The sequence below is a fragment of the Cryphonectria parasitica genome (genome assembly GCF_011745365.1).
Source record: "Cryphonectria parasitica EP155 unplaced genomic scaffold M406scaffold_2, whole genome shotgun sequence".
In the NCBI taxonomy this organism is placed as follows: Eukaryota; Fungi; Ascomycota; class Sordariomycetes; order Diaporthales; family Cryphonectriaceae; genus Cryphonectria; species Cryphonectria parasitica.
The window spans coordinates 1,503,594-1,564,541 of NW_024468910.1; the positions used below are offsets into that span (position 1 = coordinate 1,503,594).

The 60,948-nt window shown below is 38.0% G+C and overlaps 11 protein-coding genes across 11 annotated transcripts; 3 read left to right on the plus strand and 8 right to left on the minus strand.

The window, feature by feature from the left end:
- Positions 1–3,272: 3,272 nt before the first annotated feature.
- Positions 3,273–3,533, minus strand: M406DRAFT_223769 (uncharacterized protein; the record flags this gene model as incomplete). Its single annotated transcript, XM_040915662.1, has 1 exon — positions 3,273–3,533. A coding segment is annotated over one exon (261 nt), but the record flags the coding sequence as incomplete, so codon positions are not given.
- Positions 3,534–4,668: 1,135 nt separating this feature from the next.
- On the minus strand, positions 4,669–4,950 carry M406DRAFT_250815 (uncharacterized protein; the record flags this gene model as incomplete). Its single annotated transcript, XM_040916723.1, has 1 exon — positions 4,669–4,950. A coding segment is annotated over one exon (282 nt), but the record flags the coding sequence as incomplete, so codon positions are not given.
- Positions 4,951–5,091: 141 nt separating this feature from the next.
- Positions 5,092–5,289, minus strand: M406DRAFT_250356 (uncharacterized protein; the record flags this gene model as incomplete). Its single annotated transcript, XM_040916690.1, has 1 exon — positions 5,092–5,289. One exon carries the CDS (start codon positions 5,287–5,289, stop codon positions 5,092–5,094), a length of 198 nt encoding a protein of 65 aa, XP_040779348.1.
- Positions 5,290–21,081: 15,792 nt separating this feature from the next.
- M406DRAFT_250359 (uncharacterized protein) lies at positions 21,082–21,243 on the minus strand (the record flags this gene model as incomplete). Its single annotated transcript, XM_040916691.1, has 1 exon — positions 21,082–21,243. A coding segment is annotated over one exon (162 nt), but the record flags the coding sequence as incomplete, so codon positions are not given.
- Positions 21,244–33,511: 12,268 nt separating this feature from the next.
- M406DRAFT_71412 (uncharacterized protein) lies at positions 33,512–33,933 on the plus strand (the record flags this gene model as incomplete). Its single annotated transcript, XM_040925432.1, has 2 exons — positions 33,512–33,559; positions 33,592–33,933. 2 exons carry the CDS (start codon positions 33,512–33,514, stop codon positions 33,931–33,933), a joined length of 390 nt encoding a protein of 129 aa, XP_040779350.1.
- Positions 33,934–35,986: 2,053 nt separating this feature from the next.
- On the minus strand, positions 35,987–36,409 carry M406DRAFT_320856 (uncharacterized protein; the record flags this gene model as incomplete). Its single annotated transcript, XM_040919446.1, has 1 exon — positions 35,987–36,409. One exon carries the CDS (start codon positions 36,407–36,409, stop codon positions 35,987–35,989), a length of 423 nt encoding a protein of 140 aa, XP_040779351.1.
- A 509-nt stretch (positions 36,410–36,918) lies between these two features.
- M406DRAFT_98625 (uncharacterized protein) lies at positions 36,919–37,442 on the minus strand. Its single transcript, XM_040926418.1, has 2 exons — positions 37,012–37,442; positions 36,919–36,940 (listed from the first exon to the last, which is right to left on the minus strand). Exons 1-2 carry the CDS (start codon positions 37,388–37,390, stop codon positions 36,933–36,935), a joined length of 387 nt encoding a protein of 128 aa, XP_040779352.1. The 5' UTR covers positions 37,391–37,442; the 3' UTR covers positions 36,919–36,932.
- A 388-nt stretch (positions 37,443–37,830) lies between these two features.
- On the plus strand, positions 37,831–39,873 carry M406DRAFT_71414 (uncharacterized protein; the record flags this gene model as incomplete). The annotated part of the gene is made up of 2 exons (XM_040925433.1): positions 37,831–39,090; positions 39,184–39,873. The coding sequence occupies 2 exons, from the start codon at positions 37,831–37,833 to the stop codon at positions 39,871–39,873; spliced, it is 1,950 nt and encodes a 649-aa protein (XP_040779353.1).
- Positions 39,874–42,571: 2,698 nt separating this feature from the next.
- Positions 42,572–44,875, minus strand: M406DRAFT_286368 (uncharacterized protein; the record flags this gene model as incomplete). Its single annotated transcript, XM_040918672.1, has 2 exons — positions 42,572–43,402; positions 43,580–44,875. 2 exons carry the CDS (start codon positions 44,873–44,875, stop codon positions 42,572–42,574), a joined length of 2,127 nt encoding a protein of 708 aa, XP_040779354.1.
- A 3,065-nt stretch (positions 44,876–47,940) lies between these two features.
- M406DRAFT_249329 (uncharacterized protein) lies at positions 47,941–48,114 on the plus strand (the record flags this gene model as incomplete). The annotated part of the gene is made up of 1 exon (XM_040916604.1): positions 47,941–48,114. A coding segment is annotated over one exon (174 nt), but the record flags the coding sequence as incomplete, so codon positions are not given.
- Positions 48,115–52,251: 4,137 nt separating this feature from the next.
- Positions 52,252–52,425, minus strand: M406DRAFT_249606 (uncharacterized protein; the record flags this gene model as incomplete). Its single annotated transcript, XM_040916625.1, has 1 exon — positions 52,252–52,425. A coding segment is annotated over one exon (174 nt), but the record flags the coding sequence as incomplete, so codon positions are not given.
- Between the last annotated feature and the right edge of the window lie 8,523 nt (positions 52,426–60,948).

Below are 60,948 nucleotides of genomic sequence, written 5' to 3' on the forward strand. Positions count from 1 at the left end.
ACGGAACCGTACAAGTCCTAATAAGCGATGCAAGTATTCACTGCCTTTGGGGCTACTCAGTGTATGAGACTGAATACTTAGATTGACAACTGAAGAGCTATGTACTGAATTCATCTAATGGTAATGAATGTATTCTTATATATCCAGCTCTTCAGTACAGCTCGTTGGGATCGCTGGCGAGCTCAGCGATCCAAGGTGTGAAGCTCGTTGGGATCGCTGGCGAGCTCAACGATCCTCCCTTCTTTACAACCCTAATCCTGGGGTATGTAATCAATGCTTTGTCAGAACGTTGGGTTCTTGACACCTGGTCCTTGTTACTCGTGACTTGTTTTCGTGACCTGCATGTTGGATGGGTTATAACATTAGAGTAAAGAAAGAAGAAGAATGGAAAACTGCTTTCAGAATATGCTACGAATACTACGAATATCTAATTATGCTCTTCAGTTTAATAAATGCTTTAGCTTTATTTCAGGAAATAATTAATCATATTCTATGCAAGCATCTGAACTAGTTCATTATTGCATATCTTAATAATATTCTTATTTACTCTCAAATACTAAAAGAATACAAAAAATATATGGAAACAGTATTGCAAATACTTCAAGATACAAAGCTTCTTATAGAACTAGCAAAGAATTACTTCTATATATAGAAAGTTAACTATCTCGGATTCATAATTAAGCTAGAATGTATTAAGCTACAGAAAGATAAGATAGAAGCTATTAGAAATTAGCTAATTCCTAAAAATATTAGAAATGTTAGATCTTTCCTCGAATACATTAACTTCTACAAGCAGTTTATTAAGAACTACAGCCGGATCGCACATTCTCTTACAAATCTTACTAAAAAGAAACAGCTTTTCGAATAGATCTTCAAGAAACAGAAAGCTTTCAATAAGATCATCAGGCATATTACCTCAGAATCAATTCTATATAAAGCAGATCTTTATAAATCATTTAAAATGGAAACTAATGCATCGGAATATGTACTTAGAAAACAACTTAATTAGCAAGATAATCAAGAATATCTAAGAATCGTAAGCAACTTCTCGAAGAAGTTGAATAGCTCAGAAATCAACTACAGAATTCCTAATCAGAAGCTCATAGCAATAGTAAAAGCTTTCGAGAAATAGCAATACTACCTTATTAGTATATAGCACTCAATTATAGTTCACTCAGATTATAAGAATCTGATTACATTTATAACAACTAAAGTCTTAAACAAACAATAAGTTAGATAAGCAGAATTCCTTTTATAATTTGATTTCAGAATTGTACACTGCAAAAGCTCAGAAAACGGATAAGCGGATGCTTTTAGCAGAAGATCAGACTATCGAGATGCAGATTCCTCGAATATATAGAACATCTTTGCCCAAGATGAATTAGGAAATCTTATCAATGTATATAGAGAGCTGAATGCTGCTTTCAGAATTGGATTCTTAGAGAAGAATCCAGAATTAATAACTTCAAATAAATAGAATAATTATATCAAGAATATATATAGCATACCAGCATACAGATATCAGGAAATCAAAGCAATCTATGAATATATCAAAAGATATTGGAATCTATTAGATCTTAGAAAAAGGATTGAGAGCATTCTATAATAATGCAATAGCTATAAGAAAAATAAAGCAGAAAGATATAAGCTTTATAAATTACTGCATCTCTTATCAGTATTTATGATTATTTAATAATTTATTAGTCTAAACTTCATTATTAAGCTACTTCTCTTATAAGAACTCTTAACTAAAGTGCAATATGATAGCATTCTAGTAATAGTTTGTAAACTGAGCAAGTATGCTTACTTTCTTCTTTATAAGGAAAGCAGTATAGCAGAGAAACTTGTATATATATTCCTTAGAACGATTATTGCTAATTACAGCATACTAGAAGAAGTAATCTCTAATAGAGATAGAAAGTTCAATTCAAAGTTTTGAACTTTGCTTATGAAACAGCTTAGAATACACTATAGAATATTCATAGCATTCTATCTGCAAACAGATGAATAAATAGAAAGAATAAATTAAGTTATTAAATAGTATTTTCAATACTATATTAACTGAGAACAGAATAATTAGATTAATCTATTGCTTCTTGCATAGTTTGCTTATAATAGTGCAGATACAAGTATAATAAAGAAGTTACTATTCTTTATGCTTTATAGATATAATCCAATAGCTTACTACAAAGTACTGCTAGAAGCAAATATAAAAGCTGCAAATAAAAGGATTAAGAAGATTAAGAAAGTTCAGAAAGAACTCCAATCAGAATTATAATTCATTCAGAAATAAATAATATAATATACTGTTGTGGTGGCCAGGGTGGTAGTCCGTGGGACATGGAGTACAGTGGGTCAAGGGTCCTCATACATATAAAGGATACCACCCACTTTTCAAATTCTTTAGCTATAAGCAACAATGAAGCATCCTTTCTCTTCTTTTCAATTTTGAACCCTTTGGACAGGTCTAAGACAGGTTTTTCACCCTGTTCTTGTGCCCGTGTGGCCTTAGTTTGCTGTCCTCATCTGTACAGGCACGCTTGGGTTGCATGAGCCCTTGCCCATTGCTTCGGCAGCTGTTTGTCCCTTTTTCTTTCGAGGGCGACGGCGCCCTAGTTCTGGTTCAATACAAACTCCAAAAGGATTGAAGAATCAATCCTACAGAAGGAAGATAAGATCTATTTACTTCGGAAAAACATTAAAACAACCAGACTCAGCAACAAACTCAATCACAAGAAGTTAGAACTATTCAAAATCTTACAACAAATCTCCCTAGTTAATTACGAGTTAGCATTATCTCATGGGATGAGAATATATCCAGTTTTTCACATTTCACTGCTGGAGCTAGCAGTACAGAAAATACTAACGAATAATACAGCAGAAGTAGAAAACAACGAACCAGAGTATGAGATGGAAAAGATTCTCAAGCATAGAAGCACAGACAACACAAGGGAATACCTTATCAAGTGGAAAGGCTACTCAGCAAGCGAAAATTCATGGGAATCATAGGAAAACGTCAAAAACGCTCAGGAGAGGATAGCTGAATATTGAGAAAAGAAAACCAGCATCTAAGACAACCGCTCCACCCCGGACCGAGATTCAGGAGCCTCGGAAACCTCGCTCTTCAGAAAACCCGATCAGTCAACCACAGAATTCCTTACATCTACGGAATTCCAATCAAACCTCTCAAAGGAAGAATCTCCGACAGCCACAGCCGACTCCTCCAGAACAGCTTCCTGCACAGCAGTAGCAGCACAGCGACGTTCCTCTTCAGCTTCCTCAGCCTCGACGCAATCCAGCTCCTCCACATTGTTGATGCTGCAACGAACAGCGCGCATCATCTTCTCAAACCACATCCTCTTCTGCTTGCGCAGCCGAAGAACTTTCTCCTCAGCAGCCTGCAACTCATCCTCCAGCTCTCGATGCTGAATAGCGATCTTGCGCAGCTCCGAAGGACTAACGCTCTGTACATCGCATCGGGAACGATTGAGGCGAACGTATTCAGCGTAATGGGAGAAATCGAGGGGGGAAACTTAACAGAAAGGAATGCTCCGGCCCTTACAAAACGAATAGAAAGGCATAGTAAAGGAATGTTGAAGAATAGCGGAAAGAAGGTTTTTACATTCCTTAGTTTTTCGAGAACGGAACTTGAGAACACGAGATTTGTTAATTCTGTTCAACATCTCGATTAGAAAAGCAAGATCATGCAGACGGAAGACTTGCTAGAATACTTACAGAAGATCGTTAAGAACAACGATTGATAGAAGAGAGATAATGTTATAACTTATTCAATATACAGATCACGAAACAGATTACGAGTAACAAGAATCAGGTGTTAAGAATCCAACGTTCTAACTAAACATTGATTATATAACTCAGGATTAGAGTTACAACAGGGATGGATTACTGGATCATTAGATGATCCAGTAAGCCTGGATCATTCGGATCAGTAGTGAGCCAAGGTGAGCCATACTGAAGAGCTGGATATATAAGAACTCGTTCATTACCATTAGATAGATTCAGTATATAGCTCTTCAGTTATTAATCTAAGTATCAGATTACTCTCTACTCTGATAGCCCCAAAGGCAGTGAATACTTGCATCGCTTATCAGGACTTGTACGGTTCCGTATTTAAGAACTTGACACTTTGACATCGCTCTTGTTAGCATAAACCCCTTCGTGTACTTAGGAATCTTCGGATTGCTGCAGTGCTCATTACAAATATGCAAACTTCAAAAGAATTAAGAAACCAATCCTATAAAAGAAAGATAAGATTTATCTACTTCAGAAAAACATTAAAACAACTAAATCTAGCAACAAACTTGATTATAAGAAATTGAAACTATTTAAAATCTTACAACAAATCTCTCCAGTTAACTACGAATTAGCATTATCTCATGGGATGAGGATATACCCGGTTTTCCACATCTTACTGTTGGAATCAGCAGCACAGGAAGCACTAGTGGATAACACAGCAGAAGTGGAAAATAATGAGCTAGAATACGAAGTAGAGAAGATTCTCAAACACAGAAGCACAGACAGCACAAGAGAATACCTTATCAAGTGAAAAGATTACTCAGCAAGCGAAAATTCATAGGAATCACAGAAGAACATTGAGAACGCTCAAGAAAGAGTAGCTGAGTATTGGAAAAGGAAGGAAACCAGTATCTAGGATGATCGCTCTGCCCCGGACCGAGACTCAGAAGCCTCGGGAACCTTATTCTCCAGGAAGCCCGACCAATCTACCACAGAGCTTCCCAAATCCACGGAGTTCCAGTCAAAACCTTCAAAAGAAGAATCCCTAGCTACAACAGCAGATTCCTCTGCTACTACAGCCTGCACTTCAGCAGCAATACGCACCCTCTCAGCCTCAGCCTTCTCAGCCTTCACACGATCCAATTCCTCTACGCGAGTAATACCACAACGCAGAGCATGTTTCATCTTCTCGAACTACATCCGCTTCTGTTAGCACAGATGGAAAAGCTCAGTCTTCCTCTTCTCGATCTCATTCTCCAACTTTCGATATTGGATAACAATATTGCAAAGCTCCTCGGAGGAAGAGCTTATAACGTCGCACTTGAAGCAGCTCAGTCAAACGCATTCGATGCAACGAGAAGAGTCTTCGGGAAATACCTTGCAGGATCTGAAACTATGCCTCTTGCAATAGGAATAGATGAGCATTTCAATAAAATTTTCCAAAAGATAGGAAATTAAGAGATCTCGATCTTGGGTACTTTTTGGAATGAAAGAAGATTTGCAAATACGGGATTTGTTGATTCTGTTCAACATCTCAATCAGGAAGGCAAGATCATGCATACGAAGAACTTGCTAGAATACTTACAGAAGATCGTTGAGAATAACGACTGATAGGAGGGAGATGATGTTATAATCCATCCAATATACAGATTACGGAATAGGCTCTACTAATCAAGGAATCAGGTATTACGATTCAACGTCGGATACCAAACAAGATTACGAAACCCGAATTAGGATTGCTAGCGCAATTATGTTAACTATAGACATAGTCAACCTATTTGGAGAAATAACTATAAGGAATCGGAGCATAGTTAGGATAGTTAGGACTGAAGAGCTGAATATATAAGGATATGTTCATTACTATTAGATGGATTCAGTATATAGCTCTTCAGTTATCAATCTAAGTATTCAGTCTCATACACTGAGTAGCCCCAAAGGCAGTGAACACTTGCATCGCTTATTAGGACTTGTATGGTTCCGTATTCAAGGACTTGACACTTCGACATCGCTCTTGTTAGCATAAACCCCTTTGTGTACTTTGGAATCTTCGGATTGCTGCAGTGCTCATTACACTATTGTATTCCGTATTGCTCAAGAGGATAATACTGAACTGTTCTTGAACAAGAGTTATTAAAATATAATAAGTATTATAGCAATCTGAAGATTCCAAAGTATGCAAAGAGTTTATGCTAACAAGAGCAGTATCAAAGTATTAAGTTCTTGAATACGGAACTATACAAGTTCTCAATAAGCAATGCAAGTATTTACTGCCTTTGGAGCTACTCAGTATGTAAGACTGAATACTTAGATTGATAACTGAAGAGCTATATACTGAATCTATCTAATGATAATGAATGCATGATTATATATCCAGCTTTTCAGTATGAATATGTTGGATAGCAATATATCTAAGTTATTCTGCTAGCTCTGAATAGCACATATCCAAAGCTATCCTTCCTGATTAGCTGTGCTTATAACCCTAACCCTGGGTTATGTAATCAATGTTTTGTTAGAACGTTGGGTTCTTGATATCTGATTCTTGTTACTCGTAACCTGTTTCGTGATCTGCATGTTGGATGGATTATAACAGAAAGCTTCAGAATATGAATTATAGATTTACAAGAAAATCTCGAAATCAGACTCTCAAGCATTCAGTTCAGCCTGAAGCAACTATTCAAAGCTTCTGAAAATACTACTAACAGCTAGCAAGAAGAAGTATGCTTAACAATACTTACTATTCCTTCAGATAGCAGAAACAGAATATAAATCCAAACTAATACTTGCAGAAATACTATAAAAGTATTATAAGTTCAAAAAGTTATTTCAGAAAGAATTGAATACAGAATTATCAGAATATAGCTTATATAATTACAAGATTCTATTATAAAAAAAGAAATAATTCAAGTTTTTTTTTATTTATAGATTAAATAAAGCATAATTCGAAGCATTTAAGCAGTATTTTAATAAGAATCTTAAGAAAGAATATATATAATCATTATAATTATTAGCAGAATACTTTATTCTATTTATATTCAAAAAGAATAGCAAACTTAAGTTATATATTGATTATAAATAACTTAATAATATTATAATCAAAAACTAATATTTATTATTATTTATTAAGAAATTATAAGATAAGCTGCAAAAAGTATAATAATTTATAGCTCTAGATCTTAAAAAAGCTTATAATCCAATCAGAGTAAAAAAAGAAAAAGAATGGAAAACTGCTTTCAGAATATATTATAAATACTATAAATATTTGATTATACTCTTTAATTTAACAAATATTCTAGCTTTATTTTAAGAAATAATTAATTATATTCTATATAAGTATCTTAATTAGTTTATAATTGCATATCTTAATAATATTCTTATTTACTTTCGGATATTAGAAAAATATAAGAAGTAGATAGAAATAGTATTATAAATGCTTTAGAATGCAAAACTTCTTATAAAATCTATAAAAAGTTACTTTTATATATAAAAAGTTAATTATTTCGAATTTATAATTAAATCAGAATGCATTAAGCTATAGAAAGATAAGATAAAAGCTATTAGAAATTAGCTAGTTTTTAAGAATATTAGAAATATTAAATCTTTTCTCAAATATATTAATTTCTACAAATAATTCATTAAGAATTATAGCTGAATTACATTCCTTCTTACAAATCTCACTAAAAAGAAGCAGTTTTTCGAATAAACTTTCAAAATATAGAAAGCTTTTAACAAGATTATCAGATATATTATCTTAAAGCTAATTCTGTATAAAGCAGATTCTTATAAACTATTTGAAATTAAGATTAATATATCGGAATATATACTCAGAGAATAACTTAATTAGCAAAATAATTAAGAATATCTAAGAATTATAAGCAACTTTTTGAAAAAGTTAAACAGTTTAGAAATCAACTATAGAATCCCAGATTAGAAACTTATAGCAATAATAAAAGCTTTCAAAAAATAGCAATACTATCTTATTAATATATAATACTCAATTATAATTTACTTGGATTATAAGAATCTAATTATATTCATAATAATTAAGATTTTGAATAAATAATAAATCAGATAAGCAGAGTTTTTCTTATAATTTAATTTTAAGATTATATATTACAAAGATTCAGAAAATAGATAAGCAGATGCTTTCAGCAGAAAATCAAACTATTAAAATACAGATTTCTCAAATATATAAAACATCTTTACTCAAAATGAATCAGAGAATCTCATTAATATATATAAAAAGCTGAATACTATCTTTAGAATCAGATCTTTAGAAAAGAATTTAGAATTAATAACTTTAGATAAATAAGATAGCTATATCAAGAATATATACAATATACTAGCATATAAATATCAGAGAATTAGAGCAATCTATAAATATATTAAAAAATACTAGAATTTGCTAAGCTTTAGAAAAAGAATTAAAGATCTTTTATAATAATGCAATAGCTATAAGAAAAATAAAGCAGAAAAATATAAGCTTTATAGACTACTGCACTTCTTACTAATATTTATAACTATATAGCAATCTATTAATCTAAACTTTATTATCAAGCTACTTCTCTTATAAGAACTCTTAACTAAAATATAATATAATAGCATTTTAATAATAATTTGCAAACTAAGCAAATATACTTATTTTCTTTTCTATAAGAAAAGCAGTATAGCAGAAGAACTTGCATATATATTCCTCAGAATAATTATTGCTAATTATAGCATATTAGAAGAAGTAATCTCCAATAGAGATAGAAAGTTTAATTTAAAATTCTAAATTTTACTTACAAAACAGCTCGGAATATACTACAGAATGTTTATAGCATTTTATTTATAAATAGATGAATAAATAGAAAAAATAAATCAGATTATTAAATAATATTTTTAATACTATACCAACTAGAAACAGAATAATTAAATTAATCTATTGCTTCTTATATAGTTTACTTATAATAGTATAAATATAAGTATAATAAAGAAGTCTCTATTCTTTATACTTTATAAATATAATTCAACAGCTTACTATAAAATGCTGCTAAAAGCAGATGCAGAAGCTGCAAATAAGAAGATTAGAAAAATCAAAAAAGTTTAGAAAAAACTTCAATTAGAGCTATAATTCATTCAGAAACGAATAATACAGTATGCAAACTCTAAAAGAATTAAGAAACTAACTCTACAGAAGAGAAATAAGATCTATTTGCTTCGAAAAAACATTAAAATAACTAAACCTAATAACAAACTTAATTATAAGAAGTTAGAACTATTTAAAATCTTGTAATAGATTTTCTTAGTTAATTACAAGTTAGTACTATTTTATAAAATAAGAATATATTCAGTATTTCACATCTTACTGCTGAAACTAGCAGTATAGGAAATATTAATGAATAATATAGCAAAAGTAAAAAATAATAAATCAGAGTATAAGATGAAGAAGATTCTCAAGTATAGAAATATAAATAATATGCAAGAATATCTTATCAAATAAAAAGATTATTTAGCAAGCAAGAATTTATAGAAATTATAGGAAAATATTAAAAATACTTAGAAAAAGATAGCTGAGTATTGAAAAAGGAAAGAAATTAGCATCTAGAACAATTGCTCCGCTCCAAATCGAAATCCAGAAGCTTTAGAAATCTCACTCTCTAGAAAACCTAATCAGTTTACTACAGAATTCCTTATATCTACAGAATTCCAATCAAGTCTTTCAAAAAAGGAATCTCTAGCAACTATAGCTAACTTCTCGAATACAATTTTCTACATAGCAACAGCAGCATAACAATACTTCTCTTTAATCTTCTCAGCTTTAATACAATTCAGCTCTTCTACATTATTAATATTATAATGAATAGCATATATTATCTTTTCAAACTATATTCTCTTCTATTTACATAACTGAAAAACCTTCTTCTCAGCAGCTTGCAACTTATCTTCCAATTCCTGATATTAAGTAGCAATTTTATACAATTCCGAAAAGCTAATACTCTATACATTGCAGCAGGAATGATTAAGCTAAATGCATTCAGTGCAACAGGAGGAATCGAAAGGAAAAATCTAATAGGAAGGAATTTTCTGATCCTTACAAAACGAATAGAAAAGCATAATGAAGGAATTTTGAAGAATAGCAGAAAGAAGACTTTCGCATTCTATAGTTTTTCGAGAGCAGAACTTAGGAATACAAAACTTGTTGATTCTATTCAATATAACAAATTAGAAAAGCATAATCATATACAAGAATAGCTTGCTAGAATGCTTATAGAAGATCATTGAGAATAATAACTGATAGAAAGGGAATAATATTATAATCTATTCAATATGCAGGTTGCAGAACAGGCTTACTAAATAAGGAACTAGATATTACAACTCAATATTAGATAATCAACAGTAATTATATAATCCAGAATAAGGATTACAGCAGAAACGGATTATTGAATCAGTAGATGATCCAATAAGCTTGAATCACTTGAATTACTTGAATCGCTAATAATCTAAGATAAGCTACAACAAAGAGCTGAATATATAATTATACATTCATTACTATTAGATAGATCATTGTATATAGCTCTTCAGTTATTAATCTAAGTATCAGATTACTCTTCTACTCTGATAGCTCCAAAGACAGTGAATACTTGCATAGTTACTCCGGTTGTATTTCCGTATTCAAGGCTTATACTTGGCACTGCTCTTGTTAGCATAAACCCTTTGTGTACTTTGGAATCTCCGGATTACCGCAGTGCTCATTATACTAAGTTATTAAGGAATCTAGTATTAGATTCAGAGAAGTTTTTGAAATAAAGCATAATAATGTATATATTAAGCTATTAGCAAATAGCTCTTGAAACTGCATTAATAGCAGAATAAAATAGTAGCAGTGCTAAATAATTAATTGCACTATTTATATAAGCAATAAGATTTGCAATTAGCATAATAAGCAAGAAGCTAGAAAGAGATATTAGTATGAATAGTAATAAGCTAAAAAGCTTGCTTAGAAAGCAGTATAACAAGCTTAAATCTCAAAAGGGAAGAATTGTTTGTAATAAGATTACAAATAATTAGAGCTTAAAGATTTCTATATACTGTATATAGCAGAAACAAAGTATATATAAAACTTGATACTTATATTTACAGAAATAAATATAAAGCTTTATTAAATAGTAGCGCTTAAGAAAACTTTATATTTCTTAGAATTATTAATAAGATATATATTAATTAGTATTAGAAGAAGAAAATCTATAATCTTCTTATTATAAAAGAATAAATTATTATATATAATTAAGATATAATTAATATAAAAACTAATTATTTATTAGTTTTAATTCAAGATTATATAATATTTATTGCTTTTAATATTATAAATATAGCAGAATATAAGTTAATTCTAAGTATTTCTTAGCTTAGATAGCATAATTCTCAAATCAATTGAATTATTAGCTAGATTTCTTAAGAATAAGCTATATTCAATAGAATAATTGCAATTAATAATATAGAATCGAATTCAGTTACTAAAGAATACTTGAGAAAAGAAGCTTTAAACAGATTTATATATATCTTCAGATTAGCAGAGCTAATAATAGAAAAAGAAGAATCTAATAAAAAGAATATTATTATTATACTAGAATTCTTACAAATTATAGAAATAAGAATATAAATATTAATATAAGATAATTAGTTTGTATCAGAGCAATATATTACAAATTAGAATAAAAAATAGAAATTATATCTTAGAGAAATTACTTTAGCTCAAACTAATAAATAGCAATTAAGCAAAAGAAAGAAAGCAATAATTCTTTATGCAATATAAGAAAGAAAGAATGCTTAATAATATTTACTATTTCTCTAGATAGCAGAAACAGAATATAAATTAGAATTAATACTTACAAGCATATTACAAAAATATTACAAATTTAAAAAATTATTCCAAGAAGAATTGAATACAGAATTATCAGAATATAGCTTATATAATTATAAAATCTTATTATAAAAAGAAAAATAGCTTAAGTTTTTTCTTATTTATAAACTAAATAAAATATAATTTAAAATATTTAGAAAATATCTTAATAAGAATCTTAAAAAGAAATATATATAATTATTATAATTATTAGCAGAATATTCTATTCTATTTATATTTAAGAAAAATAGCAAGCTTAAGCTATATATTAATTATAAATAATTTAATAATATTATAATCAAAAACTAATATTTATTATTACTTATTAAGAAATTATAAAATAGATTATAAGAAGTATAGTAATTTATAGCTCTAAATCTTAAAGAAGCTTATAATCTAATCAGAATAAAGAAAGAAGAGAAATAGAAAACTGCTTTCAGAATATGCTACGAATATTATAAGTATTTAGTTATACTCTTTAGTTTAATAAATGCTTTAGCTTTATTCTAAGAAATGATTAATTATATTCTATATAAGCATTTTAATTAGTTTATTATTATATATTTCGATAATATTCTTATTTATTCTTGAATACTAGAAGAATATAGAAAGCATATGAAATGTAGAAAGCATTCTATGATGTACTACAAATGGTGTAAGGAAAGATAGTTCTTCAATTAATCTATCTCAAGGCATGCTTGCCAATTGCTTTCTACATAGAAGGCAATTAGCACTAGTCCCAACTGGGCTAGCGTACCTGGCGACTCACTGCTTTTTCATTGAATGGCTCAGGCCAGTGAGTCAGGGTGGCCACTCAGGCCTCATTCACCTGAGGCCCCTATGGCCACTGCTACATGAAAACAGTATTGCAAATGCTTCAGAATGCGAAACTTCTTATGAAATCTACGAAAATGTAATGAGCACTGCAGCAATCCGAAGATTCCCAAGTACACGAAGGGTTTATGCTAACAAGAGCGATGTCAAAGTGTCAAGTTCTTGAATACGGAACCGTACAAGTCTTAATAAGCGATGCAAGTATTCACTGCCTTTGGAGCTATCAGAGTAAGAGAGTAATCTGATACTTAGATTAACAACTGAAGAGCTATATACTGAATCTATCCGATGGTAATGATTGCATGGTTATATATCCGGCTCTTCAGTATAGCTTATCTTGGCTCATTACTAATCCAGATGATCCAGGCTCACTGGATTATCTAATGATCCAGTAATCCATTCCTGCTGTAATTCTAATTCTGGATTATATAATCAATGCTTTATTAGAACATTGGATTCTTGATATCTGGTTCTTATTACTCGTAATCTGTTTCATAACCTGTATATTAAATGAGTTATAATATTATCTCCTTTCTATTAGTTGTTATTCTCAACGATCTTCTGTAAGTATTCTGGCAAGTCTTCTATATATATGATCTTGCCTTCCTAATTAAGATATTGAACAGAATCAACAAATCTTGCACTTCCAAGTCTCATTCTCGAAAAACTAAGGAATGTAAAAGTTTTCTTTCCGCTATTCTTCAAAATTCCTTTTCCATGCCTTCCTATTCATTTTGTAAGGATCGGAATATTTCTTTCTGCCAGATCTTTTCTCTCGATTCTTCTCGTTGCGCTGAATACGTTCAACTTAATCGTTCCCGATGCAATGTACAGAGCGTTAGTCCCTCGGAGTTGCGCAAGATTGCTATTCAGCACCAAGAGCTGGAGGATGAGTTGCAAGCTGCTGAGGAAAAGATTCTTCAGCTGTGCAAGCAGAAAAGAATGTAGTTCGAAAAGATGATATATGCTGTTCGCTGCGGCATTGACAATGTGAAGGAGTTGGATCGCATTGAGGCTGAGAAGGCTGAAGAGAAGTGTTGCTGTGCTGCTTCTGCTGTGCAGGAAGCTGTATTTGAGGAATCAGCTGTGATTGCTGGAGATTCCTTTTTTGAAGGGTTTGATTGGAATTCTGTAAATATAGGGAATTCTGTAGTGAACTGGTTGGGTTTTCTGGAAAGTAAGATTCCTAAAGCTTCTGGATCTCGGTTCAGAGCGGAGCAATCATCCTAGATACTGGTTTCCTTCCTTCTTCAATACTCAGCTATCTTTTCCTAAGCATTCTTGATATTTTTCTATGATTCCTATAAATTTTCGCTTGCTGAGTAATCTTTTCATTTGATGAGATATTCTCTTATATTATCTATGCTTCTATGCTTGAGAATCTTCTCTATCTTATACTCTGATTCATTATTTTCTACTTCTGCTGTATTATCTGCTAATATTTTCTGAGCTGCTGATTTCAGCAATAAGATATGAAAAACTGAATATATTCTTATTTCATAAGATAATGCTAACTTGTAATTAACTGGGGAAATCTGTTGCAAGATTTTGAATAATTCTAACTTCTTATAATCAAGTTTATTGCTGAGTCTGATTGTTTTGATATTTTTTCGAAATAGATAAATCTTATCTCTCTTCTGTAGAATTAGTCTTTCAATTCTTTTGGAATTTGCATACTGCATTATTTGCTTTTGAACGAATTATAATTCTGATTAGAGTTTCTTCTGAATCTTCTTAATCTTTTTAACTCTTTTATTCGCAGCTTCTGCATCTGCTTCTAGCAATGCTTTATAGTAAGCTGTTGGATTGTATCTGTAGAATACGAAGAATAGTAACTTCTTTATTGTACTTATATCTGCGCTATTATAAGCGAACTATACAAGGAGCAATAGATTAATTCAATTATTCTGTTTCTAATTAATATAGTACTGAAGATATTATTCAATAATCTGATTTATTCTTTCCATTTATTTATTTGTTTGTAAATAAAATGCTGTAGATATTCTGTAGTATATTTCAAGCTGTTTTATAAGCGAAGTTTAAAATTTTGAATTGAATTTTCTATTTCTATTAGAAATTACTGTTGTGGTGGCCAGGGTGGTAGTCCGTGGAACGTGGAGTACAGTGGGTCAAGGGTCCTCATACATATAAAGGATACCACCCACTTTTCAAATTCTTTAGCTATAAGCAACAATGAAGCATTCTTTCTCTTCTTTTCAATTTTGAACCCTTTGGATAGGTCTAAGACAGGTTTTTCACCCTGTTCTTGTGCCCGTGCGGCCTTAGTCTGCTGTCCCCATCTGTACAAGCACGCTTGGGTTGCACAAGCTCTTGCTCATTGCTTCAGCAGCTGTTTATCCCTTTTTCTTTCGAGAGCGACGGCGCCCTAGTTCTGGTTCATTACTTCTTTTAGTATATTATAGTTAGCAATGATTATTCTAAGGAATGCATATGCGAGTTCTTCTGCTATACTGCTTTTCTTATAGAGAAGAAAGTAAGTATACTTGCTTAGTTTACAAACTACTACTAAAATGCTATTATATTGCACTTTAGTTAAGAGTTCTTATAAGAGAAGTAGCTTAGTAATAAAGTTTAGATTAATGGATTGCTAAATAATCGTAGGTATTAGTAAGAAGTGCAATAGTTTATAAAGCTTATATCTTTCTGCTTTATTCTTTTTGCAGCTATTGTATTGTTATAAGATATTCTCAATCCTTTTTCTGAAGCCTGATAAGCTCCAGTATCTTTTAATGTATTTATAGATTACTCTAATTCTCTAGTATTTATGTGCTAATGCGCTGTATATATTCCTGATATAGTTATTTTATTCATCTAAAGTTATTAATTCTGAATCCTTTTTCGAAAATCCGATTCTAAAAGCAGCGTTCAGCTTTCTATATGCATTAATAAGATTTCTTAACTTGTTTTGAGCAAAGATGTTTTGTATATCCAAGGAATCTGCATTTCGATGATCTAATTTCCTGCTAAGAGCGTCTGCTTATTCATTTTCTAAGCTTTTGTAATGCATAATTCTGAAATCAAACTGTAAGAGGAACTCTGTTTATTTAATTTATTATTTATTCAAGACTTTAGTTATTATGAATGTAATTAGATTCTTGTAATTCGAGCAAACTATAATTAGATGCTATGCGCTAATAAGATAGTATTGCTACTCCTCAAAGGCTTTTACTATCGCTATAAATTCCTGATTAGGAATTTCGTAATTGACTTCTGAACTATTTAGCTTCTTCGAAAAGTTGCTTATAATTCTTAGATATTCTTGATTATTTCGCTAATCAAGTTGTTCTCCGAATATATATTCTAATGCATCAGTTTCAACTTTAAAGAATTTGTAGAGATCTGCTTTATACAGAACTAGTTCTGAAGTAATATGCCTAATGATTTCATCAAAAGCTTCTTGCACCTTGGAAGTTCATTCGAAAAGCTGCTTCTTTTTAGTAAGATTTGTAAGAAAATATGCAATTTAGCTATAGTTTTTAATGAACTGCTTATAGAAGTTAATATATTCGAGAAAAGACTTAATATCTCTAATATTCCTAGAAATTAGCTAATTTCTAATAGCTTCTACCTTATCTTTCTATAGCTTAATGCATTCTGATTCAATTATGAATTCGAAATAGTCGATCTTTTGTATATAAAAGTAATTCTTTGCAGATTTTACAAGGAGTTTTGCATTCTAAAGCGTTTGCAATACTATTTCTATATATTCCTTATACTTCTTCAGTATTCAAGAATAAATAAGAATATTATTAAGATATGCAATGATGAACTGATTCAGATATTCATATAGAATATAATTGATTATTTCTTGAAATGAAGCTAAAGCATTCATTAATCCGAAAAGTATAATCAAATATTCATAGTATCTATAGTATATTCTGAAAGCAGTTTTCCATTCTTCTTCTTTCTTCATTCTAATCAGATTGTAAGCTCCTTTTAAGTCTAGAGCTATAAATTACTATACTCCTTGCAATCTATCTTATAGTTTCTTAATAAGTAGTAACGAATATCAGTTCTTGATTGTAATATTATTAAGTTATTTATAATCAATATATAGCTTAAGCTTGCTATTTTTCTTAAGTATAAACAAGATGGAATATCCTGCTAGTAATTGCAATAATTATATATATCCCTTCTTGAGATTCTCATTAAGATACTCCTTAAGCATCTTTAGTTATGCCTTATCTAGTTCATAGATGAGGAAGAACTTGGGCTGTTTTCCTTCTTGTAGCAGGATCTTGTGATTGTATGAGCTGTATTCTAGCAATTCTGTATCCAGTTCTTCCTGGAATAATTTTTTAAACTTGTAATATTCTCGTAGTATGCTTGCAAGTGTTGGTTCTAGCTCATGTGCTGTTTCTGCTATCTGGAGAAACAGTAGATACTGTTAAGCGTGCTTCTTTTCTGGTAACGCTTTTGAGAGCCTTAAGCGTTCGCTCCGAGCCGGACCGAGCGCTCGAGGGCCTGGTTTCGAGGTTTTTCCTGTATGAATCCACAATTCACATTCTGAAGCTTCTCTTTGTCGCTCCGGAGCGGACCGACCTGCTAAGGGTTTCGCTTCCGTTGTTTTGCTAATCTGTTAGCACCCTAGCACTATTTGAATTCGCCTGTTACTAGATTCGTCTCCTTGAACTGCCAGCCCTGCAGGTTTGGAAGTATATATGAAGTCGTTTGAAGCTTCTTTTCCCGAGTATTCTTCAATAACTAGCTTCGATCCTGCATCATTAATTGCAACTATTTCTCTGAATACAGCTTGTTCTCATGAGATCTAGCCAATAGTTCAATCGATTCAAGGATTGTACTCTTTAAGCTATAAAAGCTCTATAATCAGCCCATGCTATGCTATATCCGTAATATTAAAAGAAACTCTAATTATGTATTCTTGGATTAAGATAAGTAGATAATCAGTCTTCTTATTAATTATTCCTTAGTTGTATACAACAGATTGTTCTTTCATAATGCTAAGAATGTATAGCTGCTTCTTTCATTTCCATTATAGTTATGCTTGATTAATAATATATAGGAATATAAAGTTTCCCTGAGCGCTGCTATTCAATAATGCGCTGTACTTGTATCCTTGAATGTATATATTGAGCTTGATGTAAGCATAATCTGCTTTGAAAGCTCTACATAGGAACTGTTTCAGTCTGATTATCTATAGTTTCTTTACAAGCAATCCTATTCTTTTGAAATTATTGAAAGCTGCTTATTCTTCCTCTAAGCTTGCTTTGCTGCTTCTTAAGTAAGCTTCTTAGCTTGCTTTTAATCATATCATTATTATTCCTAGTTTTTTCTCTATTAATACTAGTTGCAAACTTTGTTATTAATATGAATTGTACAAAGCATTATTCTGCATTACTATCATTCTATTTTCTTATCTACATATTGCTTGAAGCAATTGTTTAGTAGTTCGATATATGCATTATTATACTGCTTATTAAGAACTTCCCTAAAGCGGAATTCCTGTTTCTCAACAGCCTGAAGAATTTGTTCTGATTCTCTGATAAGAAACTATTTATATTGCATCTTCTCCGAGAAATGCATTCTGCAGCTATGATAGATGCAGGAGATTTATGCTAGTTTGTAGTATAGGCTGTAAAGTAAGCTGATTTGAGAATCCTTGTCTTATTATGCTTTAATGTTCTGCAAGAGGATGCAGATAAAGAGCTTCTCTAGCTCTATCTTATAGATAAGATATTTAATTCATATTGTTTCCTTATTTCATTCAATGCTAAAGGGAAATCTTCTTCTAAGTTTGTTGGGTTTGTTGTTTACAGGAAACTCTAGTGAATCACTGAATTGTCTGTCTTAGCCGAATTCTTCTGTTGCTTGAGAAGCGCTCCCGGTATCGTTCAGGTATTTGTATCAATAGCTAAGAAGATACCATCCCTTATTCATATCCCTAGTTATAATACTTAGTATAGCTAATGAGGAATAATGAAGAGTATTATTGCTAAGTCCTTTCTCTAATGCTTGAATGCTTTATCTAGTAATGCTAAAGCAATCCGAATCATTGCTGCTTATGATTGTACTGAGCATATATCCTCGCTCTGCTGTTACTATCTGCTTGTAGCGCCTAGATTTCTAGAAGAACTATTCTGAATCTTCCTTACTCGAGAAATGTATTAAGCAGTTATTATTATAGTAGTGAACCAGAACTAGGGCGCCGTCGCCCTCGAAAGAAAAAAAGGGACAACCAGCTGCCGAAGCAATGGGCAAGGGCTCGTGCAACCCAAGCGTGCCTGTACAGATAAGGACAGCAAACTAAGGCCACACGGGCACAAGAACAGGGTGAAAAACCTGTCTTAGACCTGTCCAAAGGGTTCAAAATTGAAAAGAAGAGAAAGGATTGCTTGATTGTTGCTTATAGCTAAAGAATTTGAAAAGTGGGTGGTGTCCTTTATATGTATGAGGACCCTTAACCCACTGTACTCCACGTCCCACGGACTACCACCCTGGCCACCACAACAGTAGAATATCCAGCTAAGACTTCCGTAATCAATAGAATCCGATATTTGCTTCAAGAGAATGTTTTTACTCAGTTGATTAAATTTCTATCGCTGAACAATATTTATCTAACATTCTTTCTAAACTAATTGCTATTTATTCTTTCGAAATTAATAGTAATTGCATGCTATATATCTCTATTTATTATAGTTATAGCAAGTAGCGCTGTTTCTCTTGCTATACTGCTTATTAGCTGTATCGAGTTTCATGAAACTAGCGTATATAGTGCTACTCTGAGCTATACTGCTATATCAACTGCTATTTTTGTTTTAAAGTTTCTTGCTTATATTAGCTAGAAATCTTTAAGTCTAGCTTTCTTCTTTCTTAAACTTCTCTACTTATTATTCATATAGATAATTATTGATGCAGATTGCTTAGTTGGAGAATATTGCAAAGTTCTCTAGCTAATTCTGCTTAAAGATTTTATTCTTAATATTATCCTTAAATCCCTTATAATAATACTTTATAAGATTCTTATCTTCCTATAAGAGTCTTGCTAAAAGCTGCCTGAATCTGATTATATAAGCAGAAGCTAACTTAGTTTATTTGAGATTTATAAGCTGCTAAGCTATAATATATTCTTTATTAAAATTATGAAAGATTTTCTTAAAAGCTTTTTCAAAGCTTTCATGTAATGAGCACTGCAGCAATCCGAAGATTCCTAAGTACACGAAGGGTTTATGCTAACAAGAGCGGTGTCGGAGTGTCAAGTCCTTGAATACGGAACCGTACAAGTCTTAATAAGCGATGCAAGTGTTCACTGCCTTTGGGGCTATCAGAGTGGGGGAGTAATCTGATACTTAGATTGACAACTGAAGAGCTATCTGCTGAATCTATCTAATGGTAATGAACATTTCCTTATATATCCAGCTCTTCAGTATAGCTCACCTTGGCTCACTACTGATCCAGATGATTCAGGCTCACTGGATCATCTAATAATCCAATGATTCATCCCTGTTGTAATTCTAATCTTGAGTTGTATTGCTTAGTCAGAACGTTGGGTTCTTAATATCTGGTTCTTGTTACTCGTAACCTGTTTTGTAATCTGCATGTTGAATAGGTTATAATATCATCTTCTTCCTATCAGTTGTTGTTCTCAACGATCTTTTGTAAGTATTCCGGCAAGTCTTCCGTATGCATGATCTTGCCTTCCTAATTGAGATGTTGAACAGAATCAACAAATCTTGTACTTCCAAGCCTCGTTCTCGAAAAACTAAGGAATGTAAAAGTCTCCTTTCCGCTATTCTTCAAAATCCCTTTATCATGCCTTCTTATTCTTTTTGTAAGAGTCGGAGTATTCCTTTCTGTTAAGTTTCTCCTCTCGATTCTTCTCATTACGCTGAATGCGTTCGGCTCAATCGTTCCCAATGCGACATTCAGAGTATCAGTTCTTCGGAGCTGCGCAAGATCGCTACCCAGCATTAAGAGCTGGAGAATGAGTTACAGGCTGCCAAGGAGAAGGTTCTTCAGCTGTGCAAGCAGAAGAGAATGTGATTTGAAAAGATGATATGCGCTGTTTGTTGCAGCATCAACAATGTGGAGGAGTTGGATCGTATTGAGGCTGAGAAGGCTGAGGCTGAGAGGGTGCGTGTGGCTGCTGAGGTGCGGGCTGTGATGGCTGAGGAATCTGCTGTTGTAGCCGGAGATCCTTTCTTTGAGGGTTTTGACTGGAATTCCGTGGACTTGGGGAATTCTGTGGTGGATTGGTCGGGCTTCCTGGAGAGTGAGATTCCTGAAGCTTCTGAATCTCGGTCCGGGGCGGAGCAATCATCCTAGGCGCTGGATTCCTTCTTTTTCCAATATTCAGCTACTTTTCCTGAAGCGTTTTTGATATTTTTCTGTGATTCCCATGAATTTTCGCTTGCTGGATAACTTTTCCACTTAATGAGATATTCTCTTGTATTATTTGTGCCTCTGTATTTGAGAATCTTTTCTATCTTATACTCTGATTCGTTATTTTCCACTTCCGCTGTATTATTTATTAATATTTCCTATGCTGCTGATTCCAGTAATGAGATGTGGAAAACCGAGTATATCCGCATTCTATGAGATAATGCTAATTCGTAGTTAACTGGGAAAATCTGTTATAAGATTTTGAATGGTTCTAACTTCTTGTGGTTGAGTTTGTTGCTGGATCTGGTTGTTTTGATGTTTTTTTGAAGTAGGTAAGCTTTATCTTCCTTTTGTAGGATTAGTTTCTCAATCCTTTTGGAGTTTGCATACTGCATTATTCGTTCTTGAACGAATTATAATTCTAATCGGAGTTTCTTTTGAACTTTCTTAATCTTCTTAATCCTTTTATCTGCAGCTTCTGCATCTGCTTCTAGCAGTACTTCGTAGTAAGCTATTGAGTTGTATTTATAAAGTGCAAAGAATGGTGATTTCTTCGTTATGCTTGTATTTATGCTATTATAAGCGAACTATGCAAGAGATAATAGATTAATCTAGTTATTCTGTTTCTAGTTGATATAGTATTGAAAATACTGTTTAATAATCTAATTCATTCTTTTTATCTATTTATCTGTTTGCAGATGAAATGCTATAGATATTCTGTAGTATATTCTAAGCTGTTTCATAAGCGAAGTTCAAAACTTTGAGTTGAACTTTCTATCTCTATTAGAGATTACTTCTTCCGGTATGCTGTAGTTAGCGATAATCGTTCTGAGAAACGTATATGCGAGTTCTTCTGCTGTACTGCTTTCCTTATAAGAAAGAAAATAAGCATACTTGCTTAGTTTGTAAATCACTACTAGGATGCTATTGTATTGCATCTTAGTTAAGAGTTCTTGTAAGAGAAGTAGCTTGGTAATGAAGTTTAGACTAATGGATTGCTAAATAGTTGTAAGTATTGATAAGGGGTGCAGTAGTCTGTAAGGCTTGTATTTCTCTGCTTTATTCTTCTTGTAGCTGTTGCATTATTATAAGATGTTCTCAATCCTTTTCCTAAGATCTGGTGAATTCTAGTATTTCTTAATGCATTCATAGATTGCTCTGATTTCCTGATATCTGTATGCTAGCATACTATATACATCCTTAATATAGTTGTTTTATTCGTTTGGAGTTATCGATTCTGAATTCTTCTTCGAGAGTCCGATTCTAAAAGCAGCATTCAGCTCTCTGTATATATTGATGAGATTTCCTGATTCATCTTGGATGAAGATATTCTGTATGTTCGAGGAATCTGCATCTTGATGATTTAATTGTTTGCTAAAAGCGTTTGCTTGTTCATTTTCTGAGCTTTTGCAGTATACAATTTTGAAGTTGAATTGTAAGAGGAATTTTGTTTATCTAACTTATCGCTTATTCAAGACTTTGGTTATTATGAACATAGTTAGATTCTTATAATTCGAGTGAACTATAATTGGATGCTATATGCTAATAAGATAGTATTGCTACTTCTCAAAAGCTTTGACTATTGCTATGAGTTTCTGATCAGGGATTCTATAATTAACTTCTGAGCTGTTTAATTTCTTTGAGAAGTTGCTTATAATCTTTAGATATTCTTAATCATTTCATTAATTAAGTTGTTCTCTGAGTATATATTCCAATGCATTGGTTTCAACTTTGAAAGGCTTATAAAGGTTTGCTTTATACAAAATTAGCTCTGAGATGATATGCTTAATAATCTTATTGAAGGCTTCTTGTGCTTTGAGAGTTTATTTAAAGAGTTGATTCTTTTTGATAAAACTCATAAGAAGATATATAATTCAGCTATAGTTTTTAATAAACTGCTTGTAGAAGTTAACATATCCGAGAAAAGATCTAATATCTCTGATATTCTTGGAGATTAGCTAATTTCTAATAGCTTTTATCTTATCTTTTTGTAGCTTGATGCATTCTAGCTTAATTGTAAATTCGAGATAGTTAACTTTCTGTTCGTAAAAGTAGCTCTTTGCAGATTTCACAAGGAGTTTCGCATTCTGAAGCATCTGTAACACTATTTCCATATATTTCTTATATTCTTCCAGCATTCAAGAGTAAATAAGAATATTGTTGAAATATGCAATAATAAACTAATCCAAGTATTTGTATAGAATGTAATTGATTATTTCCTGGAATAAAGCTGGAACGTTTGTTAAACTGAAGAGTATAATCAAATATTTGTAGTATTTGTAGCGTATTCTGAAGGCAGTTTTCCATTTCTCTTCTTTCTTTACTCTGATTAGATTATAAGCTTCTTTTAGATTTAGAATTATAAACTACTGTACTTCTTGCAGCCTATCTCGTAATTTCTTGATGAGTAGCAATAAATATCAGTTCTTGATTGTAATATCGTTGAGTTGCTTATAATCAATATATAGTCTAAGCTTGCTATTCTTTTTGGATACAAATAGGATGGAATATTCTGCTAGTAATTGCAATAATTGTATATATTCTTTTTTGAGATTCTTGTTGAAATACTTTCTGAGTATCTTTAGTTGTGCTTCATCTAGCCTATAAATAGGGAAGAATTTGAGCTGTTTTTCTTCTTGTAGTGGGATCTTGTGGTTATATGAGCTATGTTCTGATAGTTCTGTATTCAATTCTTTCTGGAATAGTTTCCTGAACTTGTAGTATTCGCGTGGTATGCTTGCGAGTGTTGGTTCTGGTTCGTGTGCTGTTTCTGCTATCTGGAGGAATAGTAGGTACTGTTGAGCGTGCTTCTTTTCTGATGGCGTTTCTGGTAACGTTTTTGGGAGCTTTGAGCGTTCGCTTCGGGCTGAACTGAGCGCTCGAGGGCCTGGTTTCGAGGTTTTTTCTGTGTGGATCTACAATTTACTTTCTGAAGCTTTTCCTTGTTGCTTTGGAGCGGATCGACTTGCTGAGAGCCTTGCTTCTGTTGTTTTGTTAACCTGTTGGCGCTCTGATACTGTTTGAGTTCACCTGTTACTAGGTTCTTCTCCTTGAACTGCCAGCTCTGCTGACTTGAAAGTATATATGAAGTTGTGTGAAGCTTCTTTTCCTGAGTATTCTTCAATTGCTAGCTTCGATCCTTCGTTGTTGATTGCGATTATCTCTCTGAGTACAGCTTGTTCTTATAAGATCTGGCTAGTAGTCTAATTGATTCGAGGATTGTGCTTCTTGAGCTATGAAAGTTTCATAATCAGCTTATGTTGTGCTATATCCGTGATATTAAAAGAAATCTTGATCATATATCCTTGAATCAAGATAGATAGATGATTAGTCTTCTTATTGATTACTTCTTAGTTATAAGCAACAGATTGTTCTTTTATGATGCTGAGGGTATATGAGCATCTCTTTCATTTCTATTGTAGTTATGCCTGATTAATGATATGTGAGGATATGAAATTTCTCTAAGCGCTGCTATTCAATAATGCGCTGTATCTGCATTCTTGAATGTATATATTAAACTTGATATAAATATAGTTCGCTTTGAAAGCTTTATATAAGAACTGTTCTGGTCTGATCATCTGCAGTTCCTTTATAAGCAATTCTGTTCTTTTGAGTTTGTTAAGAGCTGCTTGTTTTCTCTCTGAGCTTGCTTCGCTGCTTCTTGAGTGAGCTTCTTAGCTTGTTTTTGTTCATATCGTCGTTATTCCTGATCTTTCTTCTGTTAATGCTAGTTGCAAACTTTATCATTAATATGAATTATGCAGAGTATTGTTTTGTACTGCTATCATTCTATTTTCTTGGTTATGCATTGTATAGAGCAGTTGTCTAGTAGCCCGATATATGCATTATAGTGCTATCTATTAAGAACTTCTCTAAAGCAGAGTTTCTGTTTCTTAATAGCTTGAAGAATTTGTTCTGATTCTCTGATAAGAAACTATTTGTATTATATCTTCTCTGAGAAATGCATTCTGCAGCTATAATAGATGCAGGAGATCTATACTAGTTTATAGTATAGGTTGTGAAATGAGCTGATCCGAGGATTCTTGTCTTATTGTATCTCAATGTTCTGCAGAGGGATGCAGGTGAAGAGCTTCTCTAGCCTTATTCCATAGATGAGATACTCCATTCATGTTGTTTTCTTGTTCCAACTAATGCTGAAGGGAAATCTTTCTGTAGGCTTCTTGGGTTTATTGTTCATGGGAGACTCTGGTGAATCGTTGGATTATTCGTTCTGATTTGGTTCTTCTGCTGCTTGAGAAGCATTTTCAGTATTATTCAGATATTCATATCAATAGCTAAGAAGGTATCATTCTTTATTCATATCTCTGGTTATAGTGCTTGGCATAGATGATAAAGAATATTAAAGGGTATTACTGCTAAGCCCTTTCTCCAACGCTTGAATGCTATGTTCAGTAACATCGGAGCAGTTCGAGTTATCACTGCTCATAATTGTGCTGAGCATATACACTTGCCCTGCTGTTGCTATCTGCCTGCAGCGTCTAGGTTTCTGAGGAAACCATTCTGAACCTTCCTTATTCGAGAGATGTATTAAGCAGTTGTTATTATAGCAGAATATTCAGCTGAGACTTCTGTAATCAATAGAGTCTGATACTTGCTCCAAGAGAATGTTTTTGATTAGTTGATTAGGTTTCTGTTGCTGAGCAATATTTATCTGGCATTCTTTCTGAACTGGTTGCTACTTGTTCTTCCGGGATTGATGGCAATTGCGTGTAATATATTCCTGCTTGTTGCAGTTATAGCAAGTGATACTGCTTCTCTTGCTATACTGCTTGTTAGTTGTATCGAGCTTCATGAAACTAGCGTGCGTAGTGCTGCTCTGGGCTGTACTGCTTTATTAACTGCTATTTTTGTATTGGAGTTTCTTGCTTATATTAGCTGGAAATCTCCAAGTCTAGCTTTCTTTCTTTTTAAACTTTTCTATCCATTGTTCATATAGATAATTATTGATGCAGATTGCTTGATTGGAGAATATTACGAAGTTCTCTAGCTAATTCTGCTTAGAGATCTTATTCTTAATATTATTCTTGAATCCCTTGTAATAGTATTCTATGAGATTCTTATCTTCTTACAGAAGTTTTGCTGAAAGCTGTTTAAATCTAACTGTATAAGCAGAAGCTGATTTGGTCTGCTTAAGGTTCATGAGCTGCTGAGCTATAATGCATTCTTTATTAGAATTACTAAAAGTTTCTTTGAGAGCTTTTTTAAAGCTTTCAAAGGAATTGAATATATTCTTGGTATTCTGAGTATGCATATCGGGATTGTTCTGATGCTCCAAATAGTTGCATAGAGAAGGTTTATATTAGATAAGAGCATTCTTTTCGAAGCGAGTTTCTGCAAGAATAATTTTCTCAGATTTCATAGTAAACTGAGTTGCATGATGCAAAAAGTATACTCTGCAGTAAATAAGGAATTCATGCAGCATCTTCTGATTGCTATTATACATAGCAGGCTTGTCTATTTTATATGCTTTCTTAGCACCACTGGTAACTGCAGAGGTGAACTGCGTTTGCTAAGCTTGCTGAGCTAGCTGAGTTTGCTGGTTGGCGATAGTAGCGCTCTGAGCCTGCTGTTGTTCGCGCAGGTTCTGGATACGCTGGGTGAGCTAATATACCTGGTTGATCAGTTCTTTCTGAGTAGGAGCGTGCGAGGATGAAGGGGTTTCTGGAGGAGCTATTGTGTTCCGTATTGCTCAAGGGATAATACTAAACCGTTCTTGAACAAGAGTTGTTAAAATATAATGAGCACTGCAGCAATCCGAAGATTTCTAAGTATACGAAGAGTTTATGCTAACAAGAGCGGTATTGGAATGTTAAGTTCTTGAATACAGAACCGTACAAGTCTTAATAAGCAATGCAAGTATTCACTGCCTTTGGAGCTATCAGAGTGAGAGAGTAATCTAATACTTAGATTGACAACTGAAGAGCTATCTGCTGAATCTATCTAATGGTAATGAACGTTTCCTTATATATTCAGCTCTTCAGTATAGCTTACCTTGGCTCACTACTGATTCAGATGATCCAGGCTCACTGGATCATCTAATGATTCAATGATTCATCCCTGTTGTAATCCTAACCTTGAGTTGTATTGCTTAGTCAGAACGTTGGGTTCTTAACACCTGATCCTTGTTACTCGTGACCTGTTTTGTGACCTGCATGTTGGATGAGTTATAACATTTCAAAAGAATTGAATATATTCTTAATACTCTGAATATGCATATCGGAATTGTTCTAATGCTTCAAATGGTTGCACAGAGAAGGCTTGTATTAGATAAGAGCATTCTTTTCGAAACAAGTCTCTGCAAGAATAACTTTCTCAGATTTCATAGTAAACTGAGTTGCATAATATAAAAAGTATGCTCTGCAGTAAGTAAGGAACTTATATAGTATCTTTTAGTTACTATTGTATATAGCAGGCTTATTCATCTTGTATGCTTTTCCAGCACTACTAGTGATTGCAGAAGTGAACTGCGCCTGCTGAGCCTGTTGGGCTAGCTGAGCTTATTAGTTAGCAATAGTAGCGCTTTGAGCCTGCTATTGATTGCGCAGGTCCTGGATATGCTAGATAAGCTGATATACCTGGTTAACTAGTTCTTCCTGAGTAGGGGCGCGCGAGGACGAAGGAGTTCCTTGAGAAGCTATTGTATTCCGTATTGCTCAAGGGTAATACTGAACTGTTCTTGAACAAGAGTTATCAAAATGTAATAAGCACTGCAGCAATTCGAAGATTCCCAAGTATACGAAGAGTTTATGCTAATAAGAGCAATATCAAAGTATCAAGTTCTTGAATACGGAACCATACAAGTCTTAATAAGCGATGCAAGTGTTCACTGCCTTTGGAGCTATCAGAGTAAGAGAGTAATCTAATACTTAGATTAACAACTGAAGAGCTATATACTGAATCTATCCGATGGTAACGATTGCGTGATTATATATCCGGCTCTTCAGTATGGCTCACCTTGGCTCACTACTGATCCAGGTGATTCAGGCTCACTGGATCATCTAATGATCCAGTGATCCATCCCTGCTGTAACCCTAACCCTGGGTTATGTAATCAATGCTTTGTTAGAACGTTGGATTCTTGACACCTGGTTCTTGTTACTCGTGATCTGTTTCGTGACCTGCATGTTGGATGGGTTATAACAGAAAAGTTATTTTTATATACAAAAAGTTGATTATCTCGGATTCATAATCGAGCTAGAATATATTAAGCTACAGAAAAATAAGATAAAAGCTATTAGAAATTAATTAATTCCTAAGAATATTAGAGATATTAGATCTTTCTTTGAATATATTAACTTTTACAAGCAGTTTATTAAGAACTATAGCTAAATCGCATATTCTCTTACAAATCTTATTAAAAAGAAGCAGCTTTTTAAATAAATCTCTAAAATATAGAAAGCTTTTAATGAAATTATTAAATATATTATCTTAGAGCTAATTCTATATAAAGCAGACTTTTATAAATCATTTGAAATTGAAACTGATATATTAGAATATATACTTGGAGAATAACTTAGTTAATAAAATAACTAAAAATATCTAAGAATTATAAGCAATTTTTTGAGAAAGTTGAATAGCTTAGAAGTTAATTATAGAATTCCAGATTAGAAACTTATAGCAATAATAAAAGCTTTCAAAGAATAGCAATATTATCTTATTAATATATAATATTTGATTATAGTTTATTTAGATTATAAGAATCTGATTATATTTATAATAATTAAGATTTTGAATAAGCAATAAATCAGATAAGCAGAATTTCTCTTATAATTCGATTTCAGAATTGTATACTACAAAAGCTTAGAAAATAAATAAGCAGATACTTTCAGCAGAAGATCAGATTATTAAGATGCAAATTCCTTAGATATATAAAATATCTTTATTCAAAATAAATTAGAAAATCTTATTAATGTATATAAGAAGCTGAATGCTATCTTCAGAATTGAATTTTCAGAAAAGAATCTAGAATTAATAATTTCAAATGAATAAGATAGCTATATTAGAAATATATATAGTATATTAGTATATGAATATTAAGAAGTTAGAGCAACTTATAAATATATTAAAAGATATTGAAATCTGCTAGATTTTAAGAAAAGAATTGAAAATCTTTTATAATAATATAATAGCTGCAAGAAAAATAAAGTAGAAAGATATAAGCTTTATAAATTATTATATTTCTTACTAATACTTATAATTATATAGCAATTTATCAATTTAAATTTTATTATTAAACTATTTTTCTTATAAGAATTTTTAATTAAAATATAATATAATAGCATTCTAATAATAGTTTGCAAACTGAGTAAGTATGCTTACTTTCTTTCTTATAAGAAAAGCAATATAGCAGAAGAACTTATATATATATTTCTTAGAATAATTATTGCTAATTATAGCATGCTAAAAGAAATAATCTCTAATAGAAATAGAAAGTTTAATTCAAAATTCTAAACTTTACTTATAAAACAGCTTGAAATATATTATAGAATATTTATAGCATTTCATCTGCAAATAGATAAATAAATAGAAAGAATAAATCAGATTATTAAATAATATCTTTAATATTATATTAATCAGAAATAGAATAATTGAATTAACTTATTATTTCTTGCATAATTCGCTTATAATAGCGCAGATATAAGTATAATAAAGAAATCATTATTCTTTATACTCTATAAATATAATTCAATAGCTTATTATAAAGCATTATTAAAAGCAGATATAGACTCTATAAACAAAAAAGTTAAAAAGATTAAGAAAATTTAGAAAAAACTTTAATTAGAACTATAATTTATTTAGAAATAAATAATATAATATACAAACTCCAAAAGAATTAAGAAATTAATTCTATAGAAAAGAGATAAAGCTTATTTACTTCAGAAAAATATTAAAATAATTAAGCTTAATAACAAACTTGATTATAAGAAATTAGAAATATTCAAAATCTTGCAATAAATTTTCTTAATAAATTATAAATTAATACTATCTTATAGAATAAGAATATATCCAATATTTTATATCTTATTGCTAGAATTAGCAGTATAGAAGATATTAATAAATAATATAGTAAAAATGGAAAATAATAAATTAGAATATAAGATTGAAAAGATTCTCAAGCATAGAAGTATAAATAATATATAAGAATATTTTATTAAATGGAAAGATTATTTAGCAAGCAAGAATTTATAAGAATTATAGAAAAATATTGAAAATGCTTAGAAAAAGATAGCTGAATATTGAAAGAAGAAAATCAGTATCTAAAATAATTGCTCTGCTTCAAACTAAGATTTAGAAGCTTCAGAAGCTTTACTCTTTAGAAAATCAGACTAATTTACTATATTATTTCTCATATTTACAGAATTTCAATTAAATCCTTCAAAAGAAGAATTCTTAGCTGCTACAGCTAACTTCTCAGATATAGCTTCTCATATAATAAGAGCAGCATAGCGCTGCTTCTTCTTAATCTTCTTATACTCTAGCTTCTTTATGCTAGAAAAGCTTCAGTAAATAGCTCTTATTATCTTCTCATATTATATCTACTTCTGTTATCAAAGGCGGAGAAGCTTAGCATTTAAAACAATAGCTTTCTTCTCAATAGCTTTCATTTCAGCTTTCAGATATTGATATTGAATGCTTATCCAATGATGTTCTGCTATATTCAGCCTCTGAATATTGCATTAGAAGCAGCTCAGGCAAATATACTTAGTATAACAGAAGAAATTCTTAATAGAAACTTAACAAGACTGAATACTATAACTCTTACAGAAAGAATAGGAAAATATAATAATAGCATTTTTAAGAATTAAGAAAAGAAGAGAATTCTTTTGTTTAGTTTTCTTAGTACGAGAACAAGATTTGTTAATTCTATTCAATATCTCAATTAGGAAAGCAAAATCATATACAGAAGAGCTTGCTAGAATACTTATAAAAGATTATTAGAAATAATAATTAATAGAAGGAAGATAATATTATAATCTATCTAATATATAGATTATAAGCAAATAAGAATCAGATATTAAGAACTCAACTGCATTAACTAAGCACTGATTATATAATTCAGAATTAGAATTAAAAATATAACTAATCAGAATAAATAGCTTTGAATATATGCTATTCAGAGCTAGCAGAATAACTTGAATATATTGCTATTCAATATATCTCTACTAAAGAGTAGAATATATAAGAATATATTCATTACTACTAGATAGATTATCAGAATATAGCTCTTCAGTTATCAATCTAAGTATTCATTTATTATATACTTGAATAGCTCTAAAGACGAATGATCAGCACTTGTACGGATTACAGTTATATTCCATATTCAGTGAATTCTACTTTAATACCGCTCTTGTTAGCATAAACCCTTTGTATACTTCAGATCTTCGGATATTGCAGTGCATTCATTACACTCAGTCCCTAGGATGTGCCTTCAGGGGCGTCCTGCGGCTCCAGCTGCTAATTATTGTTTAAACAGGGAAGCTCAGCTCCTACTCCACTACACTACTACTATTAGTAGCAGACTGAAGCCCTGCTATATCTAAATATAGATTTGCAAGCGCACAATCCCTTTACACATTCTGGCTTCAAGCTTTCGAAAGCTTGAAAAGACCAATTATATAAGTCATACTCCCCCCCGCGAACCAGACTCGGCCTTAGCCTTCAGGTTCTACCCCATATTAGTCCTTCAGCAATTACTCTCAACTCTCAGTACTTATTCTCCAATACAGAAAATGCATTTTTGTCATAATATACGCAACAAACGCGATCTTGAGATCTTGGGAAAAGCGCAGCTTTTGGCTGCCAGATATCAAGGTCCTGCCGACGTAATAGTTGCGAGACCCCAAAAGAACACTCCAACAGAGTCAAATAGTTTCTTGATAATCAGAATCGAAAACAAACGCAACCCATGTAATCTCGATACCATGGACAGAGGCTTAGGCTCACCAAGTGGAATTAATGCGATATCTCCAGCCGATACAACTGAGTTATGCTCATTTGGACATGGTTGGGCTCAGGTATCAGTTAAGGATTATACTGGGACTACAGCTTGTGAGGCAGGAGTAGCAGATCGCTCTAGAGAGTCAGGTTTTCAGCCACTTAACGCAAAAACTCTGGAAAGTCTGCTTCAGGACATAGAGCAGAGTGGGTCTCGGGTCCTCACGTAACCGTAAGGATACCACCCCCTTTCGATTTTTTTTTCTTTTCGGACAGATAGCAACAATAGGACATCCTTCCCTTCTTTTCTCAATTTTGAGCCACCTGGACAGGTCTAAGGCAGATCTTTCACCCTGCTCTTGTGCCCGTGTGGCCTTTGTTTCCTGTCGTTGTTTATCCAGGCACGCTTGGGTTGCACGAGCCTTGGCTCATTGCTTGGTCGTTCGTTCTTTCTGTGCGACGGCGCGCTAGTTCTGGTTTAATGGCTTGCCTAGAGGGGTGCCTGAATTAGGCAACTTTCAACATGGTGGTTTTCAGAATGGCCAGCAAGGCCTAGCTGAGTGGCTGGGGCGGCCTGAATAGCACAAGGTCGCTGTTACAAGGCTAGGTAAAAATTGGAAGTAAAAGCGCTGGAAACCTACAGTCTTGGGCGCCTCAGAAGGGAGCGAAGGGCCGACCTCATCATCCAAGTCGTCATCATCGATAAACGGGCTTGAAAACCCCCTAGAACCAGCACCAGAGCGCTGGGAAGAGCCAATACCGACTGAATCGGCAGCACCATCAACCAAGGGGCGAAAGACCAGAGCATCAGCACAAGCAGCAGACGAGTCGACCGGAGCTCGAGGACTTGAAGTAGGAAAGCCAGACCGCCGTCACTAAAAGCCAAAACAATTAGATCAGCCCAAATCACTCCCCAGGACAGCTCCTTCCATGCTTACATCAGGAAGGGGGTGCCGGCCAGCGGCTTGAACTGAGACAGGCTGAACAGGGCTCGTGTTCTCTTCTACGGCCACCGAGGGACCACCATGCGACTCACACACGCTGTCTGGCGCGCTGGGCTTTACACCCAAGGGAGTCTCGTCACTCTCCACATCAGGGAGAGGTTCAGGAAAGGCCACATTGATCTCGCCCTCGGCGGGGCTGTTGCCATCGAAATCGGCCATGCTGAGCTCGCTGGGAGGGGAGGAAAGTTCAGACTCCGCTGATGAGACATCTGGAGCGACTGGAACAGCCATATTGACGCGCGGAGGCTACTAAAGAGCCGTGAAGCCGATGAAAAAAGAGCTGGTTGTAAAGGAAAGGAACTCGAAAGAGGCAAGGCAGCTGAAAAGCGCGCCGATGCAAGCTTAAACGCGACTGTGGGGACCCCGCAAAAGACCCACTTTTCCTTGCACATCTGACTAATCAGATGGGGGGTGTGTGAAAAATGGGGCATTTCTAACCCTAACCCTCTCTTTTGGTTCATTTATAAACCGTCTGAGAGCGTGGTATGGTCACTTAGAAGATCTTCCTTTTGTTTAGATAGATTCAATCTCAACGCTCTTTATGCCACTTCCACGTGCTCAGTCCGCCAGTTTCTCATTAGTTTGTAACATTAACAACGCTCACACCGAGGCTGACGTGATACTTGCAAGCCAATCTCTGCTGAAGAAAGATTATCCGCAAGGTTATAAATATGCATGTAATCGGCGATTCACAGGCTATCCATCGGATCTTGGGTTCAACAATGGCCTGTCTGCGCCGCAGCCTGATTATGTCCAGGGTCTTACACAAGGTGCATTCAGTCCATTCCCGGTTGATAAGCAGCTGAGCGGAGGTATTCTCTACAAGAACGAGTATAACCCTATAGCCCTACCACATCTAGCTGGCGAGTGGAAAGGCCCTCTCAGATCAAAAGGAGCCACGCTGCAGAGCGCCTATGATGGAGCCTCTCTTGTCTATGCGAGGAACCAGGCCCTCTTATATCTCGGAACGCCTGATCCCTCTGGGCACGCTCAAGTTACAACATTTACTACGGACAGCACAGTCCTCAACCAGTTTGCACACTACGCTAGGCCATCCTCCATAGATAGCACGCCTAAGTACCACCAGTACCCCATCAAGTCGACACTCCTTACAGACTCTTACCAGGGCTTCAAGGATGGCTAAAAGGGGCTCCGGAATGCACAGGATTACGCCAGGGAGCAGTCTTACCAGCTGAGAGACCAGCTGAGGGATCACTGGAGGGAGCAGCAGCGCCGGCCGGCCGCCGAGGCCGAGGGAGAAGACGAAGCTGAGGGAGAAGACGAGGCTGAGGGTGGAGACGAGACTGTGTGACGGTCACGAGGCTGAGAACAGAGGCGATAATACCCAGTGCCGGTCCCGGGGCTGTGGGGACTGCTGCTGCTGCTGCATGAGTCAGGTGGTGGCTGTTGGGGAATTTCCTTTGTAGGGTCCGGCGCATATAGAATGTACATGTACTGCTTTTTTCTTTGTATTGTCAGATGCATATAGAATATACATCAACTACCCCGCTGAACAGAACAGATGCCCCTGCGCCGGAGAGGTGAGAGAGGTGAGAGAGGTGAGAGAAGCCGGCCGCGAGGGAAGATGGAATCTGTGAGGGAGGACGAGGCTGAACTGGGCAAGGAGTCGGCGTGATGGCGACGAGATCAGGCCGGGCCGGCATCATAGTCGTCTCCAGCTGCAGTCCGAAAGAGACGCCGGCCTCCCACGCCGCCTCTCGGCACGCCGGCACGTCTTGGTCTCGCCGCGGCGGGTGGGCGAGAGGTCGAGAGCAGCTCCAACGAGCGCCTGAAAACGTGAAGGCCGAGATCATACTTGCTGATAACGCTTGGAACGGGTTGCTCAAGTCCATACATGATCCTGTCGCATCGCCGCATCCCCTCAAGACGGTATCGCAGCTAACATTGACAAAGGATACTTCGACGAATCTCTCAGCTCCAAAGACATGCGCAGATCTCCTCGCCTTTATTCACGAAGAATAATGAAGGCACTACCCAAGGTGAGCTGATCATTATCTAATACTGCATGTATTGTAGGAACAAGCTGACCTTGGTATAGATAGCCAGACTGCGCAAGATCTGGAGTTGAAGTAATATATAAAGCTCATTGAGGCCCAAAGGACTAGGAGAAGTTATGCGTACAGATCATTCTCGTCAGAATATCAAGGCCTGAAACGCAGAGATACGCATGGGCCGATGGAGTATAAGAATTTGCTTTATGGCCTAAGACAAAAAGGTCGTGATTTCGGCCAGAAGTCATGAGATGGACCTTGTTGCCATGAAGTGCCAGATCATCCTCAAGTCCGAGGAGCATAAGATGATCGTCCAAGCGGCAGAAGCTCAGATCAATTGAACTACAACATGCCTGCTTGCGTCCGAACCAGCTTCCTGTTGATCTGGATTGCTTCCATGTGACGGAAAGCTGCTACGCTGAAGAGAACCTCAGGCTTCGGCCTTGCCAGACGGCGCCGATACACCCAGCCCTTCCGGGATGATGACCATCCTGCTAAAACCCCACGGAGCACATCAACCAGACTGCGCCGCTGCACCCAGCCCTGCCAGAATAACGACCATGCCTGCTGAACCCCCACAGAGCACATCAACCAGACTACGCCGCTGCACCCAGCCCTGCCAGGATAACGACCATGCCTGCTGAACCCCCACAGAGCACATCAACCAGACTGCGCCGCTGCACCCAGCCCTGCCAGAATAACGACCATGCCTGCTGAACCCCCACAGAGCACATCAACCAGACTACGCCGCTGCACCCAGCCCTGCCAGGATAACGACCATGCCTGCTGAACCCCCACAGAGCACATCAACCAGACTGCGCCGCTGCACCCAGCCCTGCCAGAATAACGACCATGCCTGCTGAACCCCCACAGAGCACATCAACCAGACTACGCCGCTGCACCCAGCCCTGCCAGGATAACGACCATGCCTGCTTGTCAAAACCCCACAGAGCACATCAACCAGACTGCGCCGCTGCACCCAGCCCTGCCAGGATAACGACCATGCCTGAAAGAATGCTCGGGGCTGTGGTGATGATGCTCTAGGACTGCCCACTAGCAGGAGATACTTACCCTCTTACCCTCTCTCTCTCTCTCTCTCTCTCTCTCCACATGTCCACAAGTCCTGGGTCGCTGCTGGGTGTTCTCCAGGCTCCGCCCTTGTCAGGCTGCCCGCTGGCGCGCTCTTCACCTGTCCCTAGCACCGAGACCTGCAGCTGCTCTGCTCTGCGCCTTCTCCTCCAGCCGTCGGCTCCTGCGTACAGATGCTGTCGACAGGGCGTTCGGGGGAGGGACAGGAGGCTTCAGGCCAGACGGCGCTTGTTGGGCGGCAGAGAGCAGCCGGGCGGAAGCTTCGGGTCCCCGGGGCCCACGCTTCCGACGAGCCTTGGCTATCTTGGCTCCACGAACTCCATCAAGTGCTGTGCATGCTGGTTGTGGAGGCTGCCCAGCTCTGTGACGAAACCCCCTCTTCGGCTGCTGCTGCTGCTGCTGCTTGTGCTGTAGGGCTGAGGGGGAAGGGGGTGATGGAGAAAGCTCCCCATCCCCATCCCCCGGACGGACGGGCGGTCGGCTTTCTATCCGCTCGTTACCCCCCAGCCCTTGGAGCATCTTGTCAAGGGCTTGCTCATGCCTTGTCTGTTGCGGGCTGCCGCTGGCAGCAGGTCGGGCACGGTCGGGGTCTCTGGCCGGGTTCTGCTTCTTTTTCTTCCTCGGCTTCTTCTGCACACGGCCTGGCGACGGGCGGGATGCTGCTGTCCTCGCCTTCTTCTTGCCTGCCACAGGAATATCAGCCCTCTCCCAGCTCTTCTCTCCCCCATCCCGAGCCTGCCTCGCAGGGGGATATAGCATATCTATCGGCGCAGGCGAGCTGGTCCGGTATTCGGGTGGTGTCGCATATCTAGAAGGGGGCGATTCGCTTCGAGGGGGCGATCCGCTTTGTTCTGAGCCTCCTTCGTCTCTCGGATGCCATTCCTCATCTGTTGACTCGTACGGTGGCCAGGCTTCCTGGCTTGCCGGGTCCCCTCCTTCAGAGCTCGAGTGTGCCGAAGGGGGTGATCTTGCTCCTTGTTCGTGGGATCTGGCGGCGGCGCCAGCTGCCGTCGGGCGCGATGTAGCAGGTTGGCGGAAGACACTAATATCCTTTGATCGTAGCATAAGAGATGCAAAGTATGCAACATATGAATCAAAGGACTTCTGACTCTGGATCTTACCGATATCACAATAAGACTGCCAATCCTTATCGATGCGGAATTTCTTAAACGTTCTGGAGAAGTCCAGCGCTTCCTTCCAGAGCTCGTGCAGCTCTTTCAGCCTCTCCTCCCGCCGCTCCCCGAGCCGGCGGAAAAAGTCAGCTCCGTCCTCAGACATCCGGCCGACATCGATTACATCGAAAAAGAAAGCCTCCTCGTCCTGCAGTGGTATCGTAATAGTATTGAATTGTCTGGGGAGGGTAGTAAAAATGGTATCAGGGTCTACGCCGCTCGGGGTGAACTTGTGGAGCGCGTCTAAACGCTCAGGAAATTGATCGAAATAATAGTCAGGATTGACAGGAGGGAAGATAATCGAATCCCAATCTAGGGGCTCGTCCATGATGATGAATGATTAGGGCGTTATAAGTAGGACGAGAGGGCTTTGCGAAGACAGGGCTTCGTGGAGACAGGATGCGAAAGAGCGCTGGCGATGAAGACGTTGGGGGTGGGAAAAGAGAGGAACAGCGGGTACGGCGAAGCGTTGAGGGGGCGTGTGTGGCCCGTGCTTCACTATGGGGAAGGGGTCTGTTCCGCTGCGATTTAGCGGCAGACAAGCCGAGGCAGTAAATTAGGTTTGGTTTGCTGCACTGACAACACAGCACGGCAAGGTTCCGAGACCAGCCCATTATTTATTGCCAGGCTACAGGAGTTGTCCGCTTCTCTTCTCGTCTTCGAGATGTATCGAGTACTTGAACAAAGACTTTGCTGCAAATCCAATCCTCCTCCTCAAATTCACTTTTCAGGACACGCATGGCTTCTCGCCTCGCCAGATAAGCCGTCATGACAACCTCGAACCCGGAGAGCCTGGAGAGCACGCAGCCATTCTCTTCCAGCTCCCACGCAGCCAGGCTCGCCGAGTACACGGGCGGACCAGATGCGGGACAGAACTGGGAGAGCACACAACCCTTCTCTTCCAGCTCCCACGCAGCCAGAATCGCCAAGTACACAAGCAGACAACCACCTATCCAGCCCGAGGCGGACCATCTGGAGGACAAGGACAGCACACAGCCGGCGCAGACCTCCGTCTCAGAGCAACAAGATTTCTTCACAGCCCCGGAAGAGTTCCACTCCGATCCTGTCGAGGGTGCCGATGGCCCTGTGCACGGCAGAGCCCATGGGGCCCAGCAGGGCGGCGAGCACCAGCCTGCGGAAGTTTCCCTGGACCAGCTGGCCCTGCGCTGGGATCCGCGAATCAGGGTTGTCTTCAGACAGCCCCGGGATCTGGCCATCCAGATTGACCAAGCCGGACAGCAGGAGGTTACAATGCTCTCGAGGCCTGGATCTGAGGAGCAGCCGCTCTGGCTCAATCTCTTGGGCTGCATACAAAGCAGGAGCGAGCCCATGTTCTCCTTGACAGCCGGCAGCATCCAGTGCAAGTTCTTCTATATCCCAAACTGTGACGACATAGTCCTGCTCAATGGTCCAGTCCCTGTTGAGATACAGTGCGTATCAGATTCAGATTTCTCATCAAAGCTCTTAGAAAAAAGATCTACAACTCTCGGGCCAGGTACTTGGAAGATCTGGACAGCTCAGCACAGCTTGGAATTTCAGCTATGGCCTCGCCAGTACTCAGTCGAAATCCAGGAGGGGAGGATACTGGGGAAGAGAAGCTCTGGGGAGATCATGCCGCCGGCTACCAAGAGAAGGCGCGCGCCTGGGCCGCGTCTCTTGTTGATGCCTCCTGTGACACCATCGTCATTGCCAGAAGGAGAGGTAGCCTGTGTAGCATATTCTCTGGATGACGAGGCTTGGTTTGCGTATAAGCCCAGTGAGGGTCAAACGCTTATGGTGCGAGATGAGGATGCAGATGAGGCGGGATATCGTCTTGCCTATCTGTATTCTAGATGGGAGCGCCGATCGCACTGCGCCTATACCTTCAAAGCCATTCTGAACAGCGACCTGACCAGCACAAAGGCTGTTGTGGTCAAGATCATCATACGACCACAAGGGATACATGCTGATAAACGCGGAGAAGCGGGGATATGCAGTGCTGCTCAGAGGTGGTATGCTGAGTTCAAACAGCATCGTCATCTCGACCATGTAAGCCAGCCAGCTCTCTCTCTCTCTCTCTCTCTCTCTCTCTGCCCCTTAACACAGGTAGCCAGTTGCTAGCCAGTTGCTAATAAGAGATAGCCCCGGATCGCCCGTCTCCTGGGCTATGACGCGCGATTACATACCCTGTATATTGAGTTCAAAGACCTACCGGACCTCAGCAGCCCCGCCTGGTGTACCGAGACAGGATCATTCAAGGGGAACTATGCCGATGCATGTCGCGTTCTCGCAGACATCTCGAGCGCTCTGCTCTACCTGGAGGACAAGAACATTCTCCATAACGATATCAAGCCAGGCAACATCCTCTACGGCAGAGACACTGCGATGTGCAGAAGGGGCGCAATCCTTATCGACTTTGGTCTAGCCCAGAAGCCCGGACCTATAGTCGAAGGGGGTACGCCTTGGTATGTTCCCCCAGAATATCGAATTAGACGCAGAGGATATCCGGCAGATATTTGGGCACTCGGCATTTCTATGCTCTACCTGATAAAGTACATAATGCTGCCAGAGAAGCAGCCCCAATTCCCGGCGTGGCAACTAGCCCAATATCATACCGACTCTCGGGCAAAGAAACAGATGAATCAGTGGCTTGAAGAGGTTGAACGACTGCGGTACAATCTGCAGGCTAGGTCTTCGCAAAAATACAGAGAAGGAGTCGAGCTTGAAGAATATATCAGCAAGATGTTGGAGCTGAGTGAGAGCCAACGGATCACCAGGAGAGAACTTGCGCAGCAGACACGGCGATGGACATCGGATATATGCGACAGCTAAAAGGAGTGACCACTCCCAGCTGACTGGAAATGATAGTGGTCTATATAGCTGCGTAGAACAGTCGGACTCACACAGAATATGGCTGCTGCGAAGTAATAGTAACGTATTGTTGTGATGGCCAGTGTGGTGGTCCTCGGGACGTAAGAGTGAAGTGGGTCGCGGGTCCTCATGCAATATAAGGATACTACCCCCTTTGAAATTTTTCGGACAGATAGTAACAATGGACATCCTTCTCTTCTCTTTTTCGATTTTGAACCCTCTGGACAGGTCTAAGGCAGGTTTTTCACCCTGCTCTTGTGCCCGTGTGGCCTTTGTTTGCTGTCCCCTTTTTGTACACGCACGCTTGGGTTGCACGAGCCCTTGCCCATTGCTGGGACGTCCGTTCTTTTGGTGCGACGGCGCCCTAGTTCTGGTTCAATGGGGATGTAATGAGCACTGCAGTAATCCGAAGATTCCTTAAGTACACAAAGGGGTTTATGCTAACAAGAGCGGTGTCAAAGTATAAGTCTTGAATACGGAAATATAACTGAGTAATCTGTGCAAGTGTTCACTGCCTTTGGGGCTATCAGATTGTAGGGTAATCCAATACTTAGATTGACGACTGAAGAGCTATATACAAGATCTATCTAGATGGTAGGAAGCGTGCCCTTATATATCTAGCTCTTCAGACCTATTTTGCCTAGTGATCACTTTTGATCACTCTTGATCACTCCTGATCACTGACTTCTGGTGATCACCGTCCTTTCTGATTGGTCGGCCTATAACCCTAACCCTTGGTTACGTAAGCATGGTGTCATCCTTCGTGGTCCCGAGGATGTTGGATCCTCTTTAGCTTCCGGCCAGTTGTTCCGGGCCTTTCCTTTGTGACTTCCATGTTAGATGGGTCATAACAACCAGCCTGTATCTACCTAAGATAGTGGCTGTCTGTAGCAATAAGGCCCTGCCTGCCCAACGCCTTCTTCCCGCCTGCTAGCTACCGTGACAAATATATTACGAAGGATGTGTTATGACCCGTGGTTCAGGCATAAGCTGCCAACGAGATCAAGCCTGTTGATGATCCAATGGTTGCTTTTGGATTGACTTGAGTAGCAGAATCAGGGCCATTCTCCATGTCTCAATATCCATGTTTGTGAGCAGACGCTTTCTGCAACCAAGAGATTCTGCAGTAATATCGATAGCAGTGCCGAGCAAAGCAGCGCTATTGTCAATGCTGTCAGAGTATTGACTGATATCTTCGAGGCTGTATGCATGCCTCACATTCCCAAGTAGCTTTTTCAGCTCCTCTATAGCCTTTGTCCTGGATATATTCGGCACTGAATTGTATATCCGTCCACAGTTTTCCTTGAGCACAGCTAGAAGCCAGTGACTTTTAGGAGCAGGCTGCTTTAAAAAGAGCATCAGGAGCTTGAGCAAATCAGCTGGGACAGCTAGATGAAGTCCATCTAATCTGCATGCACTATACTCCCATATCTCCTTTTAACAGCTTCAGTAGCACAGCAGTTTAGGTATATTTCTTGCGAGAGCTTTTCGCTGATGACAGCAATAATTTAGCAGTGATCTAGCAGCTATAATCTTAGTTGTTTGTCAGGAGTGGCGCTCCCGCCAAGGCGCCTTCGGAGCGCTAGCAGATCACGTGCCACTCTCTCTTACATAGCCAGCGTGTCGCCTTCTCAATTCTGTTCCTGCACTCAGCAAGAATTAGTCTTGATACAATCAGAAACCTACCAGCCACCTCTTCAAGCCTGTCTTCTGCTTATGTTATTGTGATTTCGCCTAGCTTCCGTACCAGGTGTTCTGATACCTGGTGAGCTGTGCTCCTGATGATTCACCCTTGTAACCCTAACCCTTGATTACCTAATCTTCCCTTAGGTGCATCCGTGCTTTGGGTTGTATTCCCTGTCTTCCTTGTTGGCAGGGCTTGTTCTGTGATCTGCATGCTAGATGAGTTATAACAAAGTGGTTCAAGTGGTGAAGCATTGCAAGACAAGCAAGCAGCCAAAATTGCTAGCAAGTCAAGTGGCAGGCTACCGCTTAACTTAACTTAACTTGCATGGAACGCTGCACCCAACAACCTGCGCTACATCTTCAGCAGCTTCCAGGATCTCAGCGAGAAGAACCGTAAGCTCTGGCGGGAGTAATGTCCCGGCGGGATGATAGAAGCCTACGCTGCTCGTTGGCTGGTTTGTATTTGCGCTGTGCGAATCATCATTCAGCTATACTCTTCCCCCCCTCTCAAAAAAAAAAAAAAAAAAGACCAGATACGGAAGAGAGGAGGTAATGCAGTTATATGATTGTCTACAGCGAGAGAGAAAGAAAGAGAGCATCAAGAAAGCATCTCAGCTTCTCGATACCTGCTACTGTTAGATCTTTTTAGTAGTGCAATTTTTTATTTTTATTTTTGTATCAATGCATCATCTGCTGCTAGAATAGCTGCTGTGAAGAGGCGAGTTGTTTATGCATGCAAGGTTCTATCAAATTAGTAAAGCTACTTTGGATTTTACAAGGCACAAATTTTAGAAAGGGAGCATAGTTTTGCATAGAGAGAGAGAGAGTATTCAATGCTGATCAATCTGAGAGGGGTTTAGTGAATTTCGGCAAAAAGAAAGTCTTATTATTAGCTCTCAAACTTCCAAGTCTTGCAATGGCTTCCTCTCGAATAACCCCTTCTCGAATAACCCCTTCTTGCCTGCCTACCTATCTACCCTGTAACTGCATGCCCGGGTAAGGACGCAGCCCAGCATGAAACCCTCGCCACAGCATATTCCAGCTCTCTCGCAAAGTCGTCCCTCGCCTGTTTCTGCGATAGCCCGCGCCTCGTCCTCTTCCGGTTCGGGCTGTTAGCGCCTATGGGGCCCAGGGGCGGGCGGCTGCCGCGGAACTCTGCGCGCTCAAAGTCGATAATCATGAGGCCGCCGCTGTCTGGGTCGAGCAGGAGGTTGCGCAGCTCCGCGTCGCGGTGGAGGATGTGCAGGCTGTGCACCGCCCTGAGGATGGTGGCGACGGCCTCGGCGGCGGCGGCGGCGGCAGCTCTGTCGACTTTGTCACCGCAGCGGAGCAGCGGCTGTCCAGCCCAGCTCAGGAACATAAAGTGCTCGTAGACGCCACTGTTGTAGTAGTAGGGCAGGACCAGGTCGATGCTGCCGAGACACACGGGGATGTGTTTCCCCTGGATGGGCTGGAGCCGGTCGTATATGTCGTTCTCGTGCTGCAGACAGGCGCGGTCGAGACCCTCCATGCCCTTGGCGACGAGGGTGTAGCCGTAGGCTGACAGCCGCACCTTGAAGAGGGAGCCGCGCGCCCCAGAGAGATAGAGCGGCACGCAGTCGGCGTCGCGGCCGCGGTCCGTGGCAAGCTGGTGTCGGACGAGGCGGAGGAACTCGGGCCGGCTGATGTGCTCCTGCCCGTGGTCGTCCGCGTTGGGGCAGTTCTTGTCCATGGACCCGCCGCCAGATGCTAATCCCAGGAGGCATTGCTGTGTGCAGAACGGCCGGCCCTGGATGTCTGGCTTTGCTGCTTGGCCCTGGCTCTGCTGCTCGCCTGAGCGCTGTTGTTCTCGCTCCCCACCGCCCCCCGCCGAGCCTGTGCCCGTTGTCGCTACCTTCCCACCGGTGCGAGATTGTTTCGGAGAAGGGGAAGGGGGATCTTGGTGGTGGTGGTCGTCGTTGTCGTCATCATCGTCGTGGTCGTCGTCGTCTGGACGTCTAACCTCAGCGTCGAGTTGCTGGCAGCGGGAGCGGGTCCGGATTGGCGATCGCTTAAAGCCCTTCCAGCGCTGAGGCTTATAAGGAGAGGCGCGGGGCTCCTTGGGTTTGCGCTCCGTCTCAGGGATGTTTCTCAGGATATCGTCGTACTCGACGGCCCAGATCCCAAGCTTCGCGGCCTCATCATGCCATGACTCGGGCGGTGGACTCGCGCGGACGGCCTGGAGGATAAAGGCAAAGACCTGCGCAACGGCTGTGCGGTGGAGCCTCGTCTCGTCGTCGTCCATGACGTCCAGGTTCGGCACGCACACCGAGAAGTAGACCGTGGCGGGGTCGTCCGGGATGTGGAGGAAGATGAAAGCCTGTCCCGTGCACACGTAGCCATACTGGATGCCCTTGCCGATCATGTACGAGAAGAGCTGGGTGACGACGGCTGCGGCGAGTGCCCTGGCCGTGAAGGCGAAGCCCTGGCCGTCCTTGTTAATCACATCGCGTTCGGGCTGAATTTCCGACCCAAGGCCCGTAACAACCTCGTCGACGCTTAGCTTGTGCGGCGCCTTGTATTCGATAGCAAGCACCGGTATATCCGTGGCGTCCAAAGTCCTGTATATACAGAACTGGTCGGCAAGATTACCCTTGCCCCTCGCCCTGCGGCGGGCCTTGGGAGCCGCCGGTGGCTTCGGGGCAGAGGCAGAAGCACCGGCACGGCCCGTGCCAAGAGACATCTGCCCCATGGGCTCGGAGATGGGATCGTCGTCAGGTGTACCGAGATTCGTATGGCTCTCGAACGTCACGGTTCCCTGGAGGCCGAGGCTGCTCTGCAGCAGTGGATCCATGTGTGCCCTGTCGACCAGCCTGTGCACCGCGTTCTCGACAGCATCACGCGCAAAGTCCCGGAGCCCAAGCTCACTGCTGATAGGCTTACAAAATGACTTGACATAGTCTAGCTGATGCTGCGAGGGAAAGGCGGGCAGGGAGGAGAATGAGTCGCCGGCCGAGAGACGGTCCCAGATCTCCTCTTGTCTCGCCGCGAAGTCGTCCCAGGGGACGATCCGCCGAGGGAAGATCCGGCCGGTCGGATCGGTCGTGTAGCCTTGCGTGGTCAGAGATGGCTTAGTTATTACCCGGATTGCAACATTGAGCGAGTGGCAGGCCTCGAGATATTGTTGAAGGGTCTGTGGCTGCGACTTTGCTTCGGCCTCTTCGTGTCGACGTTGCTCCTCTTTGCGTAGACGTTGCTCCTCTTTGCGTAGACTTCGCTCTTCTCGTAACAACCGCCGGAGCTCTTCCGCATCCTCCATTATAATTGTAGCAGCACAAGCAGATTAGTTTGTTTACTCCTGCAACAGGAAAGCAAAGCTCGTTGGTGGAGATGGAGGCTTAGGATGTTCAGATGCTAATAGAAAAGGGACCAGGCAGGAGGGCAATTTGACAAGACCTGATGGACAAGGCTGACAAGCAAGCGCATATAGGGGATCAGGAATGATATGAGGCTATGATTTCCAGATGGGAGAAGTCAGGATTGCGAGATGCAAACTTCCGGGGGGTGCACGAGAATACAGAAAGTTCTGTGCTATATAATGTTATTTGTGATTGCCACTAGTGTCGGGCCTATCAAAGGCACCTGATAAGAAAACCCTCGGAAATTATTGCATCACCCGGACAACCAGCTCCAACTCTGGGTTTCATTGACTATTAACCCCAACCACTTACCCAACAAACTTCACTTCAATGTGGTTGGTGAATGCCATGACATGCCTTTATGCTTTGAAGTCTGGCAATGTCTCTTTAATATGGCACTGCTTAGATTCATTCAAGTCAGTAGCTACAATTTCACATGCACATACCAGCCCTGACAAAAGATTTGTTGAAATTGAAAAATTCAATGCCTAGGAACTACCCGTGGGCCTAATGTCAGGACCAATTGTGCCAGCAAGGCTCAGAGCCAGCCAGGCCAGCTGGGTTACAGATGACTAAGCGATATGCAGCTAAGTATAAAGCAGCACTGCTGGGCAGAACTTAGTTCCTTAGGCTTCAATGTCATTTCTGGTTGTATGCTCTTGAAAGAGAGAAAAGACCTCGCCACATTGCCTTTGCAACCTTTCCACCTAACAGTTTGAAGCTTAGCTCTTTTAAAGGAAGCAATCCAGCAAGGCTTTTTATCTTTTTTTTTCCTAGGAGCAGCGCTAATACTAAGCAGGAGCAGAGCAAACGATCAGACTACTATCCTTTTCGAACTTTCGAGCTTTTAACCTTCGAGCCTTTGATCTTCGAGCCTTTGACCTTCGAGCCTTTAACCTTCGAGCCTTTGATCTTCAAGCCTTTAACCTTCGAGCCTTTGACCTTCAAGCCTTCAATTTTCGAACTTTCAAGCTTTGAAGATAGCAAGCAAGCAGTGTGCAAGCAGCATGCAAGAAGCATTCAGAAGAGATTCAGAGCATTCGAGTTGCTAGGCTAGAGCAAACAGCGAGCAAGCAATATGCAAGCAGCATGCAAGAAGCATTCAGAAGAAATTCAGAGCATTCGAGTTGCTAAGCTAGAGCAAACAGCAAGCAAGCAGTATGCAAGCAGCATGCAAGAAGCATTCAGAAGAGATTCAGAGCATTCGAGTTGCTAAGCTAGAGCAAACAGCAAGCAAGCAGTAAGTCGAAGCACCCCCTTGTGAACACCCCCCCCTTGTGGACACCCCTGGCTAGCCACATCGCATATATATATATACATTGATTTATATACATTTCTCTTCCTAATCAGCTACCACGATACAGTCCTCCTCATCAGTAGGTAATTCGGCATCGCTCTCTTCATTTAGATTATCGTCATTCCTGTTGACTGCATTTTGAGCCTTCTGTATAGCTTCAATATCTGCAAACCTCGAATTTGAGCTTGTATCTACCTTCCTTCTTTTAGTTAGCCTTCTAGCCTCAGCCTGCTTTTCCAGTACCTCATTCTTTTCCAGAGCTCTAGCTAGTTCAACATCCCTCTTACTGAATGCTTTGCATATCTTCCTGAAAAGTATATATTGTACTGGCAAAGATGAAAGCTGGTGCTGATTCTGCTGTAATTGATGATATATATCTCGAGCTTCGCGAGGCGTTGAAAAGATAACTGCCTGGCCTGAGGAGGCTTTCAGGGTATTCTGAGCTGCTTTTGATGCTGTTAACTTTGAATTTGCCTGAGTCTGGATGAACTGAGAGGTGTTCTCAAGGAGAAGAGGGCTGAGGAGTAGCTTGGAAGGTCTAACAGGCTATAAGCCTGAAGCATTCCATCCAGACTTGATATTCTGGCTCGAAAGGCCTTCCAAGCGAGCCTGACGATAGGTCTCGAGGAATATTCGCTTGCCAAAGACTGTTGAATCCCCCCACTGGCTTATAGAACTGACTTTTCGCCTGTACGCTCTCTTGAGAGACGAGAAGACTTCTAGATCAAGGGGCTGAAGTATGTGAGAGGTATGAGGAGGCAAGTAAATCAACAGGATATTGTTTTGATAGCATTGCTACATAAACTCGTCAGTTGTATAGCTGCTGTGGCTATCCAGGACTAATAGTCGAGCCTCTGAGGGGTCTGCTGGCTTGCTGCCTGGAATGAAGATCTTTTTCAGCCATTCGAGAGCTACAGCATTATCAGTCCATCCATTGCTCGTAGCTATGAACTGCTAGCCCTCTGTTATGACCCATCCAACATGCAGGTCACAAACAGGTCACGAGTAACAAGAACCAGGTGTCAAGAACCCAACGTTCTGACTAAGCATTGATTACATAACCCAGGATTAGATATAACAGGGATGGATCACTGAATCATTAGATGATCCAGTAAGCCCAGATCACCTGGATTAGTAGTAAGCCAAGATAAGCCATACTAAAGAGCTGGATATATAAAGATACATTCATTACCATTAGATAGATTCAATACATAGCTCTTCAATTATCAATCTAAGTATCAGATTACTCTCTTACTCTGATAGCCCTAAAGACAGTGAATACTTGCAAAGTTATCTCGATTGTATTTCCGTATTCAAGGCTTATACTTAGCACTGCTCTTGTTAGCATAAACTCTTTGTATACTTTGGAATCTTCAGATTACTGCAGTGCTCATTATATTTTGATAACTCTTGTTCAAGAATAATTTAGTATTACTCTCTTGAGCAATACGGAATACAATAGCTTTTCAAGAATTCTCTTCATCTATGCATGCTCCTACTTAGGAAGAACTGATTAATCAGATGTATCAGCTTATCCAGCATATTCAGAACCTGCGCAACCAACAGCAGGCTCAGAGCACCACCATTGCTAATCAGCAGGCTCAATTGAAGCAGCAGGCTTAACAAGCTCAACAGATACAGCTCACCTCTACAGTTACCAACAATGCTAGAAAAGCATATAAGATAAACAAGCCTGCTATATATAATAGCAATCAGAAGATGCTGTATAGATTCCTTACTCACTGCAGAGCATACTTTTTATACTATACAATTCAGTTTACTAAAGAAGCTAGAAAGATTATCCTTGCAGAGACTTATCTTAAGAAAGATGCTCTTATCTAATATAAGCCTTCTCTGTGCAATTATTTAGAATATTAGAACAATCCCAGCATATATACTCAGAATACTAGAGATATATTCGATTCCTTTACAGATTTCGAAAAAGCTCTTAAGAAAACTTTTAGCAATTCTAATAAGAAATGCATTACAGCTTAGCAACTTATAAATCTTAAGCAGACCAAATCAGCTTCTGCTTATACAGTTAGATTCAAATAGCTCTCAGCATAGCTTTCATAAAAAGATAAGAATCTTATGAAATACTACTATAAGAAACTCAAGAATGATATTAAGAACGAAATCTTCAAACAAGATTAGTTAGAAAACTTTGCAATATTTTCAAATCAGATAATCTGTATCGATAATCATCTGTACAAACAATGAATAAAGAAGTTTAAGAAAAGAGAAAGCTAGATTTGGAAATTTCTAGCTAATATAAGCAAGAAACTCTAATATAAAAACAGCAATCAATATAGCAGCATAGCTTAAAGCAGCACTATATATGCTGAATCCATAGAGCTCAATACTGCTAACAAGCAATACAGCAAGAAGAACAGTATTACTTGCTACAATTGCAACAAACAGAGATATATCTTATATAACTGCTATTAATTCCGAAAGAATAAATAGCAACTAGTTCAGAAAGAATGCTAAGTAAGTATTGCTCAGCAATAGAAGCTCAATCAACTGAGTAAAAATATTCTCTTGAAGCAAGTATTGAACTCTATTAATTACAGAAATCTTAGCTGAACATTCTGCTACAATAATAACTGCTTAATACATCTCTCGAGTAAGAAAAGCTCAGAATAGTTTCCCCAAAGATCTAGATACTACAAACAGATAGCAGTAGAAGAATGAGAATATACACTCAGCACAACTATAAGCAGCAACAACTCAAGCTGCTCCAACATTATTGAACAAAGCATTCAAACGCTGGAAACAGAACTTAGCAACAGCACCCTTCATCACTTCCCATCATTCGTACCAAATGCTATAGCTAGGGATATGAACAAGAGATAGTATCCTCTTAGCTACTGATACAAATATCTAAACAATGCCGAAAGTATCTTTCAAGCAATAGAGGAATTAAGCTAGAACAAACAGCTTAGCAATCTATCTGAGTCTTTCGTAAATAACAGACCCGATAGCTCTACGGAAGTTCGGAAAGGAAGGTTTCTCTTCAGCATTAGATGAAATACGAAATCAATATGGATTAAATATCTCATCTATGGGATAGGGCTAGAAGAGCTCTTTACCTGCATTCTCTTGCAGAATATCAAAGCATAGCAGAACGAGAATCCTCGAATCAGCTCACTTTACAATCTATACTACGAACTAGCATGAATCTTCTGCGCTTACTACAGCTGCTAAGCACATTTTTCAGAGAAGATGCAGTATAAATGATTTCCTATCAGAGAACTAGAACAGATCCTTCAGGCTATTAAAGCAGAGAAGCTTCATTTCAGAAAGATTCTCAACAAACAGCATAATAATACATATATTAAGCTACTGAATGACTGCTCTAAGCAATGCATAAACAAGAAAGTGAAATGATAGCAATGCAAAACAATACTTTATACAATTCATATTAATAATAAGATTTGCAATTAGCATTAGCAGAAAGATAATCAGAAGCAACAACAATATAAGCAAAAACAAGCTAAAAAGCTCGCTTGAGAAGCAGCTATGCAAGCTCAGAAGAAGGATAAGCAGTTTTCAGAAATCTCAAAAGATCAGAATCGCTTATAAGAAAACTGCAGATGATCAGACTGGAACAGTTTTTATATAAAGCTTCCAAAGCAGATTATGCTTATATCAAGCTCAATATATACATTTGTAGATACAAGTACAGCGCACTATTGAATAGTAGCGCTTAGAGAAACTTTATATCTCTATACATTATTAATCAAGCATAACTACAATGGAAATAAAAGAAATAGCTATATACTCTCAGCACTATAGAAGAACAATCTATTGCATACAACTAAGGCATAATCAATACAGAGACTAATCATCTACTTATCTTAATCCAAGAATATATGATCAGAGTTTCCTTTGATATTACAGATATAGCACAGCATGAGCTGATTATAGAGCTTTCATAGCTTAAGAAGCATAATCCTCAAATCGATTGAACTACTAGCTAGATCTCATAAGAACAAGCTGTACTTAGAGAGATAGTTGCAATTAACAGCGCAGAACGGAATTCAGTTGCTGAAGAATACTCGAGGAAAGAAGCTTCAAACGAATTCATATATATCTTCAGGCCAGCAGAGCTAGCAGCACAAGAAGAGAAGCTTAGTAATAAGCGGACTCAAGCAATGCTAGAGCGCCAACAGATCAATATAACAACAGAAGCAAGGCTTTCAGCAGATCGGTTCGCTCCGGAGCAATAAGGGAAGGCTTCAGAAAGTGGATTATAGATTCACAGGAAAAGCTCGAAACCAGGCTCTCAAGCAATCAGTCCGCCCCGAAGCAACTGCTCAAGGCCTTCAAAAACGCTACTAAAGATAACTAGCGAAAAGAAGCACACTCAACAGTACCTACTATTCCTCTAAGTAGCAAAAACAGAATAGGAATCAGAACCAACACTCGCAAGCATACTACAGGAATACTACAAATTTGAGAAATTGTTCCAGGAAGAATTGGATACAGAACTACCAGAATACAGCTGTAATGAGCACTGCAGCAATCCGAAGATTCCAAAGTATACAAAGGAGTTTATGCTAACAAGAGCGGTATCAAAGTATCAAGCTCTTAAATACGGAACTGTACAAGTCCTGATGAGCGTTGCAAGTGTTCACTGCCTTTGGAGCTATTCAGTATATGAGACTGAATACTTAGATTAACAACTGAAGAGCTATGTACTGAGTCTATCTAACGGTAGTAAATATATTCTTATATATCCAGCTCTTCAGTGTGGATATGTTGGATAGCAACATATTCAAGTTATCCTGCTAGCTCTGGATAGCACATATCCAAAGCTATCCTTCTTGATTAGCTATACTTGTAATCCTAACTCTGAATTATGTAATCAATGCTTTGTTAGAATGTTGAGTTCTTAATATCTAGTTCTTGTTGCTCGTAATCTGTTTCGTAATCTGCATATTGAATAGATCATAACATCATCTTTCTTCTATCAGTTATTATTCCTCACGATCTTTTGTAAGTATTCTAGCAAGTTTTCTATATATATGATCTTGCTTTTCTAATCGAGATATTAAATAGAATTAACAAATCTTGTTCTTGCGCTGAGAAGACTAAATAAAAGAATTCCCTTCTTTTCTTAATCCTTACAAATGCTATTACTATATCTTTCTATTCTTTCTGTAAGAGTTGTAGTATTCAGTTTTGTTAAGTTTCCGCTAAGAATTCCTCCTGTTGCGCTGAATATATTTGTCTGAGCTGCTCTCAGTATGATGTTCAAGAGCTAAGCGCTGCGGAAATTTGTTGGATAGGTGTCTAATACTAACGCCTGGAGAACCAACTCGAGAGTGCTGAGGGGCGGCTGCACGACGCTGCTGCGGAGGTGAAACGTTTGTGGAAGCAGAAACGTCTGTAGTTTGAGAGGATGATGAAAGCCGTTTGCCGAGGCCTTTTCAGCGTGAAGGAGCTAGAGCATGAGGAGGCTAAGGAGGAGCGAGCTTGTATTGCTGCTGGGATTCGTTCTGTGATTGCAGAGGAGTCTGCTGCTGTTGCCAGGGATTCTTCCTTTGAGGGTTTCGACTGGAATTCCGTGGATGTAGAGAATTCAGTGATAGATTAGTTGGATTTTCTGGAGAGTGAGGTTTCTGAAGCCCCTGGGTTTCGGTTTGGGGCGGAGCGATTATCCTAGATGCTGGTTTCCTTCCTTTTCCAATATTTAGCTACTTTTTTCTGAGTATTCTTAATGTTTTTCTATGATTCCCATGAATTTTCACTTGCTAAGTAATCTTTTCACTTGATGAAGTACTCTTTTGTGCTATCTATGCTTCTATGCTTGAAGATTTTCTCTATCTCATACTCTAGTTTATTGTTTTCTACTTCTGCTATATTATCCGCTGATATTTCCTATGCTGCTAATTCCAATAGTAAGATATGGAAAACCGAGTATATTCTCATTCTATGAGATAATACTAACTCATAATTAACTAGGGAAATCTATTACAAGATTTTGAATAGCTCTAGCTTTTTGTAATCAAATTTGTTGCTAGATCTAGTTATTTTAATGTTTTTTCGAAATAGATAAACCTTATCTTTCTTCTGTAGGATTAGTTTCTCAATTCTTTTGAAGTTTGCATATTGCATTATTCGTTCCTGAATAAATTGTAATTCTAACTAAAGTTTCTTCTGAACTTTCTTAATCTTCTTAACTCTTTTTTCTGCAGCTTCTACATCTGCTTCTAGCAGTACTTTGTAATAAGCTATTGAATTATATCTGTAGAATATAAAGAATAGTAACTTCTTTATTATACTTATATCTGCATTATTATAAGCGCATCTTAGCTGTAGCACGCTCTAGCTTCTCCTTTGCATCATTAAGAGCAGCCTTAGCAGCGAAATGCTGAGCTACAATCTTCTCCACCTGCAATAGCAACAAACCATGCATTGTTGTAGTGGCCAGGGTGGTAGTCCGTAGGACGTGGAGTACAGTGAGTCAAGGGTCCTCATACATATAAAGGATACCATTCACTTTTCAAATTCTTTAGCTATAAGCAACAAGGAAGCATCCTTTCTCTTCTTTTCAATTTTGAACCCTTTGGACAGATCTAAGACAGATTTTTCACCCTGTTCTTGCGCCCGTGTAGCCTTAGTTTGCTGTTCTCATCTGTACAGGCATGCTTGGATTGTACAAGCTCTTGCTTATTGCTTCAGCAGCTGTTTATCCCTTTTTCTTTCGAGGGCAACAGCGCTCTAGTTCTGATTCAATGGTGCAGTATATACGGATTTAGCTATTCAGGCTGGTAGCTCAGGGCTGTTTGCATTACAGTTTGTAAGAATCAGTAAGAGCAGCAAGTTTATCCTATGAACAGATGCACTCTTTTTCTCTGCTGAGCTCTTTTATTTCCTTTATCTATCATGCTTATATAATAGGCTGTATATTATATCTAGATTCTGGATTATGCTTGAGATCTCTTGTAAAGGGGAGATGAGTGGATAGAGGAGAAGTAATATGAGTTCTGATTATAAGCTGGTAAATGATGCATTGAGCTTGCAAGCTAATATTATGAAGAAACGAATTCCTTTTTCCAATATTTCTTATATTAATTAATGATTCTATATAGAAGCTAATATAGCTTAGATTTGTATAAGCTGCAGCAGAAAGTTTAATTATGTTGGATATAGATTTATAGTTAAATTATAGAGTGAAATGCTTTTGATGAATAATATTCTGCAGAGAAAAGTAATATGATTAATAAGATCTATGCTTCTTACAATAATCTAATTAGCATGCTTTATCTGAATATATTTAGCTATATTAATCTTTTGAATCAAAAGCTTGCTAGTTATATTATTTCAAAAGCAAAGAATACAGAAAAATAAAAATAAAAAACTATTAATATATATAAGAAATAAAAATCAAGAATTATAATAATATTATCCAATATCGAATTTTAATTAATATCTTATATCTAGTTAGAAATATCTCTATTAATTAGCAGAATTATTAATAAAGAAAATTCTAATGCAATATAGAACAGCTAATTCAATCTCTTATTATTTATTACAAGACAGATCTTATATACGCTCTACTTACAAACTGAATCTTTCTTAAATATCTGAATTCCTTTAATTTCTATAGTATTGTTTTCTGCAGAATACGGAAAGCATTCTAGCTATAGCGCTCTCAACTCAAGAATCTCGAATCAGAAAAGCAAAGAAATATCGGAGGAAGCAATAATCAAGAGAGAAGATAGCTTCTATATCTGAGAGCTCTTCCAATCAGATACTCAGTTCAGCCAACTACTTAGCTAATAATCACTATAATCAGAACTTCAGATTCTTCTTTTATAGTAAGCTTGCTGATAGTGGATTAATATTGTTTGCTTATATGAAAATCTTCTTATAGCTAAAGCAATTCAACTAATGATATTAGATCAAAGGGATTGATAATACTCAAGTATTCAACTTTATAAAAAGCTTTTGTATAGATATAATCATTACTGAAGAAGTAGAGAGATTTATTACAAGCGCTAAAACTTGGAATGAATAGAAGAAGCAATTATTAGTTGCTTATTGCTCTTAAGACTATCTTCAAGTATATATTCCTGAATAGAAGCGCCTGAATATTATTAATAATTATTTCATTATTAATACTGCTAGCTTCTGATTATTTATTATGAATTATAATAATGCTCTTACTTATCTTAAGATTAGAGATAGTTAATCTGTAGCAGAAGTATAAATGAAGCTCTCTTCAATCTGAATTAAGCGCTTTTAAGCTAACTATAGTATTACTGCTAAAAGCGTTAGTAATAAGAAGTAGCCTTATCTTATGAAAAAGCTGTTGAAAGTTTATCATAAAGCATTCTAGAAGAAGATTCAAGATTAACTTGCTTCCAGTGCTACTAATCTTTAACTTTATTAACAGGCTTAATTTCAAGATTCTTCTATGCTTTTACCTCAGCTGATTCTTAATCAGACTTAGCTTATTCCTGTTTCATATTCAATATATAATACTCTCAATCAACTGATAAATTCATTGAAATAAGCAATAGAGCTATTATATTATTAACTATCTTAATAATTAACTTATAATTAGCAAGCTTAGCTTGAACTAACTAAGCAGATCTTAAAAGCTGAATCTGCTTAGAAGAGCAACTAAGAATACAACTAGTTAGCTTCAATAATAAAGCAACTCTGTATTAATTAAATTGCAATAGCAAAATTCTTAAAGCTGCAGATTAATATTCTCAGATAAATACAGAATATCTCATATAATCAAACTAAAGCTCTACAGAAGATCTTACAACTAATCAGGCATTTCCAAACTATTTCTGCAAGAAACTCTTCTTAGGAAAATGCAAATTCCTTGCAGATGAGTATTACTTATACAAGTTCGGAGAATGAGAATAAGCAGTATTCTGAAGCATAGCAAGCGAAGATCAATGAAATCCTGAAGAAGAATAGAACTCTGTACAGATGCTATAGCTATAGATTGAAGTTTCATAAAGCTTATGAATATATAGAACTCCGTATTATTATGAATTATAGCATTTGCTATGCTTCAGCATTAGCAAAGCTAAAGTAATATCTTAGCAATTACTTGGAGTTTCTGAATTCTAAATCAAAACTAGTATTATTGAATCAGAACTAGGGCGCCGTCGTCCTCGAAAGAAAAAGGAACAAACAGCTGCCGAAGCAATGGGCAAGAGCTCGTGCAACCCAAGCGTGCCTGTACAGATGAGAACAGCAAACTAAGGCCACACGGGCGCAAGAACAGGGTGAAAAACCTGTCTTAGACCTGTCCAAAGGGTTCAAAATTTGAAAAGAAGAGAAAGGATGCTTTTTTTTTGTTGCTTATAGCTAAAGAATTTGAAAAGTGAGTGGTATCCTTTATATGTATGAGAACCCTTGACCCACTGTACTCCACATCCCACGGACTACCACCCTGGCCACTATAACAGCCCTCCCCCAGCAACTTTCTTCCAAAGTTGCAACAAGTCCAATGGTATGCTAGGTCTGATCAGAGAGAGATGAAGTAAAGAAATAAAGAATTCATTGCAAACTGCTAAAGGAAATACTGCAAACCAAACCATCCCCTCCCATTCAACCCTCATGCTTTTCCCTATTGCTTGAGCTATTATTCAAATCAATACAGGAGTATTAGTATCTATCTTCAGTTCATTTGTAATATAAGTACGATCTGGATAGATTCTAATGCTGATCTCTTCTCTGTTCTCATCTGCTCTCAAACTCTGCTTGAGCAGCAGCAGCAGCAGCAGTTCTCTCCTGATTCTGCATTCTCACTCAACGGATTCTTTCGCAGTCCGCTTCATATATATTCATCTTAATAGCATGATCGAATCCTGTTCAGTTCGGAAAACCTACTAAAAGCTTAATAGGATTAAGGCTATGAAGCTCATTCCATAGAGGCATACAAGGCTCCTGAGGTTTATTAGGAAAACTAGGAAGCATAATATTGCTGCTTCTCAGTTTCTAATGCAATGAAGCTTCAGTAGTATATCCAAGCCTAGCTATTTGCTGCATTAATAGATTGATTATTGGTTCTGAACTAATAAGCGTTTCTCGAGATGAAGAGGAGTAAGGATTAGTAGGAGTTCCGAATAGAAGTTGACTTAATTCTGAGCTGATATTATATCCTCTTAATGAATGCAAGATCGAGCTAGCTGGAGCTGTGCTCTTTCGGGATTGTTGTCTTAATGAAACTAAGCTGAATGCTCTACTCGCTCTGAAATTCTTCAGAGCAAAGGCTGATATATTCTTTCTTATTCTATTGAGATCGCTTTTAATAAATAGTTCAAGCAAGTCTGCAACTTCTTTTATAAAGAAGGTAATATTCAGCTTGTAGATTATATTCAGTATTCTACTAGCTTTTACTTGTATAGCTTTGTATTCTTGAAGTAAAGTATTCCTTCTTAATAGCTGATTAGGATATTGCATATAGTTGCTGTATTCCAGCTTATAGAAGAAAGCTTAGCAGTATAGGCTTGTTATAGCTATCTCTGTATCTTATTTTTCTATATTTTGTACAATCTCTTTATAATTAAGATAAAGAGCTTGCTTTCAATCTAAATAGCTACTAGATGATTAGTAAAAATCAGTAGATTTCAGAATTTGAAAGCAAAATAGTTTAATTGCATAGAGCAGAGCTGCATTCGAATTATTATCCAACAGTATAGTTGGAATATTCTTGAAATCCTAATCCTGAATAGCTTTAGCACTTCTGAGCTGATTGTTCAGATAGTGCTTGCTTGCATAAGCTAGTAGAATATTGCTGAATTTGTATATAATAATGTAAAATCCTTTTTCAGTCTTTATATTAAGCTAAAACAGAGTATAAGCTAAAGTTGCTGTATTAACTGAGAGGAGAACTCATAGATGCTTCTGTCTAGCTTCATATCTGAGCAGATTCTGCTTATTGAGAATATCAGAAGAGCTAGATAAATAAGCTATTAATGGAATACAAAAACATTCTATCAAGAATACATCTTGTTGATTATATTAAGCATAATAATAAAAAGCAGCTATAATATACTGCAGACTAATATCTTGAGAAACTCTTATATCTAAGAATCCAACTAGATTATAAATATTAAGAAGATATCTGGAAGAATTAGCGCTAAAGATTGTAAGCAAGTATAACTTGCAAAGAGATAATCCTGGGAAGTACTTCTCAATAAGTTCTGCTGCTAGATAATTTTCTTCATTTCTTAGACTGAAGTAGAGCGGATAATTCTTGATTATTTCAGTTGGATACAGCGCTCTGAGAAAGATAGTCCGAAAGCAGTAGGCTTTGATTATTCAGTCTTCTCAGTTATATTGAATAGATAGGAATAGAGAGTACTTGAATTCGGCTATTGCTGCTGAGTTGAAAGAAAAGTAAAAAAGGAAGAACAGCTTTGTTGGAAGATGAGCAATTGAGAGAAGGGTTTGTAAAGATATAAAGTTAAGAAACTGAGAGAGTATTAACTAAGGAAGAAAGATAGAGAAGAATGCAGCTTCAGCTAGAGAATCTATTAAGAAAGATAATATTATATAAGCAGAGCAGTTGATAATTTGCTTTAATATTGGTATACAGATCTGGAGTAGCATTGATGAGAAAGAAAAAGAATGTATGTATGCTTGAGAAAGATAGTTGTGAAGAGATTGAAGAAGAAAGAAGAATAGCTAGCTGTAAGTATGAATAGAATAGCTAATTTATCTTGTTTAGCAACTATTCAAGTAATTTACTGCTTTTCATTTGTTACAAAGCAAATAACTTTATTCTTAGCTAGATAGGAGTTATTCAGCAATAGACTGAATAGAAAGCATAATAACTCAGTTGAATATATTTATTATTCATTGCTATCTTATCAATCTTCAGCAAACTGTTTAACAATCTCTTTCTCAGTTCATCTTGCTTTTCAATTCATTCTTCACATAATAACTTCTTCTTCTATCAATCTTCTCTTGCCTAGCTCTGCAATATTCTTAACATATTTCGAATTATTATTAATGTTGTTTTCTCTTTGCAGATAAATACTGCTTCTTAAGAGATTAATAAGATTTGAATCTGATTTTCTTCTTTAGTTTCTTTTTCTTAGAGCAGCAATTACTACTAGCTCAAGGATATTCATATTAACTTTCTTAATATTATAAACTTCAATACTATTAAGAGAGATCTTAGCTTGATATATGCTTCTTGGAATATCCAAAGCGATATTATGTTTTGGAATAACTTATTGCTAAGCTCTAGCTTTGCTGCTTATTTCGCAAAGCTGAATAATAAGAATTCTATTAAACTGAATTCTATTATGGTATATAAAGCTGGTTGGAAGCTCTTTAGCGAGTATCTTACTTGCATTTTCTTCCGATCTAAGCGAGTAAATTCCCTTCTTGTTCAATCCTATAGTTAGCATAACCTAGTTCCTTGCAATTGCTGCTCTCATCAGTATGCTACTGTGTTATGACCCATCCAACATGCAGGTCACGAAACAGGTCACGAGTAACAAGGACCAGGTGTCAAGAATCCAACGTTCTGACAAAGCATTGATTACATAACCCAGGGTTAGGGTTGTAAAGGAGGGAGGATCGTTGGGCTCGCCAGCGATCCCAACGAGCTTCACACCTTGGATCGCTAGACTCGCCAGCGATCCCAACGAGCTACACTGAAGAGCTGGATATATAACCACACGTTCATTACCATTAGACAGATCATCGTACATAGCTCTTCAGTTATCAATTTAAGTATTCAGTTTTATACACTGAGTAGCCCCAAAAGCAGTGAACACTTGCATCGCTTATTAGGACTTGTACGGTTCTGTATTCAAGAACTTGACACTTTGATACCGCTCTTGTTAGCATAAACCTCTTCGTATACTTAGGAATCTTCGGATTGCTGCAGTGCTCATTATATTTTGATAACTCTTGTTCAAGAATGGTTCAATATTATCCCCTTGAGCAATACGGAATACGATAGCTCCTCCAGGAACCCCTTCGTTCTCGCGCGCTTCTACTCAGGAGGAACTGGTCAACCAGGTGTACTAGCTTACCCAGCGTATCCAGGATCTGCGCAAACAACAGCAGGCCCAGAGCGCCACCATCGCTAACCAGCAGGCTCAGCTAGCTCAACAGGCTCAGCAGGCGCAGTCTACCTCTGTGACCACCAGTGGCGCTGGAAAAGCGTATAAGATGGACAAGCCTGCTATATACGATGGCAACCAGAAAACGCTATATAGATTCCTCACCCACTGCAGAGCGTATTTCCTGCACTACGAGATCCAGTTCACCAAGGAATCTGAGAAAGTTATCCTTGCAGAGACTCGTTTCGAAAAGAATGCTCTTATCTGGTATAAATCTTCTCTGCACAATCACTTGGAGCATCAGAACAATCCCAACGCACATATCCAGAGTACTAAGAATATATTCGATTCCTTTGAAAGCTTTAAGAAAGCTCTCAAAGAGATCTTTAGCAACCCCAACAAAGAACGCATTACAGCTCAGCAGCTTATAAATCTCAAGCAGACTAAATCAGCTTCTACTTATACAGTTAAGTTCAAGCAACTCTCAGCATAACTTCCGTAGGAAGATAAGAATCTTATGAAGCATTATTACAAGGAACTCAAGAACGACATTAAAGATAAAATCTCCAAGCAGAATTAGCTGGAGAACTTTACAATGTTCTCCAATCAAGCTATCCGTATCAACAACTGTCTGTATGAACGATGAATAGAGAAATTCAAGAAAGAAGAAAGCTAGACTTGAAGATTTCCAGCTAATACAGGCAAGAAACTCCAAAACAAGAATAGCGGTTGATATAGCAGTACAGCTCAGAGCAGCACTATGCATGCTGATCCCATAAAGCTCAACGCTGCCAATAGGCAGTATAGCAAGAGGAACAGCATTACTTGCTACAACTGCAACAAACAAGAATACATTGCATGCAACTGCTATTAATCCTGGAAGAACAAATAGCAATCAGTTCAGAAAGAACGCTAGATGAATATCGCTTGGCAACAGAAACCCAATCAACTGAACAAAAACACTCTCTCGGAGCAAGTGTTGGACTCTATCAATCACAGAAGTCTCAGCTGAACATTCTGCTATAATAATAACTGCTTAATATACCTTTCGAGTAAGGAAGATTCAGAATAATTCCCTCAGAAATCTAGGCGCTGCAGACAAATAGCAACAGCAGGGCGAGGGTATACGCTCAGCACAACTACAAGCAGTAACAACTCGAACTGCTCCGATATCACGGAACAAAGCATCCAGGCGTTAGAAGAAGAACTTAGCAACGATATCCTTCAACATTCTTCATCACCTACGCCAAGCACTATAACCAGGGATATGGATAAAGAATAATACCCTCTTGATTACTGATATGAATACCTAAACAATACCGAAAACGCCTCTCAGATAACGGAAAGATTAAGCTAGAACGAACGATCTAACGATTCACCGAAGTCTTCCGTGAACAATAAACCCAAGAAACCTATAGGAAGGTTTCCCTTCGGCATTGGATGGAATAAGGAAACAACATGGATTGAATATCTCGTTTATGAAATAGAACTGAAAGAGCTCTTCGCCTGCATTCCCTTGCAGAACATCGAAGCACGAGAAGATGAGGACTTTTGGATCAGTTTACTTTACAATCTATACTACGAACTAGCTTAGATCTTCTGCATCTATTATAGC

Excerpts from the sequence above, each read along its gene's own strand:
- M406DRAFT_98625 (XM_040926418.1), bottom strand. The coding sequence starts at position 37,390 with ATGGACGAGCCCCTAGATTGGGATTCGATTATCTTCCCTCCTGTCAAT.